At 33.0% G+C, this 55583-nt stretch overlaps 8 protein-coding genes across 9 annotated transcripts; 3 read left to right on the forward strand and 5 right to left on the reverse strand.

The window, feature by feature from the left end:
- The first annotated feature begins 318 nt into the window (after positions 1–318).
- LOC6641720 (NF-kappa-B inhibitor cactus) lies at positions 319–15665 on the forward strand. Its single transcript, XM_002064630.4, has 7 exons — positions 319–474; positions 1064–2030; positions 2427–2604; positions 2949–3159; positions 13409–13497; positions 13562–13819; positions 15320–15665. Exons 2-7 carry the CDS (start codon positions 1243–1245, stop codon positions 15389–15391), a joined length of 1596 nt encoding a protein of 531 aa, XP_002064666.1. The 5' UTR covers positions 319–474; positions 1064–1242; the 3' UTR covers positions 15392–15665.
- Positions 15666–15711: 46 nt separating this feature from the next.
- LOC6641719 (cell division cycle protein 20 homolog) lies at positions 15712–18111 on the reverse strand. Its single transcript, XM_002064629.4, has 3 exons — positions 17655–18111; positions 17286–17595; positions 15712–17221 (listed from the first exon to the last, which is right to left on the reverse strand). The coding sequence occupies exons 1-3, from the start codon at positions 17961–17963 to the stop codon at positions 16272–16274; spliced, it is 1569 nt and encodes a 522-aa protein (XP_002064665.1). The 5' UTR covers positions 17964–18111; the 3' UTR covers positions 15712–16271.
- A 326-nt stretch (positions 18112–18437) lies between these two features.
- LOC6641718 (protein cornichon) lies at positions 18438–19643 on the forward strand. Of its 2 annotated transcripts, none has more exons than XM_002064628.4 (5): positions 18438–18505; positions 18593–18800; positions 18868–18980; positions 19038–19181; positions 19267–19643. In XM_002064628.4, the coding sequence occupies exons 2-5, from the start codon at positions 18651–18653 to the stop codon at positions 19292–19294; spliced, it is 435 nt and encodes a 144-aa protein (XP_002064664.1). In that variant the 5' UTR covers positions 18438–18505; positions 18593–18650; the 3' UTR covers positions 19295–19643. The 2 variants fall into 2 exon arrangements, with proteins under 2 accessions (XP_002064664.1, XP_046867045.1); XM_047011089.1 differs by having other exon boundaries at positions 18476–18505; positions 18600–18800.
- Positions 19644–20135: 492 nt separating this feature from the next.
- LOC6641717 (syntaxin-5) lies at positions 20136–22184 on the reverse strand. The gene is made up of 2 exons (XM_002064627.2): positions 21158–22184; positions 20136–21078 (listed from the first exon to the last, which is right to left on the reverse strand). Exons 1-2 carry the CDS (start codon positions 21867–21869, stop codon positions 20321–20323), a joined length of 1470 nt encoding a protein of 489 aa, XP_002064663.2. The 5' UTR covers positions 21870–22184; the 3' UTR covers positions 20136–20320.
- A 297-nt stretch (positions 22185–22481) lies between these two features.
- LOC6641716 (transmembrane protein 147) lies at positions 22482–23663 on the forward strand. The gene is made up of 4 exons (XM_002064626.4): positions 22482–22654; positions 22719–22860; positions 22930–23038; positions 23097–23663. The coding sequence occupies exons 1-4, from the start codon at positions 22581–22583 to the stop codon at positions 23456–23458; spliced, it is 687 nt and encodes a 228-aa protein (XP_002064662.1). The 5' UTR covers positions 22482–22580; the 3' UTR covers positions 23459–23663.
- A 151-nt stretch (positions 23664–23814) lies between these two features.
- On the reverse strand, positions 23815–25934 carry LOC124460367. The gene is made up of 4 exons (XM_047010989.1): positions 25726–25934; positions 24563–25663; positions 24358–24495; positions 23815–24301 (listed from the first exon to the last, which is right to left on the reverse strand). Exons 1-4 carry the CDS (start codon positions 25895–25897, stop codon positions 24159–24161), a joined length of 1554 nt encoding a protein of 517 aa, XP_046866945.1. The 5' UTR covers positions 25898–25934; the 3' UTR covers positions 23815–24158.
- LOC124460368 lies at positions 25929–26761 on the reverse strand. The gene is made up of 3 exons (XM_047010990.1): positions 26511–26761; positions 26274–26446; positions 25929–26214 (listed from the first exon to the last, which is right to left on the reverse strand). The coding sequence occupies exons 1-3, from the start codon at positions 26687–26689 to the stop codon at positions 25973–25975; spliced, it is 594 nt and encodes a 197-aa protein (XP_046866946.1). The 5' UTR covers positions 26690–26761; the 3' UTR covers positions 25929–25972.
- Positions 26762–28569: 1808 nt separating this feature from the next.
- LOC6641755 (protein phosphatase 1 regulatory subunit 14B) lies at positions 28570–47569 on the reverse strand. Its single transcript, XM_002064624.4, has 4 exons — positions 47555–47569; positions 29660–29910; positions 29520–29594; positions 28570–28808 (listed from the first exon to the last, which is right to left on the reverse strand). Exons 2-4 carry the CDS (start codon positions 29873–29875, stop codon positions 28725–28727), a joined length of 375 nt encoding a protein of 124 aa, XP_002064660.1. The 5' UTR covers positions 29876–29910; positions 47555–47569; the 3' UTR covers positions 28570–28724.
- Between the last annotated feature and the right edge of the window lie 8014 nt (positions 47570–55583).

The raw sequence follows: 55583 nt of genomic DNA on the forward strand, positions 1-55583 counted from the left end.
ACTGACCAGACTAGTTCAAACACAGTATTCACATATATTTCAAAAAATACAATTGTGATTCGAATGCATTCTACCATTCATGCAGCTTTCTAACTCAGTACTCATTTATTTTAAATTTTGATTTTAAAATTAAATTAAAGCTAAAAAAACGGCTTGAAAGAGTTAAAAGGGCAGCCTGAGCGAATTCATTCTGTATGAGCGAATTGGTGCGGGCTAAGTTCGATACATCGCCATCAAAAAATTAACATAGATCTATCGCACTTTATAAATTCGGATACTATGGACGAAGCTATCGATTGACTTCACATCTCTATCGCGGGTATTGTTGTTTTTGTTTTCCACTTGGAAGGTTGTGCGCGCGGACGTTTCTCCGTCGAAAATTGTTAAAAAAAATATTAAGCGAAGTCTCAAGTGAAGTGAATGTGTGGAAAATAAGTAATAAGAGTGAAAAACAAGAAATTTTCAAATAAAAAGGTAGTGAATCTATAACGAGAGAAAAGCATATAAAAATAATTTAAGGTGGTGCCATTTTGAAATAGAAATGGAAGAAAAGTTAAAAATAAAAGAGAAGCTGTGCTTAGGATAAACTCTTTATTAAATTGATGTGTATATATATATATATGTATAAATGTGTATGGGGCTGTGTGTGTGTGTGTGTGAAACGGATGGAAAATTTGTTGACTGCAAGAATCAAAGTCGAAGAAATTCCCCGAGAAAATGCTTTATTATTGCCATGTTGTTATTGTTGTTTAATCATACACTTATAATTAATAAAAAAGAATTGCAAAACAAAAAGAAAAAGAGTTGATATTGTGTTTTCTCATACAAATTCTATATTCGTTTCACTCGCACCTCAGAGAAGTTAAAAAAGCTTCCCAAGCGCAGTTATATGAAAGCTTTGTGTGTGTGTGTGTGAAGGTGTGCGCTAGTGAGTGGGAGAGGAAAAGAGAGCGCGAGAACTTGTGGTTTAACCTGAGCTCCAATGCAAAGTTCAACATGTGAAATTTCCATATAATAATTAAAGAAAACACATTTTTTTTATTCTTCGTTATTGTTGTTGCAGAAGGAATCACCCAGCCAAAAACAATTAGCAGTAATAAAAAGACAACGCGCAGTGACAAATTAAAACATTTAAGCAACAGCAACCAAAGGAAAAAGTACGCAAAGCAGAAATAAAAGACAAAAAGAAAGAAAAGTAAAGCAAAAATAAAAAACTAAAAATACTTTCAATAAGCTTACAAAATGTGGAACCAAACGGCAGATGCAAAAGCAACAAGTGATAATAAACAGGAAGAAGCAGCTGCAGCAGCACCACCAGCAGCGGCAGCAGCGACGGATTGTAGCTGTGCAGCCGCCGCCACTAGCAGCAGTGGCCGTAGCAGTGTTGAGCAATACGGCACAGTAATTCATAACAGTAAAACGCCAAATTTAACGCCATTTGGCGGCAACGACGGCGACGCCATTAGCAAGCAACAAAAAGAATCTTTAGCACAAAGCGAAACAAGTGATTCTGGTTTCATCTCTGGGCCGCAATCATCGCAAATCTTTAGTGAGGAGATTATCATTGAACAAGACATCAAAACCAGTTCAACAAACGAGGCTGAGGAAAAGAGCACCAACAAACAACAGCAACAACAGCAGAAAGAAATTTGTTCAATTGCTCTCGATTCGGGCCTCATTGACGAAGAAGTAGACGAATTCTCGGGGGAGGAGGAGGAACAGAAGGACGACAACGAAAAGAAGTCATCATCGGTAGTACAATCCCCATCCGAGGAGGCACCTAAACAACAGGAACCAGCATCCACATCATCCGAACAAATGCGCTTCAAACATAATGTAGACTTTGGCATACCACAATGGACAGTCCAATCGAATTTGGCCAGCAGCGGAGATGTTCTTAACAATTTAAGTAGCAAACAAACACCTGCAGCTGCACCAGCAACTGGAAATGGAAATGCCACAAACTCGAATAGCATTAATATTATGAATGCCTGGGAGCAATTCTATCAACAAAATGACGATGGCGACACGTAAGTAGTATTTCCGTTTTAGAATTTCCCACAAAACAATAAAATATGACAAAAGATACATCTTCTCTCCTGACCACCAACTGTGTGGAGCATAGGGGCAGAAGATGATGGTGGGGGGGCCTGGAGATTTTCATGATTCACAAAGACACCCGACAACACGAGACAATGAATGAGACAGGCAAATTCACTTTGACACATGTTAGTCAGGCCAATTCCAGGGGTTTTCCTGGTATGTGGGCAGGTACAAAAAAAAACAAAAAGAAGAAGCAAAAACAGGTTTAATTTTTGGGTTTTTACTTCACAAGTGCTGCGAGCACGGAGAGGAGAGGAGAAGGTAAATAAACTCAACTCAAACTCATATCTCTTTTTTTTTTTTTGCATTCTGTTTTACTGCAGGCCTTTGCATTTGGCATGCATATCGGGATATGTGGATGTTGTTGCTGCCCTAATCCGTATGGCACCACATCCATGCCTTTTGAATATACAAAACGATGTGGCCCAAACTCCATTGCATTTGGCAGCCCTTACAGCACAACCGAACATATTGCGAATGCTTCTATTAGCTGGAGCCGAGGTAAGTTGACATTGCAGAAATTTCATCAGCAATATATTTATATTTTTATAAGGATTTTCCCATAATGCAACATTTTAAATACTATGAAGTAACTTATCAAATTTAGCAAGAAAGACTTAAAAAAAATCCCCTCTCTCTAAGTCCATGAATTTCCATAATACTGTGACTAAGTTTGAGAAGGGTTTTTTGTTTTTGGGCAAAAACATAAAAGATTTTAAAGCTATTATTAACTTTGAGGTTTTTACAAGACATATGAAATACCGATTTAGTTCTAGGACTTTTCATGCATTATTCATTTCCTTTATGTTTTAAATATAAATATTTTTCCCACTTTGGTTTTTTAGCCCACAGTCCGGGATCGTCACGGTAATACGGCGTTGCATCTATCCTGCATTGCCGGCGAGAAGCAATGTGTACGGGCTCTAACTGAGAAATTTGGAGCAACTGAAATCCATGAGGCACATCGTCAATATGGACATCGTTCGAATGATAAGGCAGTTAGCTCATTAAGCTATGCCCGACTACCCGCCGATTTAGAGATACGCAACTATGATGGTGAGTAAAGAGAAAACGAAAAAATATTCATATAAATATGTGCAGCATTTTAGCATTATATAAAATTATATATTCATTATATTTTCGGACTATATATATTTTTGGCTCGTCGTTGTCCCGCCAACGGCTAGCCACAGTGCGAGACATTTTCCACATTTTCGCTTATACATATATGTTATATGTATGTAGTTTTCTTTGAACACATGCCAAAAATATGTACACCATTTCATTTCTTTTTTTTTTTTGGCCTCCGACACAAATTTGTTTCGTTTGAAAATTTTCCCGTGAGCTCGTGAAAACCAGCCATTGCCTCCTTCTCATCCTCCTCGTTTTTCCTCCCAGCACAGAAGCAACGACCAACGACCGTCTAGCATTATTTCTTTGTTGTTGCTGTTGTTATTATTGATTTACCAAAATAACCCAAAAATAACCAAAAAGGAAAAAACAGAAAAAAAAAGAAAAGCAATTTTCAGACGTCAGCAAAAATTTTCTGATTTTCTATATAGTCTTTGAAAATGTTGTATACAAAATTTATTTCCACCAGATATTTTGTTGTTAAGAATTTGCCTTAGCTAATTTTATAGCGTCTACGTTATTATTGTTTAAATTAATTAAGTTTGGGCACTTTTAAAATACATTTTGATCTAGTTAGATATTTCTGTATAGAAATTATGATGTAGAAAATATCGAGAGTATTATTCTATAATGTATTCTCAATTTCTCCTATCTCAGATGATCGTTCACTTGATTATAATTCTACTTGAAGTGAAAAATTTAGCCAAATGTTTGTATAAAATGCTGAATTAATTGAGTATGTATACAGAGTTACTGGGTGTGTGTGCTTGTGTGTATGTGTGTGATTTACGTTTCAAGGAAACAACAATATCGAAACGAAACTGAAATTCCGATATACAATTTCCAGTTGATTTATTTTTCAACCCACCCACCCACAAGGTGGCATTGGCTGGCATGTGGTATGTGATTTGGTTTTGGGCCTCACCCACTTCACTTGCGAAATGTATTTCCTTATTGATTATTTTCATTGATTTCCTTCGTGAAGATTATGATGATGATGACGATGACGATTCATCCACAATACTGGCCCCCTCAAAAAAAAAAAAACAAAAAGTAAAAGTAACTAGAAATCATCAGCGAAAAGGTTAATAAACTTAAAAAAAAAGAATTGCGTGTAGGTGGGCGGTGGCGGTGTCGGTGGTGGGGGTTATAGGAGAGAGACAATTTTGGTTGGCTTTAACCTTTTGCTTTTGTTTAATCGATTATCTTCCTATGCGAATACGAATGTATGTATATACATATATAACCTTGCCAAAAATAAAGTAAAAGCCAACAAACATTTTGTGGCTAAAGTTAGATCGAACCGGTTTTGTTCGCCTAACAAACAGCTGCTTAATTTGAATTATATACTACGAGCAAACATATACATATATCTCTATATATACATACATATATGTATTTATGTAGGGGAGACATGGCAGACGAAAACTATTAAAACCAATAACATTAACAATGACTGATTCGCTGGCTATGCCGCTCTCTTGAGATTTTTTTTGGGTTTTCCCAAGCACAAAAAAATATATAAAATAATCTACAATTTACAAAGTTTACAGATGCGTTAAAAAGAATTCAAAGCAATGATTTATAAACATTTAAATCTCTAGAGAGCAATGCGGATATATCACACACCAAAAAACAAAAACATTAAGATTAAAAATTGCGTTTCGAATATATTCGATTTTTCTGGAAATGAAGTCAGAAGGAGACATACAAAATGTAGGTGGGGGGAAAAAATATTTCTTAGAATAGCAGGAAATCAAGCATACCAGAATGTGTGAGTGAGTTATATTTGGGTAAACATTTCGCATCGGGCGAATTGCCAACTAAATGCAGACTATGTACATATACACCATAAATATCTGATATATATATAGTCATATATATGTATGTATTTGTGTATTTAGTAAATATGTGTCAACTATAAATTATTGCAAAAACCAACCCGCACTTGAAATGTAGATCAAGCAAGGGTTCAAAACCAAAAAAATATAAAACTCTGGAAATTCCCAGCTATTTTTGGTGTATAATAAATTGTGATAAATGGTTGGTTACATTCCTTTTTGGTATTCATTATATTCCTAAATATAGTATATACTATATTACAACATTATACAGAACACGCAATCTCATTCCTAAAGAAAGTATGTAGAACACGCAAAGTAAAAATAGATTTTCCTTTAAGTCCCCTTTATTCGCCTAATAAAAAGTTAATTGCCCTCATTTTGGGTGATTAAGAAAACAGAAATCGAATGAGTTTCCTTTTCTTTTGTTTTAACTAACCTAAGCAAGTAATAGTGTTTAAGTAGAATTTTTGTTTTAGTCAAAACCATGAAACCATGAAACTTAAAGCATTTAGCTAAAGAATGGAATACCCCGAGAAATTTGTTTTTTTTTTTTTTTTTTTGTTAAAATGGCTTTTAGGTCAGCTTATCAAATGCCTTTCGGTATACACACATGTCCAGATTAATAGGTGCGTGTCCCAAAATTAAACAAATTTACCATTTAAATAGCAAGAAAACTAATTCTAAAAGATTCGTAATACTATTATAAAGTAAAATAAGACTTCTTAAAAAAAGGTCAGCTATTTTAATCGGTTAATTTATAAATTACTATGGACATAATAATATGTGTGTTTTAGACATCATTAAAAAAATTCAACAAATTAGTTCATTTTAGGCAAATGCTTTTTTAAACAAAAGGTGATGAGATTGATGAAAAAAAAAAGGATTGTTTAGTGTGGAATTTTTTTTTAGTTTAGGATAGATCACTGAAGAAAACAAGCTCGAAAATTTCTTAGTCATACATATATTCTTAACATACCTAAAAATATTGGTACAATAACAGGTCTCTCAGAATATTGAATGACAAATGGTACAAACTATCAACATTGATTACACCTATCAATCTGGCCATGACTGTGTGTACGTATAATGTATGTCTTTGCTTTACTTAGCGTATACCACAAAGAAGAAAAAATAAATGGATTTTCAACTAATATAAATTAAACATAAACATATGTTCTTAGATTGCCATCTGTACATTTCAAGAGCCATCACGTGTTTCACTGCAAATTGCTTGATGATAAATTAAATTAAGGGAATTTCAGAATACATATGTAAACAGCAATTGAGCATAAATCTCTAAATTCGAAACGATTATAACTGGCCATAGTAACACCTACTAAAATGAAATATATATGCTTTCTGTACTTCCCCGTCGCTGGTGACTTGCCTTATCTTGGACAAACAGATTTGTCAAGCACCCACAGCCAATGCGCCACAATTTTCGTCACATATTTGTACCCAGAGAAAAAGAGAAGCAGCCAGTTTGTGTTATCACCTAGGTCTAGGAAAACCCCAATAGGTGGTCTGTTTATTATATGCGATTATACGTAATGTACACACACCGATATAATTAACGTAGGCCAAAAAGTATACTAATAAACGATAAGTGCTATCACCGGTTTTTACCATTTTTGCGTGGCTTTTTTTTTGTTTTTGTTTTGTATTGCTAAAGATGTATTTGCTATTTGATTTTTAACACCTGCCGCACATATATAGTATGTAATATTATTTGTATAGTTTCCCCTTGCATACGATAAAAGATACCCACACACACACCTATAGAGAGAAGGATTCCACCACAATTATATGGTATGGCTTTAGTTCTAAGCTATCAGCATGATTTGACGAAAGTACAAATTTTTTTTTTAAATGGGTCGCCATCGTATTAAAGTGTGTACGTAGGTTGTTAATAGTACGTCATCGAGTGCAGTTGGGAAATCCGAGAACCAGTTGTCGATAATGATAATAGAGTGAGCAAGGTGATTGTAAGATTACTATATACCAATTATTAATGTAAATTTATGAAATGTACGGCAACTAGATATCACATAATATATATGAAATTGATCGAACTATACTAAACAAGCTTTTTCTGACGGAATTATAACATCTTGATATAACTACATACAGTGGAGGCCATGAGTTTAAGACGGATATTAGTTGTTGATTAGTGTATTAAATATGGCCGACTTAGTTTTTGTTTCTACAGGTGCAACTAAAAAATTAATACCCCTGGACCATAATTTAAGACGTTTTTCTAAAATCTGTCACAGAATTCGTTATGGCGTCTATTGAAAGTCCAAGAATACTAACTTATCTAGATTAGTGACCAGCAATGTATGTAGAATGGGCCTTTCCTTATTATAAATGCAAACAAACTGCATGATTTAGCAATTTCAAAGATTATCTGTCACATTTTTTCAAAGTTCCTTAACCAAAAAAAAACCAAGAAAACTTGGGAATAAGTTTTAGTATAGTAGAATCTTGGGATCTTAGAAAATGGTGAAAACCTTTAAAACATCCTTATGAACTTTATTTCATTGTAAGAATAATGCAAAGTCATCTAGGCTGTTTTTGCTGTCACATTTCTCAGTTGTAAATCTAAAATGCATTAAACAAATAAAAAAACCAGTTTTTAAGTAGTCACACTCAGTCACTCATTCTATAACGCCAATTGAATACATAATAATTTTAGTTTTTATTTTATTTGTGTTCTGGAATTTGCTTTTATAAGCACTTACATCTTAAATCAATTTTGCAACTGTGAAAAAGCGAATAAACTTATAAACAAATTAGTCATATAAAGAATATATATATATAGAGAGAGAAAGATATAAAGGAGCGGAGATGAGGGGAGATAAAGATATGACCACAAGGTCAGACCTCTCCTATAACATCTTTGTATATATCTCCCTCTGTTGTTTGTATGTCACGATCAATAAAGTATGTAAAGCGGAAGTGTTTGATTGTCGTCCAGTCCAGACATAGGAAAACCCCTCGATTAACAATTGAAGTGACAAACCTTACTCTTACCGTATGGCATTATTATTGTTGATCTACCCACCACATTGAGAGCGACCTCTTGGCTGGAAATATTGTTGGCAATGGAATGGCGGGTTTTGCCCGTGCGCCATTTGCGCCTTACTTGTTTTTTTTGCCTCTCTCTACATTACCATTTCACTTCTCTTTTTGTGGTTCGTTTTCTTTTTTTTTTTGGTGGTCACACGTGGCGGCTACCATCACGATCGCTCCGCCCCCATCCCTTCCCTTGCCCACTCCATGAAGTATTTGCATTTGCTTCACTCAAAAGAAAGTCAACAAGATGTTGGACGCGGACGCAGACGTCCATCGTCTGACATAACTGGCTTTTTGGGATCGCCAACAAAACACTTTCATTGCCAAGTCGGTGTCGGTTGTCATGGTAGTGAGGCGCTTTTTTTTTTATTTTTGGAAAATCCATAAGCTTTAATTGTGCTAAATTGTTGTTATTGTTTGTTATTTGTTTGTCTTGGGTTTTTCGCCTTTAAATTTCCACACACCATCCAAATTGCCGGAAAGTTGGAAAGTTTAATATGAAAAATTCGCAAATGTGGCGCCCAGAAGTTGAAAATAAAAAAAAAACAACATATAAACAATAATTTTTAATTTGATATTGTTGTCTGTCTGTGTGTGTGTGTAGGTTGGCCTCTGTTTTAGACTCTATTGTTTGGACAGTTGTTTTTGGGGTTTGTGCCGCCGCCTTTCTTTCTTTTTTGATGTTGATTTACTCTTTTGTTTGTTTGAAAAATTCCCCTAATGGCCCGCTAACATTTCTTTTTTTGTCTATTTTTTTATTGTTTATTTCTTGGGGGCACGCGCAATTGCGGCGTAATGGATAAAAATTGTAAAAGTAACGAGTATAATTTGTAACGAGTTAATTTTATCAACGAGTGAAGATCACTAAAAATTAAATAAAGATCTTTATAGAAGCTTGTCAACAATTAATTCGACTTTAACTATGAGAAAATCTAATTTGTAGACTGGTTAATTGAATTCTGATTGGAATTTGTAATAAATATTTCATTTGAATATTTAATTTAGTTAATTACGCACTGCAAAGCAGTTTGCACACCCAAAAAAACCCAAAATAAACTTTAAATATTATTTAACAAAAAATAAAAATAAAGAGAAAAAATGCCATCATAATTGAATTATGAATCAATGAACCATAAAGTTGCCCATCTGAAGGACGTGCAAGCAAATGAACTGAGATAAACACGTTATAGAAATACCAAAGCAACAGCAACAAAAACAACAGCAGCGCACAATTAATTAAAATTAAGCAAAAAGACAAAAAGCAACAGCAAGAAAAAGAAAAAAAAAAAAAAAATCAACATCATATTTAATATTTGTTCATTGTCAATAAATTTGTGAACTTTGCGACTTTTTGAGTACTTTCAACTGCGGCGTTTAATTTTTTTTTTTTGGGTTTTTTTTTTATTTACTCCCTCTTTATATAAGGTCGCCTGTGTAAATAGAATTCGGGAGTAAAAGAAAAAAGTAAAATATATTAACAGATGCCAATATTTTATTACCGATCATTGTTAAGGGGTTATATCAAGTTGAGCGTTAAAAAAAAACTTAAACAATTTGTTTATTTATAAATTGAGAACTGGTTCGATGTCAATTTTACTTAAGTATATCATTGTTTAAAACATTTCAATGTTTTTTCTTTATTAATTGAAATTCTAAGTCTTGAGAGAGAGCCAACTTTTAGGAATATATTGAAACATACATACATAGATAAATGATAAAAAAAAACTATGAATCCGCTTTTTAATAAGCTTTTGAGAAATATTGCCTAAAGATTGCTTTTCAAAAGAAATTCTTTTAACATTACCGTTGTACTTAACTGAAATCTAGAAATTTAATATATTTTTTAAAAATATATTAAAAAACATCAAATCATGACATTAAATCATGGTATTGCTAAATACTAATATAACAATTATTTCTTCATTCTTAGGAAGAACGATCTAAGAATATTGTATTATTGTTTAGGATCGTTCATTTAAACCATTTTTAGAGTATTTCAAGAAACGAAAGCTGCATGTAATAAAAAAATTTGGTTATAACTTTTAAATTCAACGAGTACTCTAAATATATTCGAAAATCCTTAATTATTGAATTTAAAATTTGGATAATCCATTAAATATGTAGGTAGCGAGTTCTTGTCAATTTAGACGACGCCCTACTTTGTTTTTAAATTTTACTTTTAAGAAAGTGTTAACTACACTCAAAACAGCTTAAATACTTAAACGATTCGATTAGTCTTTTTATTAATGCGCACTTCAACGCAAATTTCACAGCGATTTAATTTCTTTAAACCGAAATTAAATCTGCTCAGACTTGTTGGCAACCTGGATCGAATTTTTTTTTTTTTTTTTATTAGATGTGTGAAGATGCGTGACGCAGCAAGCGACGACATCAGGTTAGAGCTCACAAGTTTTGGGGGAATTCCCAAAAAGTTTGAAACAAACTTTTGTGTTTCAAATTTCATATGTTGGTTGTTGGTTGGTTGGTCGGTTGGTTGTTTGTATATCTATAAATATCATCAAAAAAAAAAATAAAGATTCACTGTATTATTATAGTAGCTTAAGCCTTTAATCGTATGCTAACGATCGGCACGTTGCTAAGTCTTCTTTAACGTAGATTCGCTCACTAGTTTCGCTCGCAAGCAACAATGGAGAAGAAGATCTCTGGCTTGGTTGGTTGATTGTCTGGCTATTACTATCTCTTCTTAGTTAGTCGCTCCGTTTGGGTTAAAATCAGAGAAAAATACAAAATATACATACCTACATACATATGTATATACATTATGTTGTCATCGTTTATATTTAAAACTTGTGACACAATTGTTGCTTTTGTAAAACAAGAAGAGAAGAGAAGAGAGAGAGAGAGAGAGAGACCAACAATAACTAAACTGGAAGACTTGACTTTCTGCTTTCTTTCTCTTTTGTTGTCGAGAAACAGGAACTTGAAAATTAGTCTTAAATATATATCAACAATTAATTAATTGATTTATGATGGGGCTACAATAATATTCCAATTTACTGATTACAATTTCGTGATTTCTATTTATGAATCTTTGGTTCATGGCGAAGCGTTTCTTATCTCAACCTTAGGGTTTGATATTCATTCATACTTCAATGTTGACTATTCTAAACGATTAATTTTCTATATATTTTAAGTACATACATCTCCAACTATAGCATTTATTTTAAGTTAGGCTCTCGGACTAAGTGCACCCAATTAAAGTGCTGTTGAATTGGCCTTTTTGTTATTATTGCAAAGAATTATTTCATGTATTCAATCCATTCTCAATTTAATATTATTCACGACGTCTGTGTGTGTGTATGCAAATTTACAAACTGTTTGTGTGTGAAAGTCAATCAACAGCACGTGTAGCCACAAATGTGGGCAAAATAACAACAATAACAACAACCTAAAACTAATCATAAAGCCATAAAAAAGCAAAAACCAAGAGAAAAAAAAATTCCATACGATAACCCCATATGGCGACTTTAAGATACCGCGTATCCGATGGGAATATACACAACTTTAAGATTTATACGATTTCAATATGGTGAATGTTATTATTTCGGATTTCTCTTTGATAAGGCCATAGGATCGGGAGGAAATTGTGAATCATTTGTTGGACGAAAACAAAAATGGTTAAGTGTGAGATATTTCAGAATCCTAGGGATCCTAAGACAAGTTGGAACTATCATTAAATCTTTTCTTCTTTCCTTCTACAGAAAGATTACGGAAAGAGATCTATAAGCTAAGCGAGAGAGAGTCAACTAGGCGACATTGTGTTTTGCTTACTCTTCATTATGTTTCGTGTGCATTTCGGTGACACGACCATTTGCCGAGCAAAAGTACGACAGTGTTGCCACCTGTCTTTCAATCTCTTACGCCCACTGCGTAGTCGGATGTATGCGAATTCTACGGAAGGGTTTAGTACAATAGAGAGAAAAGAGAAAAAAGATGCCAACTCTGCCGCACAGGTTACAATCCCTGGTCTACCAGGACACATAAGTAACTCACTTTTTAAGGGTTAGGAAATCATCCAATTGGTTTAGGCCAATCAATCAATGGATCATTCCATTCTTCCTCTTTGTTGATATAGGGTATCGGATAAAGCAAACTGCTTTTATTTCGTATGCACGGCACAATCCATAGAGTTGAGCAAAATGGCTCAATTTGATGAGAAAATATTGTGAGAAAACAAAAGCAACAAAAAAAAACTAGAGTCAAACAAAATGTTGAGAATGTATGGAAATATGCATGCATATATGTATGTATATAAGGTTTTTTTTTTTTTGTTGTTTAAATTTGTTTAAACCAATTTGAACTTGGGCAAACTTGTTGCTAAAGTTGGTTTGTTAACTTTACGCCACTTTTTTTTGTTTTTTCTTCTTGTTATTGTTGTTGTGTGCTTCAACCCGTCAGTCACTCGATTGTTGTTGTTGTTGTTGTAGCTGTGTGTGTTATTGCTGCTGTTTTATTGTGGGAATTTCTTGGGTTTTTCAACGCACACCACTGCACGAGACATACACACACACACACACATGCCAAATCGCGTACGCGTTGTCATATTGTCTTATAAGGCAAAAACAGCTCCCACTTGCTGCCAATGCTCCCCCTTATGTACTCTTCTCTTAGCTCCCTCTCCATTATTTACTCTCTCTCTCTCTCTCTTGGTATCTCTTTGCATTGGCGTAATCAAAGCTCTTTTTTTTTGTGATGTGTTTTGGATTTGTATTACGCGCTACTTGTTTTACAACAGGTGAAGCTTTTTTTCTTTTTTTTGTTTTTTTTTTGTATTTGAGAAGCTTTTTTTGTTGTTGTATGATCAGGAGGGATCACATTTCATTCATAAATGACGATTTTTAATAGTAGACACACTGTGCACATTGACGCAGAGATTAATGACATTTGATTGAAAAAGAGTTGTAGGATAAATTTAGTCAAAAACTCAATTATACCCAAAGAGATAATAAAAAACAATTAACATAGAAGAAAAAGTTAAAAATATTACTTTTTTATCAACAAAGTTAACAAGATTTATCACAATTTTCAAAATCTAAGAGTACAAATGTACTTAAAATATTTTTTTCTCCACAATTTATCTGATTTTTTCTACATATGTATAGAGTTCCAGTTCTTCCTAGACACACAAATCCATACATCTTCAATTGTTATCAATTTTATAATAATGATTAAGTAAATTGATAATTAAATAATTTACTAACTTTTGATATCTGTTCTTATCTTTGTTTTTTTAGGTGAACGTTGCGTGCATTTGGCTGCCGAGGGTGGACATATTGATATCCTACGCATTTTGGTATCCCATGGAGCAGATATTAATGCCAGGGTAACTTATAATAAACATACATATATATTTTCCAAATGAAACTAATTGATTTAACTTTCTGTAGGAGGGTAAATCAGGACGCACACCTCTTCATATCGCCATCGAATGCTGTAATGAGGATTTGGCTAATTTCCTGCTTGACGAGTGCGAGAAATTGAATCTGGAGACGGCCACATATGCAGGATTAACAGCATATCAGGTGGCATGCATACTTAACAAATCTCGTATGCAGAATATACTCGAGAAACGTGGAGCTGAGACATTAACCCCGCCCGATAGTGATTATGATAGTAGCGATATTGAAGATCTAGACGATACGAAGGTGAGCGTGACAGCATAAAAAAAAGCAAATCAACCAACCAACAAACAGAACAGTAAAATGAACAAGCAAACACAGCAACAATATATTGAACAATATATATGTAGAACACATCCTCTTTCCCCTCAAAAAGAAAAACAAAAAAACAAATCCTAACCATTAGAAGAAAAAAAGATGTGAAAAAGCTGAACTGGTATTCAGTTTAAAATGAATATGTATATAACATTTTATGTATTGTTTTTAAACCAAAAAAAAAAAGAAAAGAAAATAAGAAGTTCGAGAAAATAGCCCTCGTCATATAGTTTACCAAGGGGGGCTGGACATCTATGTTTTAGTAGAAGCTCTCCCCAGCCCAAAATCACCCCCGCCCATCACCCACTGAGAATGAAAACCAACAAAATAATCAACAAGAACTGTTTATCCATCTATATCTATCTATGCTGTCTCCTATATACATATTTTTAAGCTGTGTTATGTAAGACTTGATGTTTGTTCCTGTCTCGTTCTATCTCCCACTATCTTGGTCTATGTATTATGTGTGTATGTGAGTGAGTGTGAATGCGTGTGTGTGTGTGAAATTGGTAAACTAACCTTTAGATTTAGATCTACTTTATACTATTACATTACATATTACATATATCTGATTCTAATTTAGCATTAACAATTGATGTCCCTAACTCTTAACAACACTAAAAACAAAAACATACAAAAACAGATGAGATACAAGAAAATATTTTAGTAATTTAAGTTAGCTAAATCTAATTGATGTTTTTAAATTGATGTTTTCTTTCGACTGATGATGTTGCAAAATAAAATATTTGAACAAAACCAAAATTTGTGAGAAACAAAATTTATAAATTGATTTAGTAAATGTATACACTGTACCGAGAAGGCATATGGTAAAAATTTAAAATAGAAAAGCATTAAAAACTAGATTTTGTCTGTCCGTCAAATATAATTTTTAAATTATGATTAAAAATTTTCGGACTATAGCTCTTTGACCAAATTTGACAAATCGAAAGTTAAGCTTTATTTGCAAAAGCGGCCAAGCTAAGATGACCATATTAACGTTTCCTTAAATAAATGCAATAACTAACAAATTACTCAAATTATTTTATTAAGTTACTTAGGAGCTGAGAAAATCAGAACTAAACTACTGAAAATGTCATAAGTTTGTGTATATTTTCATATAGGTATATTGAAATGATAATTTTCTAGTGCATGAGAGTAAAGTCTAAAAGAAAAGAAAAGTCTATGCTATTGGTACAGGGTATTTCAAAGTCGGAGGCTCGACTTTATGTTGCGGATTTTGTAGTAAGTTGTGACTAAAAAAAGGTAGGTCAAATTACACTCGTATGTATATTTCTTTTCCTTTTTACACTTTTGCCTAAAGTTTTGTTTATTATTTTGTTGGTTTTGTTGTTAATTTGTTCAATTTAAACCTAATTTTAACGAAATATTTTTGGCTGGTCTAAACCATGTTGTTTTTTCTTCTGGTTACAGATGTACGATCGCTTTGGCGATCCACGTTACTTTGTTAGCTATGGCAATGGCAATCCCATGACAGTTGCTTGAAACTTGCATCCATTAATTGTATATAATATACACCACAGATATAACTTACATATCTTATATATAAAACTTATTTATAATTTCCTTCCCGCTATTAACAAAAACCGAAATGCTGCCGATCCGAACCGATTGACGAGATATATGTATATGTATATGTACTTACGCAAACCAACAACACCGAATCGACCGACAACGATTACATATTATAAGAGAAATGTATTTTTGTAATGAAAATAAAGCGCATTATGGAAAAAATCGATGCACTATGGCAGCAGAAGGCAATTTTTATTTATTATTTAATATATTATAGACTAACAGCAAAGTAAACATAATGAAATTAACTTTTATTTAAGAGATAACAAAACGGTCGTCTCAACGAATTACATATATGTATGTCCTTGCAGACTATATAATCAGGATATTTTAATTCATAATCATAAATTGATTCATAATGAATATCCTAATAAAGACAGCGAGTAGTTTGAACTATATATAGATGTAAATTTATCATAAACGTTTTGAAATTCAAATCTTTTGCAAGGACATATATAGTATTACATAAAATTATTAATTGTTCATAAAAGAGTCAAAAGTTAAATAGCTAGTTTCACATAAAGTCATTATACAATCACAAAATTATATCGCTTTGTCATTTAGCAGCAAGCACATAATAAAATTTTCACATTTGTCTAGAATATAGCTTAAAAAAACCAATTAATTAAAATAAACTACTACAACTAATTCTAATTTAACAATTTGTCAGGGAATTTCAACTTAAATCCAAAAATATAAATATGGCAAATTAGAAAAGAACATGCTAAGAAATTCGAAGAAAATTGAGAACGTTTTGGAAAATAAAATTTTGGTTATAGCCTCCTGTTTGTTAACGTATGCTCTGCCGGAAAACACTCTGTTTGGCCATGCTCTTGACACTGGATACTTTTTTGGAAGCCAATGGATCGGGAGCAAAACAATTCCACAGACGTAAAGTCTCATCTGCTCCGGCACTGATCACTGTACTGCCATCGGGAGACATGGCCATTTGGAGAACTCGAGATGTGTGACCGGTTAGGTCAGCCTGTTTCACCATAGTGGGATATTTCCAGATGGTCAATTGATTGTTGGCAAAACCATGAGCCGATATCAATTCCTTGTAGTGGCGAGAGAAGAGCAGGGCACAAACCTGTGACTTGGAGTCGACGGACTTGATGAGCGAACCGTTGCTTACATTCCAGAACTTAATACACCGATCGGCTGTGCCGCCGCCAGTGGCCAAAGTATTCGGTTGCCAGGGACACCAGGCCAAGGCACGGACAGCTGCCTGATGTTCATTAAATTGATGTAATGGCTCTGTGGCTGTGCCCACACCACTTAAGGCCAATGGCCAGACATTAACCAGGTTATCATTGCCACCACTGGCCAGATATTTGAAATCTGTTGACCATTTAAGACCGCAGACCTCTTGATTGTGACCCGAAAGTGAGGAAATTTTATGGTTAGCTGAGCGTACATCATGGTGAATGATTAGACCATCACGTCCGCCCGATGAGACCAGAAACGAATTCCAAGCCAATGAACCAACCCGGGCACTGTGGCCATCCATGACACGCAGACGCTTGGCCTTCGAGCAATCCCAGAGCTCTACGGCGCCAGTGCTATTGCCAATGGCCAGAACTTGGCCCTCTTGAATCCAGGACAAGGAGCCAGCATAGTCGCCCTCTTCAAATTCAGTTAGCTGTTCAATGTTGCCACTGGCCGCATTCCACAGGTACACACAACTGCCCAAGGCAACGGCTACAATATTATCTCCGCTCCAGTCCATTAGGTTTAGATCTATTAGAGAGATTACAGGATCAGTGTGAGATGTAATAAAAATTATTTCTTTTCAATGTCTTACAGTAATCATTGATAAAATCTGGAGCATCCAGAATTCTCTCAGATGTGGTGGGTATATAGCGCGAACCGCTTTTCGTCGATATGGGAGTCTTAATGGAGTAGACAACCTTGAGGGGATTTGTATGGGACTCAGGTGCAGCTGGTGCTTTATTTTGATAGCACAATATGCGAGAGCCTCCGGCTGCTTGTCCACTTTCCGGCACCTGGGCCACTTCCGCAATAAGCTTCTGTCGCTCATCTTTGTGAGCCGAAGCCTTTACATTATTCTCATTGCTATCATTGTTCTCCTCTTCTCCTTTCTCCGATTTTACCTGAGCAATTTATTGGAATGTGAAATATTTGTAATTCCTCACAACATTGTGAACCTTACCAAGAAGTGTGCTAACTCAAAGTTGGTAGCCGCCCGATTGGGTATAAAGCGATCTCCGCCTCCTGGCGTCTTTGTCGGTGTTTGCTTTTTGTTGGCTTTTGCATCGGCACATTTGCCCGGAGTTTTAATGGGCGCCTGGACGCCAGAGAAACTGGTATTGTATGATACCGACAGCACCGATCGGGTGGTATTTACACTACCATTCAGCGACGCCTCCAGCTTCTTCTGCCATCTTGGCGGCGGTCCGCGCGTTTCTCCATCCAGTATTAAGGCATTTTGCAAGTCGCTCACAAAATTGAATTGAGACATTATCTCTTTTTTTTGCTACTGCGACGAGATTATTGCAAATCAAAGTTGAATATAAATTATATTTATCACAAAACAAATATTATTAAGAAAAATTGCACGAGTGACGCTCTATTGAAAATGGCGGGTTAGGTTTGTAAATGCTATGGCGAATTTCTGAATGTTTTTAGTGTGACCAAATTGCGAATTAAAACCATCTGACACTAGCCTCTTAACAAACCGGTATTTTCTATATAAGTTTAAAAATATTTACAAGTAGCTACGAAATTATTTCAATTTCTTTGTACACATTTTTAAACACAAACTTGATCTTAAATCAAAATTATTTCGAAAAATAATCTAACTATTTGACCTTAGTGGTAGAACTTGGCGGCGGAAAAGATTTTATATTTTACAAATAATAATAGTATTTAGCAATATTTTTCTGCCTTTAATGCTAACTAGAGTACTTGTAGCCTTTTTTTTTGTTTAGCTAAATCTTTAGTACATATGGTCACACTGTATTTTTAGTTCACAGCTGTCGCCGCCCTGATAATATAAAATAAGTGAGCATGAGTCGTTTTACAACAAATGTAGATGATTAATCTTTGTAAAAGTTTATTAACACACATTTTTCTGCACAATTATTTAAGCATCTAGAAACGTGCCACAAGTATTTCCATTTTTACACATAACAGCACACACACAAAGATGGTCTTCAACTTTACCGCCTTCACATATATTGTGGCTCTGATTGGCGATGCCTTTTTAATATTTTTCGCAATATTTCACGTCATTGCGTTCGATGAGCTGAAAACGGACTATAAAAATCCCATAGATCAATGCAACAGTCTAAATCCGGTAAGTTGCCAATACGACTATACACTAAATTGAATTTTAATCAATTTTATATTAATTTTTTTTTTAGCTTGTATTGCCGGAATATTTGCTGCATGTATTTCTAAATTTATTATTCTTAGTCTGTGGCGAATGGTTCTCTCTGTGCATTAATATACCCCTCATAGCCTATCATGTTTGGCGGTAAGCATGACCAATCATTAATTGTTTGAACATTTAGTAAATCGTTCCGCATTGCAGCTATAAAAATCGCCCCGTGATGTCTGGCCCGGGTCTGTATGATCCGACAACAGTTCTTAAGACGGACACTCTGTCTCGTAACATGCGAGAGGGTTGGATTAAGCTGGCTGTCTATTTGATTAGCTTCTTCTATTATATCTATGGGTAAATTATTTAATACTCATTTGTCTGTTGATTTGTGATTTGTCTATCTCTATCTCATAACATATATTTCTTTGGCTAATTTTAGCATGGTTTATTCGCTCATCTCGACATAGAGAGGTCCTACATACATACCTCTAGAAAGGGCACCACCTGCCTGGGGATCTCAGCGCATCTACATCGTGTGTGTGTGTGTGTTTATGTCTTTAAGTTGTCATCATACTCTTATTTGCTTTTTTTTGGGTGATTAGCTGAACGATCTGATTGAAAAACAAGAACAGCAACAACAACAAACGCGAACAATACTGCACTTTGTAAAATTTAATGTTAAATTACCATCTGAATTACGATCCCATGAACAAAGACACATGTTTTCCCCCTCTTGTAATGTACCTATTAATTTTCGGAATTTTTTTGGTGTAGTTGGATTTTAAACAACCAATAATAAAATTTTTAAAAGAAAAACTTATAAATTCAATCCAACAAAAAAAAAAATTAACCTTCCCTTTTCAGCTTGAGAGACAGCGGCATCTTTGGCTAATGGAAAAGAGGTGTTCCAGTGGTTGCGCAAAAGTCCATAAAGATTACTCGAAACCTTATCACGCCAACCAACCTTAACATAGATAAAACATAGAAATTACCATTCAACCCACAACACTTCAACAGTTTCCAATTAGCAAGTATTTTAGTTTAGACTTTGCTATATTATAAATTATATTGTTGCTTTTGTAAAGTATTAATAATTTAATAAATGTGTTTATGCTAATTTGATCCAGAAACTGTAATCTATGTTTAAAAACGAATTTTCGATTCGTGTAAAATTCTTTTGTTGTCTTTGGAATACTTTTTGTTAAGGCTCTAAATGTATAGTGAGCCTTCATGTATGACAACTTAGTTAATCAAACAAACTAAAAAGATGATATAAAAATTTCAAGGTCAATACTGAAATACTTTACGTTTTTGCTGTATATATTTTTATAAGTTTATTTTACAATCGGATTTCGTATTTTTTTGGGATACTTTAAGAAACAAAAATAAACAGAAACGGTTCACTTAAATGTGTGATGGGAAGCTGGATTCAAAATTGATGTATATATATAAAGAGTGAGGGTCTATAAAGAATCCCAATCGGTTTTGATAAATTATGACATAAAAACAACAAAGAAAAGGAAGAAAAATATCAATACACCAAATATCTTAATCATGAGCCAACGGTTCTTTGAAACGGATTGAAAATACTTGAGGATCTCCCCATGGGCAGCCTCAATATTGAGCTCAGCATCGGCCACATTTGTATCAATGCGTTCCACAATTTCCTCCTGTTCTTTGACCATATGGGCCAGTTGTTGAAAGATTCCACCTAATTCAACAATTGTCGATTCAATATTTTGCATAGTTTCCGCTCGCTGTTGAACATACGAATCGGATTCATCATAAATGGCAAGCTGCTGTTGCTGTTGGAGACGAGCAGGTGGTCCCAAAAGAGGCTGTGTATCACTTCCGCCTCCACCCATGTCTATGCTAACAGCCTGGTTCTCTTCGCTAAGGAGCAATGAGCCCTGCTTGGCAGTCGATGGTGAGACAGTGTGTGCGGCCAACGGGCCAGGTCCTTGACTGAACTGATCTCGTCGCGTCTTCTGCTGTTTGAGATTTTCCGTACGCACTTCTAGAATCTGTTTGAAATCTGTACTCATGCTGGCCAATTTGGATTGCAGGGCTAACACCATATTGGAGGAATGTGAGACCAGATGCTTGCCATTTGTATTTCTACGTTGATCCTTGGAGATGTCCTGAAGTCTGGCAATTTGCTGGTTCAAGGCATTCAGATCGCCCTTAATGATGTACGTTAGCTCTTGTATCTCTTGCGGTCGGTCATCGAACAGGCTTTTCTTTTTGGCCACTAAAAAGAAATGTATATATAGAAATTAAGGGATTTTAATAAAAGTTTTATAGAAATTATTTTGTTAAATGTATCTTACACATGGTGAGCTTCTCCAGTTTGGCATATGTACTGGCTATGTTCTTGCCAATAAATCTGGCCACCATCATGAACTCTGAATAGCTCTGAACTTGTTTGGCCTTTCGCGGATCTCGTATATTTACGGCCCTTGTGATGTTTCTTGCCTGCAGCGATCGAATCGCATTGGCAAATTCTCCTGTACGATCTCTAGCCGCCATAATAAAGATCTCCTCCTCGGGTTCAAGTAAATCCAAATCCTCTTTTAAATTGTTTGGTGGCGGATCCGAAGTTGCAATTGCACTGTAATTGTATTTATCGTAGTTATTATTATCACCCGAATGGTTTCCAGTGACCACAGCTGCAGCGGCGCTCAAAGTCCGCAAAGCCTGTCCCGAAAAGGCACGCAAATTCCACTGGCGAGCCGCTTTGCCGTATTTATCGTCTGGATCTGGTTGAGTGGCAAATTGCGATGGATCGACAACGCCAATGCTAATCGATGCCTCGTTATGGAATTGTTGCTGTTGCTGCTGCTGATGGTGTTGCAACAAAGGCTGCTGCACTGGTTGGATTAACGTATGAATTATTCCTCCACCACCACCTCCGCCGCCACCTGCTGATGCTCCTGGTTGATGATGATGGGGACGCTGATCCTCTGTTTGATAATTGACGCTGTTAGTAGTGTAGTTGTAATCCTGCTGGTCCTGCTGATGAAGGCGACGTCGAGTTTGCATCTCATTTCAAAGTTAAACTACGTTGCTGATGTTGCCTTTTCCTCTTTGGTTTTTGCATTCGTCATGCACTCACTTAATTCATTCACAAACGACTGGAAAATTCACAAAAGATCACTGAGTGATTGTGAAACTTTTGCGAGTGTTTGTGTTTTCTTGCTGTCCCACTCGCTCACAATAACTTTAGCAATGCCAATTCAAGCTCTGTGTCTGTATTGACAGTTTTATGTGTATACAATTACTAAAATTTCTCTAAAACATTTTCAATGAGTAATTTGGCAATAAATAAACTAAAACAGATTTGTCCAAATTTTTTTTTTATCGTACGCAAAAACTCACCAGATGACAGATGACGTGTTGATAGCTAAACAGTGATGATCGCCAGCACTGTCGATAAACAAATAATGGCTAAAACGCCTGGTTAAAATGGCTAACAAACATAGAAATTTCAGTAAAACGACAAATTTGTTGAAAAATTTGAGTTGCTAAAGACGAACAAATTCTTTTTTACAGTAAGATAAAAGAACACCACAAAGAACCGTTTAAAAGCTGTGTATATTTATAATATAAATTATAGCTATGACATTACTTTCGATAGACAAAAGGTGGCATCACTAATTGAAGTGACAGCTGCCCTGCCGTTCTTCATTTCCCATGTTGTAAAGTTAAATTAATTAAGTACAAAATACGAAAAGCCATAGTTTATCAAAGAAAATGACGTTGTATCATTTTGGAAATTGTGTTGCACTGTTAATGCCATATTACTTCACCTATAAATACTCTGGCCTGTAAGTAAAATACAACCCAAAACGCGTAAATTAAATCAATAAAGGTTTTCTTTTATTAATTAAGGTCGGAATATGGCGCATTTTGGAAGTGCATACAAGCAGGCGGCATTTATATATTTACACAACTCTGTAAAATGCTCGTATTAGCCACATTCTTTTACTCTGATACGGCAACTTCGAGTACCGGAGAATTTAACTTCTTTACGGTAAGCAAATTAGGCCAAAACCCTCTTATCATTTTGTTAACTTAACCTGAATCTAATTACCCAAAATAGGAATTTTTCCGATGCAGCGTGGATATAGCAGATCTGCTTGGATTTGCCTTGATACTCAGTCGCATACCCGGTAAAGGCCATTCAAAACTGATAACCGCTGGACTGGGATGTAAGTGAACCCTTAAATCGTAAACAATTGCCAGTGATTAACGACATTTCTCTTATAGGGGCAACCGCTGAGGTAATTTTATCGCGTGGCATTATGCTTTGGGTTGGTGCCCGTGGCACCGAATTCAGTTGGATCTATATACTTAAGTGTTTAGAGTCGAATGTCTTGCTGGTACAGCATATCACGACAGCCACATTGATTTGGCTCTTCACCCGCCACGATCTCAATAAGTCCTACAAGCCTGTGGTTAATCTACTGCTAGCCATCACAGTATTCAAAGGTGTTTGGCTGGAAGGTCTTTTGCATATCCTTACTATCGGTCCATGGTTAACAATTGCCGTTAAGGCTTTGGTTGCAGCCGTTATTGGTAATATCACATTACACATCTACTCGGGTCTGGCCCAACAGATTGGCATTTAAGTTGAAAGTGAAGGCAATAATATACATATATGTATTTAGTGTTTTCTTTTATTTTTATTTTTTTCTTTTCGTTTGTTTTACTTTTTGATTTGACATCTGAGAAATATGGTTTAGAAAGGAATGTTAATGGATTATAACTAATAGATATAAAGTAATAATATTAAATGTGTTTAAAGCCAATAAAAAGACTTGAGAGAATACAAAATTATGTTTTTATATTTTTTAACAGTATCTAAATTACTTAGAATAACTTAGCTCTATATACATATAAATCAAGTTAATTGTTGACTTCAACATTTCCAACAAAAAAAAAAAGAAGGATGTTTTCTTCCATTTAATTTTAAAGTATCCTTTTCCTATGTGTACTTTGCTTTAACAAAGATTGATCGGAATTGCCATTCTTTCTTTCTTATTCCTTATTAATTTCTTAGATAGGTTTTGTTTTTACAAAATTTATCAAGAATACTGTTAATAATAGGAATTATTGTAAGGATTTTTCTTCAAACTTTTCTTAAACCTGCAATTTTGAGTCTTCGTTAAATTAATCTAAATTTAAAGGTTCAAACGCCTTTTTAAAGCTTGAAAAAAAATGAAAAACTATTTTATGGTATTTGTACCATTTAAGTTCTAAACACTTCAACTAAGAGATACCATTAAGGTCTGCTTCACTTAAATAACAAATATGTATAACACAAACAATTTATGATACATTTGTTTGGTGGCATGTTTCGTCCAGCGAAATGTCTAATATAAGTCGAATTGATTCCGACCCCAATGTTATTTTATCCATTTCTAAAGAATTTTGCTTTTTGGATATAACGATAAAGTTATTACGTGACAGGCCTGAAATCATATAAGTTAGGATATCTTTTCTGTATGAAATATTTTACAAAACTTACACAACAAATCATAGAAAATCTTAGCAACCTCTAAGCGTGTTTTCGAAAATTTTATAATCTTATTTGCATCAATTTCTTTAATTTCCGGATTATTACGCCAAATGCATAGTAAGTGCTGCATAACATTAAATGCCGAGTCTAGGATTAAAATGGATATATGAATATGTATATTTTTTATAATCATTTAAACATTAATATTGGTTACCAAAACTAAGGTTCATGTTGTGTACTGTAGACATATTGTTATTATTAGGTGTAAGTTCGGATATTTCCACCTTTATAAGATCCGATTGTGCCACATGTAAAACAGTGAATGGCAAAGGAGTAATTGACCGCTCCTGTGCTTTGTCCGCACTTGGCAATGGACTCATTGCGTCATGATTCAGCTCATGTGCCACATGTAAGACAGTGAATGGCAAAGGAGTATTTGGCCCCTCTTGTGCTTCGTCCGCACTTGGCAATGGACTCATTGCGTCATGATTCAGCTCATGTGCCACATGTAAGACAGTGAATGGCAAAGGAGTATTTGGCCCCTCCTGTGCTTCGTCCGCACTTGGCAATGGACTCATTGCGTCAAGATTCAGCTCAACATCTGAATGTGTCGGTGACGACATAGGTGGAAGAATTTCATGTGAAGATATTGTTGCCTCTTTTTGGAATATTTCCTTTGCTAGGTTAACTTTTCCGAATATGGCATTCAATATATTTTCATTGTCTTTATTCATTTGATTTGTAGACAATTTTGACGTCTTCCAATTAGCCAAATGTTTATGTTTAATTTTTCCCTTTACTACGCCTCTTAACAATTGTTTGGCATTTGGAACTTGTTTGGGAATCTTGAATTTGGACTTGTAATTGGCCAACAAAATCTCTCTGTATTGGAGTCTATGTTCCGCAAGTGCTGCTCGGGAATACTTGATACATTCATCTTTTATTGGTTTCGAGTGTTTTATTTTCTTTTTTATTTGTCGGCTTTGTTGGTTCACTGCAGCCTTTAAGAAGTCCGCAACTGTTTGTTGAGGAGGCATCATCTCGCATGTGTTTTCGACTGTTTCAATGTTGTCATGATTTATATTATTTTCAATAACTGATTCATCGACATTTGAGTCCAATTTCAATCTTTTACGATCAGATGGAACATTCTCAGCAGCGCGTTTTATTATGATTTCTGGAATGTTTTTTTGAATAGACGGCATATAACAGTCATTTTTAACATTTTCAGAAATTGTTTGACCATTCGATAAATCCAATTTTGTCTTTTTATTATCCAAATTATCAGACAAATCGTCCTGCGCTGGTCGTTTTACTAATAATGTTTACGCATATGAAATATAAACACTTTTTTGATAATATACAAAGCAAACTTACATGAGCTCTTGGCAAACAGATCTTGCAAAATAGTTAAATCTATATCATCTGGTGTAGGATCACCAAAACCATCGTTTTCACCTGGTAAAAAGGGAAAACCTCTCAGTTCCTCATTGTGTATGACATCCGGCATGGTTATAAGGTGCTCCGATGTAGTGGTATCTTGATACATACGATTGAATTCGGTAGACTGGAGACAAGAATGATAACTTAAAATTAGATAGGTTTATTTAAACTCATATAATTGTTAGCTTGCCAGTTCAATTTTATTCCATTCCAGGCATTCGGTTAACATATCTGTATAGGAGTTTGGGCAATAAATATCCAGTTCCTCAGTTTCATTACCTATTCGCCGCTTTGTTGGCTTATTATCAGGTTTTTTGGTTGTAGTCACCTTGCGCTTGCGATATTTTGTTGAGATAGGCTTGGCAGGGACTACAAAAATGTTTCCGCATTCCTTAATTTGATTTAGTAAAAGTTGAGTATCTTCTGAAATGTTTATAAGCAAAATGAATAGATCTATACATGATCTTTTGGCATTTGTTTACCCAATAAGCTGTCAACCTGTTGACTAATTATGTTGGTCAAACCAAAAGAGAGACGAGCTACATCCCTGAAGGACACTGTGTCTTCGTGTGTGGTGGAAATATAAGATGGCGACTGTACTGAATGTTGACGTCGATTAATTTCCTGACTGCTAATTAGAGTCTGAACCTTTTTGCTATATAAAAGCAAGTTAATAATACGTGTGTGTGTGTGTGTGTGAAGTATTTAGCGCAATTTACCAGCTTGCTAAAATATCAACAGTCCCGATTTCCCAAGAGCTTGCAATTTTTCGATTTCTTATGGATTTAATGGACTTGAAATATCTCTGGTGAACTCCACCTGCCTTCCAAGCTGGCTCCAACAGGTTGTCCTCATCCTTCAAAAAAAAGGGCAGTTCACTAATCATGTTTTGGCACATTAAAATCACACGAATTAATTATTATTGCATCATATCGCATATATGTTTTTATCCACGAAGCTGCCATTACCAATAAACTTTTGAAGATACCAATATTTTGGTTTTTACCGTTACATTACATATGGCCCAAGAGTGAAATCTCAAATAAAATATCGATATATAAACGCAGTGTTGGACAAGACAAAATGTAAGCAAACATTTTGCTCTTGAATTTAAAATTTAACCGCTAAAAATTAAACACACTATTTCTTGTCTAAAGCAATTAAATATTTATTGTAAACTTTATTATTATTTTGTTTTTATTTTTGTTTTGCTTTTGCATTCCTTACAGCTTGTGTGTGTGTGTTTACGTGTGCATATACGTGTATGATGTGTTCGGGTGAGAGCAATGATTATAAGTATGTTTTATTTTTATGCTTAAATAGAGTTATCTTCATATGAAAGTGACAATGATTTCTTGATGTGTGTTTTGAGCACCCAAAACGTGAAATTTCTTTTTTTTTTTTTATTAAGTGTTTATCATATAAATAATGCAAGTAGCATTTCATAGAGAAGGGTTACTAATACTTTATAGATTCGATAGATCAGTTGGAGTGCCTCAAAAATGTGCTAAAAACTGGTAATTACCTTTCTATTTAATTCACTTTACTTATTTTTGAGCACATTTAAAATACTTTTATGTTAGGGTTTCAATTGCTAGAAAATTATTAAAATCTACCATAAAGAGTGAATATGTGATTATTCATTTATTTGTTTTGTTTTTCTTTGTTCTTGTGGAGTTAAGAAGTTTCTAATGCCTTATCAAGGGTATTTACAAATTGATTTTTCTCTTTTTCATTTGTATTGATTTTTGCTGTTCCATCAGGATTTTTCCTTATTGTTTATTTACAATTATAAGATTGTTTTATGATTTATTAAAATTAATATTGCAACTATCGGCTTTTTCTGTGGTTATTGTGAATGATGATGATAAAAACAAAAATAAGTAAATAAGGCTACACGTAGATTCCTGTGTTGTGTGTGATAATAAAGTGTTTTAAGAAATGTATTTTATTTTGTATGCTAAAAATTCCATTTTTTCTGCCAGATTTATTGCGCATTTTTTTTGTTTCTCTCTTACTCCACATTTGGCAGTGAACCTGAGCTTACTTCTTCCTTATCTTGGGGATCGATCTAAAAACTTTACAAAAAACGGCTTTCACCCAATTTTTATGCATTTAATTATATTATTATAATGTATGTAAGTATGCGTATGTGATCTGTATATTATATTTTGTTTTGATTTATTATTTAATGATATTTGTATGTATAATTCTATTTTTGTTTTTGGATAGATACACAATAAATTCAGTTAGTTTAAATGATTAAATTAAGCACACACAAGATGATAAGGAAATTTGGTTTTCCTTTTTTTCGCAAATCAAACAACCAGAGCCTCAGGAGATTTCACATTTTAATTTCCTAATGCAAAATTTCAAAAAACTATTCTTTTTTTTTCTTAGCTAAACTTTCTTGTTCTCCCGCGTTTTGTTCTTTTGTTTTTTGTTTATCAGGCCATTTTTAATTTAAGCTTTCGTTTATTACTTTTAAATATTTATGTATGTATGTATGTTTCATCACAAAATTGATGAATTTATGATTTCTTGTTTCTTTTTTTTTGACAAATTATATTATGCTTACATATATTAAAGGCTTAATTCTAAAGATTTTTGTTTGTTTCAAGGTGATTTTCATTTTAAAATTACAACTTAATTAAATAAAACTCTTGAGTTAGTAGCAAAAAACAAGCAAAAGTCACATTTGTATTATATTATCAACTAAACAAAAAAAAAACTCATAATTTTCGCATCGAAAATTTTACAAATGATTAATTTTGTTTCTTTGTGTAATTTTTTGTTTGTTTTGGATTTTACAAGCGATTTAACTTAAAAATAATTATTTTTTGTTGCTGTTATATAATAAGCATATGGGTAGTTTCAATGATTTATGATTTAATTCTGTTTTTGTAGAACTTGTAGAACCATCTTCTATAGATTTACAACGTTTTTGCGCGATCCAAGAGATCACTTATGAATTTCGATATGTCCGATTGCGGGCGTTTACAGACTGAAAGTAATCTCTGCAAAAGAAATAAAACATAAAAACATTTATTGTGTTAGATTTAAAATTGTAACATGTATTAAGGACATTTGTAATTCTTAAATTGATAACTTTTTATAGTTTTTTTTAATTGGCATAGAATGTAAAATTTTTTAATTTCAAAACTTTAAGTTTTATTTTAGATCTGTTTTTAAAAAATGTTATTAAAATTCGAATTTCAAAAATTACATCCCTGTTTAATCGAAATTGATTGAAGGAAATTATTTGTAGTTACTTCAAAATAAAGACATGCATTATAAAGAAATATAATTTTCAAAATGTCTGTTTAAATTTTGCAAAGTTGAACAAAAATTTTTTTGGAATTTAGTTTTTGTTCCCCTATTTGGTTTAGACTGTATTTTGGTTCATGAATGTCCAGCACTGCCTTTGGACAATCTATGTATAATAATAATAACAATAAGTGCTAATAAAAGAAATCAATTCTGATGTCGAAAATCTTAAAGTCTTTCCTTTTTGGTTTCAGAATTGCAGTTATGATTTTTTAATTCCTTTATAAGCGAAAGGAAATTCGAGCATTAAAAAAAATCGGAATCCTCATAGGCTAAAAACTTTATTAACCAAAAATTCCGTTCCATTATGGAATGAACTTAGATGAACTAGATGCTAAAACATTAACTAGAATTAAGAAACGGCAAACTCTGCCCATTGCGTCTAAATTTTAATTACTTACAATAAGATGAGATCTTCTTATATCATCTGTATCCATGTCCAATATTTCATCAATATCCACATCAATGGCTTCGCTCTGTGAATGGTAGAAATTAATGTTTAATCGATTTCAATTAATTGTAACTAAGTACACATTCATACCGGTGGATCGAATAGTTTCTGGAGCTCATCATATAGCCACATTTCGACGGCCAAACGTTTGCGTATTAAACTCATTTGATGTGAACCATATTTGGCAGTCAAGAACTTCTCCCTACGCTCTTTGACCTCGGCTCCCTTTTCATTGAAGTTGACCCGTAAATTTGTTCGATTTGGTGATCGCTCACAATCGTTCATTTGTTCCAGACCGCACTGCATTTTGGTTGAGTTTTTGTACAATTAATTGGTTATGCCTGTAATTGAAGATTGTGTCCCGGGGGGGCACAAGAATTGTAAGTGAATTGTTTTTGTGTTTTGCCATAATTGAATTAAAGTTAATATTAAATAATTGTATTGGGAAGGGGGTGGAGAAAGTTGAACTTTTCACTTCTGCGTCATCATCAGCTGCAGCTGTCAGTTAGTTAATTCTTATTTCTGGCCCAAAGGCATCTCTTACAAATGACTCACTCACACTGCGGGCACACAAACTTCATTCCGAGCAGAGAAGTTTCATGATTCCATGATTCATCATGAACACACTATACACGTTTCCGTCTATATAAATGTATATGTAGATATAACTTACAGGAATTTCCACATGCAAACAAGTAAATAGGAATAATTGCTCACATGTCAGATTGTTTGGCTTTGTCCTATCTGTATCTGGCTATAAACACACACTCCATACACCCGCATATACTCACCCACCCACTCCCAAACACCCACACAATCCCCTCCCCTACATACACACACAAACATTTCACAGTTAATTAAATTAATGTGTAATGAATGCTTTCTCTTTGCCTCTGTTCGGATTCATGACATTTTATTTTGACTTTTGGCCGGGGCCAAAAAAAACATTTTGGCAGTTATTGATATATATATATGTAAGCAGTAACAATACAGGCCATTCAAATAGAAAAACAAGCTTAAAATTTGATCAATTAAGAGACATTTTCTTTAAAATAAATTATCTTAATCAGAACTATACACCAAATTTTGTAGCGTAAGTTCGATGACAAAGCGAAAAAACCCCGATAATATGATTAACACAATTTTGACATTTTGTTTTTATCAATTTGATAAAAATAACACGAAAACCTAACCAAAAAAATCGATTTGAGTTAAGAAATTTTTGTTCTTGCCAACTTTGGGATACGTTTTAATATTAAATTATCTCAAAAAAATAAATTTGAAAGAAATTTCAGAATATTTCAATAAAAATGCGTAATAAAACAAAATCTAAATCGTGTATTTATAGTGTGATAAAACCTTTAGCGTTAGGGATAGTAAAATGAATTATAATAATGAAGAAACTGTCAAAATGTGTCAAATATACGATTTAGTCTAAACTAAATCTGAGGTTTAAAAAAACAAATTGTTCTTTAAGATGGAGTAAAGCTAAAGCATTTACTTACTAAAAGCTAATAACACAATTTTTTTCTATGAATATTGACTATATTTTAAAAAAGTTTGTGAAAGATGTCTAAATGTTCTTAGGGATCATCAAACAAACTGGGGTAAAAATGAAAAATTTTTGAAAAATGTCTAAGGGTATGTTCATAAAGTCGAAGAAGGAATAATAAATAATTTTGAAGCTTTCTTGAAAGTAATGATTTTTTGCTCCTCTCTCTCTATCTATTCATATCTCTCATTCTTCCCCATTTCATCAAGTTGGCTTGATAACAAAGATGGTTAGTGTTTTTTTGGGTAGGATTTCTTACATTTTTTTTTTAAATTGTACATCCCTTTAAATATTTATTGCCCGTTGACTGGCTAATGTCTGCCTGTTTCACATTTGCTGCCATTTTTCTGCTGCCATGTTGGGTAAATGTCAATTTTAATTTACAATTTGACATGCGATCGCACATATTGGACAGCAAGTGAGTCCATCCACTCACTCACTCTGCCTGCCATCATCTGGCTGGAGGGGGAATGGGCAATTCCGGGCAAACTTAATTGATTTGTAATGGATGGACATGAAGTGAACTAATTTGGAGTTGAAAATTGCATGAAGCTAAAGCTTAATGTGTACACACACATTTTATCAATTTACGTGTTTTTTTTTAGGTAAAATGAAAATAAATGCCCCTTGGCACTCCTAAAACCCTTATGTACAAAATATTTCCTCGAACCCGGAAATTTCCACAACGTTGCACAGAAGAAGAAGAAGAAGGAGGAGGAGGTGTGGGGTCTTTCGAGTCAGTTGTCGACAGTTGTTACAGTTTTTCGCAGTTACCTATCATTTTATTTTGGCGCACACATGCAACATGTTTCATGTGCTTCATGTGCCTGCTGCTGTTACTTGCAACATCATATTTATGCAAAGTTGCATTAGTTGAGTGTGGTAAGACAGGCAGGCAACCAGCTAGGTAGTATGTAATAATAATAATAATAAGGGTATAATTTATTTTGTTTTTGCTTTTCATTGCTTCTTTTCCTAACCCTCTCTCTTTTTTCCTCTCTAAACTGATTTGAAATCTACCCACATAAGGGAAAATAACAAAGTCATCGGTCAAATGGGTTTTACTTTGGGAAAATATGTAGAAATTCCTAAGATAAAAGTTTTCCTAGTAGTCAACATAATTTATTAGAAATCTCACAATTACCGTTTGCTTTTGCTTCATGATGGGAAAACTCTTGTGGGTGTTGCCATTCAAAACATGTATGTGGAAAAACACAGAGCATACGACTTTGCTAATACCCTTTAACCTAAACGAACAACAACTTTTATATAGGAGTAATTAAATGTGTTATACCTATGCTTGGTTATGACCTATTTATAGTTAAACTTTATCTACAGTTTATTTATTTTTTGGGAAGAAAATGCGGGAAACAGAAATTTTTATTCTATAACTGATCAAATTTCGATTTTCAAGATCATATCTTGGTTCGAAGTACCCGATTTCCCGATTCAAATGTCGAATATTTACATTCAAATTGTTCACCAAAATTGTGAGTTAGATCTGCCACTTTATTGAGGCGTTTTAAATAGGTGAAATTTAAGGCATGATATTTAGAATATCCCATTTTTGCTAGTGATCATATTTAATTTAAATTTCAATTAGGTTTTTTTTTAGGTTGAAAAAGGAAGGAATTATGAATTATGACAACATATTTACAAGAATTTACATACGGTTTGTATAACTCTAATAAAAGTAAAGGTAAAGGCTAATTTTGTTTATAAATCTATGAAATTTGCTGATTAAACTCACTTAACCTTTAATTTCATAAGCAATTTTGGCTTTTAAAAGATATTTGAGCACTTCAATTCACCCACTTACTCTGTAGAGAATATTTATGCATATTTCGGTAATTTTTTACGTATGTATATCATGTCACCAAACCATCAACATGCCTTAACTTCTCACATTTGTGTGTTCTAGGCCAACGGATCCACACAATTAACTTCATTTAGAACAATTTCCGGCCGCCACAGAGCCCATCTGAGTGGAGAAACTCCCTTAACGGGGGAATTCTCATATTACGGGGAACGAGCCAAAGCGAATCTCAGGTTCCTTCTGGCCGACAGGCGAGTGAGTGACAAGTTAAACGTCAGTTTCACATAATTGCTTATGACTCTTGAGTAAATCTCATATCAGATTTCGCACAAGAAAGACAATATTTACAAGTGCCCACAGATATATGTGGGAATCGTTTGAAGTAATACTACATAACACTCATTGTTATTGTTTGTTCTTTTGTCTAATAGAAAAGTTTGTTCTGAGGGGCAGGGGAAAGGCGGAAATTTCACATGTTTCAACTATTTCAATATTTAGACTGATGGCAATTCAATTTCATCTAAAAGAGAAAACAATTTGGTTAACTTTTGTTTCTGGGTCGGCAAATTGCTATTTCAAGGTTCAAATATTATGTGGAAAAAGGGGGACAAAAAAGTAGCGCAAGGATACACAAAAATAGGTTCAACATATGTACATACATATATGTAGGTGGGTATAAACATATACATACATACATATGTTGTGTGTTCACCTTTCGGTTCAGGTGTTTAGGGGTTATCCTAGTACCTCCTGGCACCATGGCCTTCTCGTTGCCATTGACATTTTCCTTATTTTTTGTTTTTTATTTAATATTTCTTTTTGAGGTAAATCGACATATGTTAATGAATTCTTCTATTTTTGAGAGAGAAAAATCAATTCGAAAATGTGAGAGAAAGGGAAAATAAAAAATTGCAAATATATATATTTTATAAAATATTTATAAAGTTTGCCAAATTGAAAAAAATCTTTGTGTATGTGTATGAGTACATTCACGCAATTTTATTTTTGGATAATGCCAATGAAAATGTCAAATTTAAATTGATACGTGGGAGTATTTGTATTTTGTTGGCAAAATTAAATATAGAATTGACTACAATTATATAAATAGAACATTTTCCGGACTAAAAGAGCTATCAATGGTAAGTTTATACTGTCTCATCCATGTTAATTAATTTTAACAATTCCATAGAACTTTTAACTTTGTGATATTTGTGATATTTCATTTTGACGTTTTTAGTTTAATTTTAAATTGAAATGTAGTTCACCCTAATAATCAAGTTATCTTTTTAAGCAAGTCAAAAATGTCAATAAATAGCAAAATATTTTATTGAATCTTAATTTTTTAAGGCTCTAACTTAGTTCATTATTTGGGTATTTCAAAAATTAATTCCTTTATTTTCAAGTTGGAATAATCTCTTTCAATCTGCATTAAAAGCTCAAAAACAAAATTTATTTTTGGCAATGTTTGCAAAAAATTCCGATGTATACATTATATTTTTATCAAAAATCGTATCAAAATTAATTTTCTTAAATATATATAAGTGTTTGATGTGATTTTAAAATATAGAGATATAAATTTTTGAAATCAGTTAGAAATTGACGAATATATAATCTAAAAAAAAGGCGGATTAACCAAATATGTATGTTAAAAATTCTAAAAGAAAGAACGTTATCTTTGCGTATCGTTTATGACTGATTGTCATTCATGTTCTTACTTTCATATTGGAAAGTGATTTCTTGTTTCCACTATGACGACGAAAGCTAATATTTTTAGTTTTTTGATCCCTTCAGTCCCGGCGCTGGCTTAATCCGGTACTGTGTAGTCGGATATATTCATAATCAAATACTACAAAATCAAAACGAAAGCAGTGTCGAGGCTTAGCCTTTTCATATCTTGAAAACTGCAAAAATACTCGAAAAACTTTAAACATCTTTTTTATTTCCTGTTTACTCCTTTTGTCAAAATTGCTAACTAATTAAAATTCGTTTCAGAAAACATTTTGAAAACCAATGCATTTCCAAAGATTTTACGAATAGTTTTTTTTTTCGCTGCAATTTGCTTCCTGTTTTTGAATGATGTAAACTTTTTACCATATCACAACAGTTTCTGTTTTTTTTTTTTTGGTTTGCCATTGAAGAAGTCGAATCAATCACATGAAATGGTATCAATAAACTCATTTAAACAAGAACTCAACCTTCATTTTTTAATGTTCAATGAGTTTGAGGCCAATAATGTACAATTAAACTGAATGTAAATTTAATGAGCCATAAATATTAATTCAATTTAATTTCTTAAAGCAGCTTCCAATCAAAATTTCAAATACAAAAAGTAAAATAAACAAACAAACCTCTCCAACAGCTACCAATCTAATTGGTATTTATTTGATTTTGAAATAAAACTTCCATTTGCTGCCATTTATGGTTCAATATGCAAATCAAATGTGTCGCAATTGTCGTTCTATCTCACTGTCTGTGTTTTGCCTTTGATTTGTATCAATTTCCCGAATTTGGCCAAAAAAAAAAAACTTATGGCTAGGCGCCGATTTGATGACGAAAGATGAATAGGTAAAACAAAATATACGTTTCCCTGAACCAAATGCAGAAAGTTCATGCTAATTTCAAGGTAATTATATTCCCGCTTAATTATACGTCTTATACATCGATTTACTTTTCTAATATGGTATGACCAAGCGACCTTTGTCATAAAACACTTTACCTAAATGGTCTCAACTAAATATCCATAAAATTTCAAGTGATTTTTGAATGTCTGCCAAATTGCCCAGCCCCACCTTCGAATTGATTCCATTCCACACCACTCCACTTCACTCCGGAACTTTTCAACAAAATGATGCCTACGGATTTTTCCCATCATTTATACATTTTCTGCGGCGTTTTAATGTGAATTTTTTATAGATATTTGTTGTTCTAAAATTTGGGCTAATGGCTGCAGACTGCGGTTTCATTTTCTGTGACCGAACGAAATCTAAAATTTTAAAACCAAGAACAAAAACCGAATTAAATTTACATAAATCGAAATTGAGTGAATGAAAGAAACATAAAAAAGAAAGAAAGAATGATGTCGACAAAACAAAAAAAAAAAAAAAAGGTTAGGAAATCCTAAAAAATAAGTTAATGAATTCTCAGTTGGAGTTAGATCTAGAGATGACAGCGTGATAAGCCGGGACGTCATACTCAGTTAGATATCGGATTGATGTGGTGTGTTCTTTAATGAATGTGTTCAAAATTGATCAAAAGTGATCAGAAAACGTACACGTTTGTTAACTCATTTGATTAGCTGCTCACTCACTTGCGTACTTATTCACTATTTCCTCGTTTGCTATATTATTTGCTGATAACCTTTTTTGAATATGTTTCCTTTGTAGTTCTTATCAGGAGATGGGATAGAAAAGAACATGTTATTAATTAATTTCTTTTTTTTTTATATTTTAATTAACAATATTCTATGGAAAATGTAAATTAAGAGTTAAAAGGTATTTTTTAATAGTTTTTTATAAAAGTTTTAAGACTGAGCGGCATGTAAATGCAAGCTGAACTATATAACTAGCATATAAAATGCATTTTTTCGTAAAGTATAGAATATTCAATGGCTGTTCTTTTTGCCAAAATTATAGACCTCTTTAAAAATAGTTTGTAGAAGACCGCTGATATTATCATATATATAATTCCACTTCTTGGATCTTATCGATGTATGTATACCAAGATCTTTTCGTAAAATATTCCACATTATGGTCCGACGAAAGGCTAAGAGATGCTAAAAATGGTGTCGAAGGTAATCATACCTTGGCGATCACAGCTCGAAGCAATTTTCACTACTTGTTACTTGTCATAGTCATCCCTATTGAAAGGTTTATACCTCTAAATAAAACACCCTTTATATTATATATAGCGGAAGATTCTTCGATTCTTTGCAAACGTTTGACCAATGTTAAAACATTCTTAACAACAGAACTGAGAACTGATCAACAACTTTAAAAAACAAGAGATACATTGAACAACTGAACAAGTGAGTCATTAAACAACTTAACAAATAAATAGGTGAGTTTTCTGAACAGCAAGGAACTGAAGAAGTCAGTGAAGAAATGTGTGAGTTAGTGGGCAATTGAGTTACCAACAAGTGAATGAGCAAATCAACTTCAATCATTAAAAAGTGAGTAATTGAACCCTTTCATCAAATGCACCTTTACTACATACTTCTTTATATACAGGTTAAAAAATATACATTTGAATATTTTTAAAAAAGATAAGGGATCATATATGTATATTGTTGACTCACATGTTATGTCTCTTATATTCGTGGAAAACTTCATAGATCAATTTACACTGCCATCTCTAAGACCATATAGAGAAAAGTGGCACAAAAGTAAATCGCAGTTGGAGTCAAATTTATCTACGTTTTATTTTTTATATATTTCTTTTTTTTCCAAAAACCATTCAAGCTCAAATTTTCACATAGTCGGCATTTTTATTTTATTTTTGAGAAAGAGTGAGACGGAGAGAGAAAGAGAAGAAAAAAAAAGTGAAATGTGACGCTTTTATGCTAAAAAGACCTAGAAATAGTCACAGAAGATGAAAAAAAAGTAGGCCTAACAAAAAACTTGGTTTGCTTATGCAAATTTCTGTTAGCTCTTTTTGTTTTTTTTTGGATTTTTAGTTTTTTTTTTCATTTTCTAGTTAGTTATGAAAGGTTATGAGGCAAGTGAAAATCCGATTTTGACTCTTAGTTCCGCCATATTGTTTGTTAGTTAACCATTATTCATCATCGGGCTTATCAGCCCAGACAAACTCATCGAACTGTACTTACAATAAATTATTATTTATTATTATTTGAGCCTCATTTAAATAAGTCGAACAACGTAAAAAATAAAACGCAACGAACGTTGATAACCCAACCAGCTGACGCTGAGCTCAGACTATAAAAAATGTATACATAAAAAAATGTATGTATATATTTTCTTCATCAAGAGAGTCAATCAACTAAAACAAATTGCAAATATATTGAGCTCTTATATAAATATATAGATTTTTTCACACTCTTCGATTAGATGTGATTTGATTGATATGACTTGAACGTCCAAATAATATAATAAAGGCAAACACGTGCCAGTCATTTGATCTGTGATTTTGTTTAGACTATCAAAATGCCTATAGCAGATTTTCTTTTGCGATGTTTCTTTATAGTTCTTTTTTTTTTTTTTGTTCTACAGATTTGTTTTTATTTCATATGCCAATTAATTTAAGCGTATTCTGCTAGAATTAACAAAGTGAAATCGATTAATCAAAATCATTGGCTAATAAATAGATACAATAGACCAATTGGCAGTTATAGATAAACTGTCAGATTAATAGACACAAAACACGTTTTAATTGCAGCTTATAATAAATTAAAAATAAATAAAAAAAAAAACTATTGTTTCTTAAAACATTTCTATTGGTACTCTTTAGGTTTATGAATAAATATTTTAAAATCTATACAAAGGCTTCTATTTGTTCATAAGTTATGGCAATCTTCTTCTTAAAACCAAAGAACCACTAAAAAATGATTGTTAATTAAATATTTTTACTAAAAGACTTCAAACCTTGTCTTTTTCAATTCTAAATTCAATTGTGGAAAATTCAATTACATAATACCAAGGTTGGATTTTAGATTAGATAATAAGATATTTGTTTAAATGAATTAATAAATCTATTTCTCTGATTGTGTTAAATTTATGTTATTGTTTGTTAAACAATTTTTAAATTCTTTACAAACGGAAATTGTTGAAGAAAATTCTTAGGAAAACTATCTTAAAGCTTTAACTTTGATGTAATTCATGTTTGGTAGTCAATGCCAGATGGGGAAATCACTCACAGATGTTTACTCTCTCCTCCACACCCTATCGGGGGGCACACACGTTTATAGGTGTGTGCGTGTGTGTATGTATGCGAGAGTCTTATCAAAGACTTTCAGCTCAAATGTCAAATCAATCGATAAATGTAAACACTATCAAAGTCAAAGGTATGAGAAAGAAACAGAGGGAATTGCATTCAGAGCAGCAAACGAAACAAAAACAAAAAGGCCAATCATCATGGAAAAATATAAGTAATGGAGTGCAGACCTTGAGATACCCTAGAGTATCATAAAATTAACTATAACTATAACAATAACTCCCATTGATAATTTGATATAGCTTGATCTGGTTAAAATAACATACTAAAAGATAAAAATATTATAATAATCATCTCAAATAATCTTGTAAATGATTTTGACATTCCCTTTGCTTCTTTCTAAGTGCCAGTTTCTAGGGTATGAAAAATCTATAAATAACAAACAAAACTGATAAATCATGCAATAGAAATTTGTGCGGGCGGTTTTTCCATTGTTCTTCGTGTTCATCAGAAGTTCACGCAAAATGCACGCGTTGCGCGAACTATATACAATTGAATGGTCCGCTTCCCCCTCCCCCTCCTCCGTCAGGCACGCCCACCATTCCCTTTATGATTGTTCTTGTTTATTTATTTATTAATGTGTGTTGCGTTACAAATATCGGTGGTCGCTGTGGCACTGGCATTGAATGGGATACCAGAGAGCCGTAATTTCTATGCCGAGGTTGTGTTTGTGTGTGCTATTAAAGCACTCATATATAGACGTTTATGGTATATGTCTATCGTATGTCTATGTCCATATGCTGCAGTATGGCAGTATATACACTGAGAGGAAATATCTTAAAATCTGTTGTAGAATGCTATTTCTTTTCCCATAATAGAGATTGAGTATAGACATCATGAAAGTATTTAAAAGGGCAAAAACACCTTTTGTCTGCACAGTTTTAAGTAAAATGTTTAAAAGAGTTTGAGTAAATGTTGATTACTTTGAATAGTCAAATTTTTTAGTATTAACCTATTTACTTTATTAAAAGATTCTTGCAGAATTTTATACTAAGTATCTTAAATAGCACAAAGGATTCTTTGAAAATCAAGATTTGATATGATAGAAAACACCAATCAGTAGTACATATATGAAATCCTTTGATTAATGGCTAGAGGCCGTTAAAAAATAAACAAAAGGGTTTCTTTGTGAATTTTCGTAACATATTTTAATCTTTGCCACAAGATCGTCGTATGAGCTCAGATACATATAAGGGTAAAGGGTCCAGTGGGTAGTTGTACTAATTGATTCATCTAGATCGTCAGGTGACCAGGTTAGTCTTTAAAGGATTTTAGGCACATTTCACGTAAGTTTGGACTCTTTTATTTTGTATTTATAATGTTTAGTAATATCATAAGGTTTTAGGTTTAGGGTTTGTTGATAAAATGTATACCTATTATTCTGAGTAAGTGTTATTCCAAACTAAAGAGATATGAAACAAAACATAGTTTCTTAGGAAAGTTTTTTAAGCTTTTTATTATAAATGACTAAATAATGTTGAAATTACAAATTACATAGTAATTACATCAACACAAGTCTCAATTATGAAATATTTTAAGATTCAAGGATGCAAGTTTGGTGAGTCGTTAGGATGTCTTTATTTTATGCCATCTTAGCGTTAATTTAATATTTTTTGGGATACAAGATGTGCAATACGAGATAGTTGAAGCACTCCTTTTAAAGCAACCTCTTTTCTTGCTGTATTAGGTGCTGGGTAAATAATTCCAAACTGTGTCAAGATTGTCGTTTTCATATAGGAAAAACTCCCTAGGAAAGACAACTGCAGCCTTCTTAAAAGATGTTGTGACTTCATGTGAGATTTAGAATTGTTCCGAAATTGGTCAAGCGAAATTCTGCCCACAAATGAGATGTCCGTTAAGACAGTCAATAATGTCAATCTTCTTCTTCATATCTTCTTTCAACAAAAGGACTTCCCATTCCAGTAATCTCTGGTAAACTGTTTGAAATCTCTTTTCAGTCTTGTGTATTTCTCTCTGTGTAGACTCCTCAGTCGACCACGATTGGAGCTTCATGTAAACACAGACAAACACACACACTCAGAGTCACAACTTGAAAGACAAAAGATGCAACGAGCTGCGTGCATTGACACAATGGTTGCCCTCTATCAATATATGTATGTATTATATATACATACATAAACATAAATCTGTATAAAGATGTTTTTATGTATGTGTTTATAACTACAGTTTTATAGCTAGAACAATCGGAGAACACAGGGAGTCAGTCAACAGTCACTTTACGACCAAGTTCATCTGTCGCCTCTAGGTTAGAGTTCAATGAAATGACAGAAACTTTAGTCATAGTGCGTTCTGTCGTTGGAACAAATTAAGGTGGCTTTCGTTTCAGATAAGAGAAAAAGAAAGAAATTGAGAAAGAGACAAACAGAGAGAGAGAGAGAGAGTGGTAAAATATTGATAAAACGAAAAACCCGGGAAACGAAAAATAACCAATAAAAATCATCAATCTTCTTATAAATCTGGGACACACTAAGTTCCAATTGAATCTATCTATGACCTATGCCAATCGGCAAAATATGCATAGAGAATTTAAAACATATGTTAGATATGTTTTTGTATATTAAGAAATCTATGAGTTATATTTAAGCTATGGAATCTTGTTCATTTCTTGGCCTTACACAACAAAATGTTTCTATTCCATTTGAAGCTATTTATATATTTCTCTTGCAAAACAATTCGTATATACACAATTCATTCTCCTTAATATCGGTCAATTTGTGAAGATGAATGACAAAATTATTTTATTTATAAATAAACAAATTCTTGGCCACTTGTGCTTTTCACTCAAATCCGAGAAGTCTCACACCTTAATGGAATATCTGTATATATATTTATTTTCACCCCAAGCCTCATTTTTACTCCTGCAATACTTTTCCACTCCTCTAACGTCATTATGACGCAATTCTTAAAACGACAAAAACATTGCGTAAACAATAAATTAGCCAACAAATACGAAAAGTTTAAAGAAAAGAAAAAGCAAAGGAAAAACGATGTCAAGTGGGCCGCCTTAACTGCAAAAATGGCTAAAGTCAACATTAGTTTGAGGTAAGAGTCATAGGATAAACTTTTTGGATCAACTAAATACATATTTATCTTCCTGAAGTTATAACACAAATTTTCCATGACAATTCATTTTTTTTTTGGTCTGCTTTGGGCCAATTGCCCAGTAAGCAAAGTATTTTTTTTTTGTCTTTTTTGAATATGCCAGAGATAGCCATCTTTTTGGCTCTCCACATTTAAGGGTCAACAACCCTAACGTGATGGCTATGGTTGTGCTTGTGGCTCCGGTTATGCCTACTTGTCCTAATGGCCAACAAAAAAAAAACCTAAATTGAGGAAAAAAGAAGCGTGTATCTCGTAGGTGTTTCTTTTTTTTTTGTGATCACTTGTAATTATTTATCCATAAGGTAACCTCATTTTGCGAAATTATTATTAAATAAAAAGCCATGTAGGGACGGCAGAGTCAAATTAATAAACAATAAGGCAAATTAAGTTCAGATTTTTTTTTTCTGCTTTTTGTTTTACCTTTGCGTTGTTTATTCTTCATGGCACTGACTCATTGCCAAGAATTTGGAGAGGGGAAGAGAGAAAGAGAGAGAGGAATCGTTTAATGTTTGCTTAACTGGGAATTGGAGAACTTGGCAATTGGTTTTGGAGGTTTTGCTTGATTTTTTTTTGTTTTATTACTTATTGAATAGCTTTTGTTGATTGTGGCAAAAAAATATAAAATGTGTTTATGAACGATGTTCTGAGGAATTTTATGATGAAATGCATTTTCATAGCTGTATCGTATTCAAACACACAAAGGGGGAATTTTGGAAAAACTTTATGCAAATTTCCAGCTACTTTTGCTATGGCAAAATAAAATATTTACACTCTGAATGATGAGTAAAAGGGCATTAATATCGCCATAATAATTTATGGCAAAGTAAATTCTTTCAAAGGAAATCCATCTGCTCTTTAATAAACAATCGACATCGTTAACTAAAGACGGGGAATAAAGTAAAAATGTTCATTTAGGTTGAGGTTGAATATACAGACGTACATATACATTAGGGTGTCCCTGACAAAAGGAGATTAGGGTCAAAATTTATTTACCAAATAATGGTCCTTTTTGAATGACAATTGACTGACATTATCAGCTGAGATAAAAATACTTTAGGCATAAGAAAATTTCAATCAATCATTAATTCTTCTCAATACATATTCTAAAAAATGTATGTATAAAATCTAAAGTTATTTGTATACTAAAAACGGATACTTTCTGGAATTGTTTTTCAGCTTGTGTGTAAGAAAGATAAAATTTTAAATATTGTAGAGAACTATAAATATAAAATTTTATATTTTGTGTATATTGAATTTTATAAGTAACAAAAAAAAGGGCTTAAAATGTACATACAAATATTTTTCCTAAATCATTTTCTTTAAGTTAGTTGCGCCTTTCCTTCAGTTTATTGTGGGCTAAACATTACACATGCTGAAAAAGGAACAAAGAATAAGGTCTCTTTATCCTTTGACTAACGGAAGATTTCTTGATCAATATTATATATGTACATATTCCAGAACTCGCACAGATTAAAAGTTTCATTCCAGGAATAAAATAAATATCTAAGAGGAAAATATTAAGACAAACCCTTCAAATAATTTTTTTTTTAAATACTTAGTGAAGCAAGTATTTAACAACATTAACCACATAAACCTAAAAATTATGTTTAGAAATTCTAAAAAATTTTCAAATAGCACTTCAATAGGTTTTTGAAGTACTACAGGCCCCGCGATATTAGACATAGTGCATAGACGAGGTTTTACTGATCCTCAAATAGCTGAGATTGAAAAAGATTGAATGAAGGTAGTTCCCCGAATAAATTGGTTAAAATTCTCTCTAAATAAATTTCCTCGCTCTATTTGCTTAAAAATGATTTGTGTGTTGTACCAAAAAGAAACGAATTTGTCCAATTCATTTCATATAATAAATCATTCAAATGAATTAATAATAATCCATAAATATTAAGTGTTTAAAATGGCCTTTAAAAAAACACTCCCTGAAAGAAGTCAAAAAATATATTCCGATCAGGTTGCATGCCATATACAATATAATTTGGCCTTTGTTTCATTTGGTTTCGTTTTTTTATTTTGTGCTATACATTTTCTTGAAGCTGCCGTTACTTTTTCTTTCTTTTCTTTGCAATCACGCTGAGCATGTCTTACATTTCCGCTTAGATAGAGACAGACAGATAGAAGCTCAAGAGAACCAGATACAGATACAGATACATATATACATATAAGAAGCTATAATTGCCCAAAATTCATGCCAAACACGTCGAGAAGCCAACAGAAACAAAGCAAAAAAAAAAAAATGGCTTATTAATCTTTTTGACGAAATCGCCAGGCACTTTCAGACGTTACGTTTGCCAAATGAGATTTGTGTTTCGGGTTGAAATGAGTGGGTGGGGGGAGGAGAGGGCTAGGCGGATGGTGGTTGGGAGGTTCTCTTTTTGTTTTTTGTTTATTTTCCATCTGCCAAGATACACGGGATGTTTAGGTTTTAACACGAAAATTTATGACGACATTTGGTCAATTTAAACAGCATTTGTTTAGGTTTCAAGTTCATTTTATTTGTTTTACTCTTGTCGGACTTTTGGTACAATTTTGGTTTGGTTTTTTTTGAATGTCCGATCTATTCCCTAGATGTTGAATGTTGGTTAGTTTCTCTGGTGTTGCTCTGTGTGTGACCTTCAAAGTTCCATCTGTGGTTTATCTTTCAATCGTTTTTACAACGTGTTGAGGTCAAAGTCAGTCGTGAGTATCGGTAAAAACGTGCGTAATGACTTTAAGATACATGCAGATGTATCTTTGTGTATATGTATTTTATGTGTTGTATCTATATCTATCTATAATAGCCGCAACACCCTGTAACCATATCGATTAAGAGAAGACAAAAGCAAAAGCAAAATGTATCTGTATGTATGTAAACATGTCAGAATCAAACTGTTGTTGTTGTTGTTGTTGTCGTCGTGTGTCCAATACTTAATGTATCTTGTATCTGTATCTCTTTTTCTTCCCTCTGTCGCTGTTGCACAGTGATTAGACACAAATGTTATGACTGCAAATAAAACCAGGTTACAAAACGCAGCAGCAGCAGCAACAGCAGAGACACCGTAAAAGAAAATCAAATAACCGACGCAGCCGTCGACATACTTAAAAAAAATATACTGACTTATCTATATACACATACATATATGTACATTTATATAGATGCATAAATCGACATACACAAGACATCCAATAAAAAATGCCAGGCCAATATAACAAGGAAATCTAGCACCAAGAAAGAGAAACAAATAGGAGTAAAATCACGAAAAAAAGTGAGTCTGCGTTTGATAAAAAGTCAATTAAAGTGAATCACTTTTATCAGAGGCTAAGAATCTCACCAAGACCAAGACTGGTTTACCCATATATCTAGTGTGGGGAATCTAGGCAAGTCAATATAGATAGATAGATACAAGTATAAGTTTCGTTTAAATGCTTTTCGAAACTAAAAATGAAAATATTTAAATCTAATAAATATAGGTAGACAAAAGAGTTTTTAGAACGTTTCTGGCTAGGGATCTGTAAACGTTAAAGTATCCATTATAATTTTGTCTGATCTTAGGAAGTTTTAATTTCAAAGAAACAAAAACTGAAATAATGAAACGTAACATAAATAGAAAATATTATTAATCAATCAAAGCAATTATATATATTTTCGAGCCTAAATCGTATATACTTATTACCCAGCCAAAATTTAGTCGTAATCAATTGTTATTTAAAATTTTTTGATATTGCATTATAAACGTTAAAACAAATAAACTAGAGTATTTTATAAAAAAATAGTAATGAATCAAGTACAAAATACTTGGAATTTTATAAAATTTTTGATCATATACATCCCTATCTCTATTGGATTTCTCTATCTAGTTAAAATAATCATAAATGAGCTCAATTTCTAATCACAGATATGACTCCTATGTTTGGAGAAATTGAAAGCCAAATATTATCTTAAAGAGTTGCAGTAACTTCTTTAATCACTTTCAAGTCCAATTTGAGTCTTGAAGCGTTGCATCAAGTCTTCAGATTATTATCAACTCCTTTTAGAGTCATATATTTAATCATTCTCAGAGCTGCTAAGCTGCTAAGAAACGTTAAACCATTTTTAATTTTGGGCAGTATCGACTGATCTAAAAATCGATTAGAAGATTTATTGTAACTTTCAGTGCAATTTTTATTTTGTAAACTTTCTTGTATACTTTTATTTAAATGATCTTTAGTTTAAAGAATCTTTTTGAACTTAAATCCTATCTCTTAAAAATCTCTATGTAAACATTTCAACTACTTGAAAAATCAATATTTACTATTTCAGAACAAAAGATGCTACTTTTTTTTTTTTGGGTAAACCTTGAATAACTAATTGACTCTTCTCAAATGAAGTTGTTATACAAGAAAAGTTTTATAAAACTTTTGCCTTTACATTGTTTTCAACTTTTTACTTTTGGAGTATACGAAAACGCCAGATAAAGATATACATATGTATACATGTATTATACAAGTTGTTTGCAAGTCAAAAGTTACAAAAAATATGAAATTTTTAAAGAGTTAAAACGAATTTTCAGTCTTCAATGTTGTTGCATGTTGTCCGAGCAGATGTAGTAAGTAATATATTGATTTGTCGTTAAAATGATGCATTTAGGCCATAAATTTGTAGACAAGTTCTAAATGTGTTACCATTCGATTGCATATAACTTTTATTCGTTCCACCTCTCACTTCCTAGTTGCATACATATATCATCTGGCATACCTACATATATATATGTATATGTATAGTGGGGTATGTAAATCGCTTGCCCCTTACTATGGTCTATAATATAAATGGCAATTGAAGCTCGACTCGTTGGCAAAGTTCTGTATGTGATGTGAGAGTGGAAGCGTGAAGCTGAGTTGCGTTTTTCGTTACGTTTGGCTGCATGCGTACCCAGTCAGTCAGCCAGTCAGCCAGTTAGCCAGCCAGCCAGCCAATAACAGAAAAAAAAGTAAAAAAAAAAAGAAGTTTCATATATGAAGTTGTAAATACTTAAAGCTGCATGAAATAAAAACGTAAACGAGCAGCCACTGCATAAAATTCCACAACTCAACACGCACACACTCACATACAGATGTATCTATGTATAGGAATAAGCTGTGTGCCGCAATGTCTGGGCCATGATAGTTTGTTTCAGAGGGGACTGGGACTGGCCGCAGGCACGCTTTTGCTACCACATCCACAGCTCTTGCTCGTCTCCTGCTAAATGTGGGATGCTTGACCGGCTGACGTCGGACGGGGACTGAGACTGGGACTCGGTCTTGGACTCGAATGACTGGACAAGCCAACTTAACTAGACGAAGAATATTTTTCCGGTTCTCGGTTAGCAAAGAAAGTGGAGATAACCAAATAATAATAATAAAAACTTTAATAGATAGATTATATTTTCCTGTAGGTTTTGTTCATTTAATAGACTTGAGGATAGAAACCACCCACAAATGCAAAATATAGGAACTTAGAACTAGAAAATATTTCAGTTTTTTCAAAATAGTTTTAGTTCTTAATGCTAAAATGTAGTAGTAGTTAAGGTAAATTTACTTTTTAAATATTTTGTTGAGTTTTTCAGTTTTTCAGTGTTTGTTTTTTTGGCAATTTTCCAACGCTGATTGTGATCTTTATTTAGATGAATTTTTCTTAAATTGAAATTTCACTTAAAGTGTTGTTTAATTATTTTCTTTTTTGCCCGCTGCTACTTTAGGATTTTTCCACTTTTCTATAGCTGCGACTTTCTGCTCAATGAAATTTTCATTTGCACGAGAGCACAATGAGGGCGAACAACACTCACTGGCACACACACTGAACACACAAACTCACACTCAAACACACACACACCAAGACTGGCACACACCGGAGAAATGGGAGCCAGCAGTCACACACTCGAACAACGATGGACGAGACGCCAAAGACGACAAAAATGTGTGTTTGTTTAACTGTTTGTTTATTAGAAGGCAAATGTTAGCCCGACTGAAGCTTTACGGGGAGTTTGGCTCCAGAATCGAAAGGAAATTTTACTATATATCGTGTATCTTGTATCTGGTTTAGCACGCGCAGCCGGTGAGCACCATCGAAAGACTGAAGCTGAAGATACACAAAAAATGTTAAGTCGCCCACCGGCAACTGCACCATTTGCTAACAGTACACGAGAGAGAGAGAAAGAGAGACTATGTAATGTTAACTAACATTTAACCCAGAGACGGAATAAAATAATTTATAGAACTTATAAAGATTTTTTAAATATTAAAACTAGCATATTTTATTGACTAAGTGTTGTTACACTAAAATGATTTTAATGTAATAAAAATGTTTAAGTTTAATGGGTAATATACAGATTTCATTCAATTAGATGTACATATGTTAAATACTAAAAAAACAGGGGTAAGAATATCAAAATTTTAAAATATTTTTATTAATAAAAGTGTTTTAAATCATACCACTAAGCAATAAATATAACTATATATCTACATAAAGAAAATAAATTTTAAGTCATTGGTTACTAGAGCTTGATTCTTTAAAAATTTTTTAATATTTGTAATTCCGTGTAAACATTTTTCAAAAATGATAATTATACTAAATAACTTGAAAACTATAATTGCCAAAAATATGAAACTGTTAAGACGATATATACACCTGAAAAAGCAAATAAGCGTAAAGCCTTTCCTTGCAAATGCCACCAATAAGCAAACATTTTTCCAAAAATATAACCTTCTATCAAGAATCCCTCCCATAGACAAACGTCCTTAGGGTATTTCGTTACTGGATACTGTTAGGCATGTTTCTTCTGAAAAGCAGGTTTTTGAATTCGATAATTCGTAATCTACATTAAAATATTCTAGACAACATACGAACATGAGCTTTTCATCGTTGTTTAGTTTTAGTTTTTTTTGTAGGCAAAATAAATATAAATTTTTAGACCAAAAACTAAAAACATAATCTTTTAAGTCCTTCTTAGGAGACGCCATTGTAATCATACCGTTATATTCATTACATTTCTTGCTCAATCTAAGTACTCAATCAAATACTTTTACATAGTTAAAAAAAACCGTAGTAAATCTTAGTATATATAAATCTCGTGTCACAATGTTTGTATAATAAAATGCGCACACCAAGTGCAGTTCGATCTAACTTGAGAGATAGGATAGTTTAAATCTCAAAATATAGTCGCAATTTTAATTTTTCAAAAGCGGACACAGCGAAGTTGGCAGGGTTTCTAGTAATATTATATAATTTTCCTTGGAGAAATACTTTGAAATGTCTGCATAATCATATTTTATTAAATTTAAACAAAATGTACAAATTTTTAATTTATTTTCATCTTTCTGAAAACAAATGTGGCTTAATGGATAATGGCATTTTTTGGTCAGTTATTTTGACTACTTTATTTCGAAACTGAAGTTTTGAAAATTTCTTGTTGTGAATTAGATACACACAAGTTATTTCCGTTAATTCGATGAACTAAATAAATAGTAAATTCCCACACCAAGAGTTGGCTTAAAGCTTACATACAACTACTGCTAAAATTAGAGATCCGTCCCTGTACACATGGCGGGGGCTTACAATGTTATGTGAGAGTGTGTTAGCTTTTCAATTCCGTGGAGGGGCTGTGCGCGTTGATTGACTGTTGATGTGTGTGGCGAGTCCGCGGCGAAGCTGCGATTAATGATGAATAAATGTTGAGCTTGGCTGAATCGGCTGGGGATGATGAGGCTCTTTGGGGGGGCATAGACTGAAGCTGCGATTAAATGAGCCAGCCATAGGTTTATGTTTTCTGTTTTGTTATTGTTATAGTTACCTATTTTGATTATCATACAGCGAATTTCTATATATAGAACTCGTGAAGTTTTTTTTTTGTCATGGCTAAATAAAATTTTAATTAACAATACTATTTAAAACATCTCGTGACTGACAACAAAGTACAGTTAGAGATATCATTTACTATAAACTTCTAAGCTTCCACGCCTTAGATCACAATATAAAAACATTTTATGTGAATATAAAATATTAAAATAGAACAGAAATGTATAATATTGTTATTATTATATATATACTTTACAAAAGTAAATAAAGGAAAAATTAAGTTAAAATAAAAGAGGAAAAACAATTGAACATAAAATCAAAATAACGATATATCTATGTATAAAGGAAATGTATTACTTTGTTTTTATTATTATAATACTAGAAAAATCATAAAATAAATAAACAAAGTGGAAAAAAGCATTAATAATTTAATTAAAATTGTTATCAAATTAATTTTTTTCTAATTTCTAATTTATGTATCTATTTCATTATTTTTGAAAATTTTTGAAAACGAAACTTTTTAGAAATTTATTCATAAAATGTTTGTTTTTTATTCCTAAACCGAAATTCTTCAATTTTGTTTTTTTTTTTAATTTTCAGATTACTAACTAATGAATAACTGCGTTGACTATTTTTAAATTATCCCAAATGAGTTCTCATTGGGAAAGAAAAAAGAAAACATGTTATCCATAATTTGTTGATAATTTTTCCAAGTTTTATCTAATTTTGTGTTTAGGAAAAATTGTTTAGACAATCTCTTAAATGATTCATTAGCAAGAAAGTTTACTGTGTCTTAATTCAATGTTAGACAGATGTCAAAAAAGAAAAAGTTGTCAACGACTAGAAGTAGCATTTAAAAAAAAAAAAAAAATCAATAAGAATTTGACAGGGCATAACAAAACGGACGAAGTCTTTCAGTTTTTAATAAGCCAGGCTTACATACATGACTCTTGTTGTCTGCGTGTCTCTCTCCATTTCCCTCTATGACTGACTTTTCTTTCTCTGCCCCTCCCTCTTTCTCTCTTTCTCTTTGCTCTGGTGCAGCTCATTAAGCCTTAAGCATTGTCTTGGCTTAATGTTTTTGCTGTTTTTGTTTTTTTTTTTTGTTTGTTTCCCCCATCATCAGTCTAATAAAATATTTATAGTGAGGCTTTTTCCTACTCCCAACCTTTTGAATTATTCACAAAAGAAAAGATACATTTTATGTAATTTTTCACTTTTCTTTCTTTCATAAAATGTGTAAGAGAATAATTTTCATTTAAATTAAGCAAAACTGGTGGAAAATTTAAATGAATATTGAGAAAAAGTAAAGTGTCTAGGAAAAATTCATGTTCAAACTTCAATCTTTGACCCTTTAGTTGGCTAACATTTGTCTAAGGCTAATTCGAGTGTCAAGCTTTGTGTGGCTCCTTTTTTGTTTGTTTGTTTGTTTGAGAATCATTGAACTTTAAGTCGTTTTGCCCAAGTTCAAGAGTTCATCTCTTGAGGCCAGATGCTGCTTGCTCTTTCTCTTGTGTCTCTCTCTCTCTCTCCGTCTCTCGACGATTATTCTTCTTCTTTTGGCCCGTGTTTATGGGTCTTCTTGTTGCGCTTTTATTGTGCGGTTAAGCCAGTCGAATTGCCAAAATCAACCCCGCCCACTTTGACACTTGAAGGTTCCTTGACGCCTTGTTAGATGGTCATGATAAAACGAATTCTTTATGAAAAGCAAAAGCCCAAAAAAAAAAAGTATCTAACAGATGCCGCGACGCTGTCTGAGTTGTTGCATATAATTAATGAACCAAGTTGGTCAGTTCATCAGTCCATCATTCTTCTCATTCTTGGCTTTTTTGAGGCGTGTTTTGTTAGGTTTTACGCATCATTATTTGTGGTTCATTATTTTTTTATTTGACAAGTTCATTGCTCAAAGGCAGAACCGAGTGAGAGAAGTGTGGCCAAAATAGATTTTTATTAATAAATGATTTCATTTTGGCCACTTCTTTGACTTTATTCGGTACTTGCTCCCTCTGAGGCCTAGGGAGACTCATTTTTTGGTACTATCATCTACCTAAAAAATTAACTTTTTCACATTTTAGACAATAATTTTATAAAGTCGACATTTATAGAAATTATCAGTTAAGAAATTTGTACTTGTAATTGAATGATAGATATCTAGATTTGAATGAATATATAAATATATAGATAGGTTTGAATCAATATAAAAATATATGTTTTTTGACATAGTCTATAAACTTTTGAATGAAGTACTCACTGGAAAGGGTATTCTAATTTCGAACCCATAAACTTGACTTCTGGCCCATTAGAGTTAAGATTTTTCAAGCTAAATTCTACTCATGTCTTAAGATGATTTCATTGTTGCCAGTTCTCAGTTCTCTGTTTCTTGTTTTCTACTATTATTCTTTCTTTTCCCGCTCTACGCACACCTATTGCTGTTACTTCAATGGTTATTCTCATTCTCATATCATTTTTATCTCATCACACGGATCCCAAGGTCTTTTCAAGACTTTTTCTTATGCAAATTAAGTCAAAAGACTTTTTTTTTTTTTAATTTTTCCCCCCTTTTTACACAACTTATGTGTATTTTCTCTTCGTTTATTGTCACCCGCAGGCTTAATAAAATTATCTATTGCTGTTTTAATTAAACTTAAATCGAGGGTTTTTCGAGTTTTTTTATATTTTTATTTTTTAAGTAACAGTAGAGATTTGAGGGCGGGTTTATTCAACTCAATTTAAATATACAATTTCAACATGTCCATTCTAAGTTTCGCCTCTTTAGGGAGAACTATGTCTTCAACCTCAACCTGGTCAACAATTTGAGTTTGTCTGCTTTACTTTAGACAAACTACAACATTCATTCAAAGTTTTATATATTTGATTTTACTCTAACTAAGAATTTGTAATTAAAGTAGTACTAGTTTATTGAAAATGATAAAAAAATAAAAAAAAAAAATTGAATTTTAATATCTTTGAGTTTCAATAAGTATATTTTCAATTATCCTGTTTTTAAAATTTAAAATTTTTATGTTAGTGAACTGAAAACTTTTCTAAATACTTGTTAACCATAGAAACCATAGGAAATTCTAAAAGCAGGTCAATTTTATAATAACATTGGAGAAATTAAATATTCTTATATTTAAAACGTTTCTAAATTCTTAAAAAGTTAGCCGTCATTTAAGATATTACATATCCATACAGTGACAGATCAAGGGCTGTGAAATAAAGAAAATGTGCTCCCTAAAGTATGCAATAGAAAGACCAAGAATTCGATTTATACAACATTTGAAAAAAAGTGTATAAAAATTAATCTTCGAAGCAAACATATCTTATAAAGACTTTATAAGTTATGAGGCATAAGAAAACGTTTAAAATTGTTGAAGATAATTAATACTTACTTATCCAGCATAACGACTCCGGGAAGTCATCCCCGACTCCGCCTATAGTTTATATCTGAAGAACTAAATTCCCTTAGTATTAATATTTTATTTTTATAAACTGTTTTTTAACGTTTGTGTTTTTCAAAAAGCAAACATTTTTGCCAAAATTCAAGGCTTTGCTTTGATTAAAAGAGTATACAATATTTCAACAGATTGATAACATATTTAGATAAGGTTTTTATAAATGAGACTATGTTGTTTGTTTGTTTTTTTTTTTTCTGGCGGCTTAGATGAATTAAGTTCGGTACAAACAAAAGCAATACGAGCATTTTCAGAAACACGTTTTGGCCAACCAAAAGAAAAAGAAGAGATAAAGGGGAGAAAGACAGACAGACATATTGGCGGAGACAAGGCCACAAAAACCACACAAGATGAGAGTCTGATCCGAGCAACAACATCCACCTGGCAACCGAATTACCAGACTCATCGTCTTCTGTCAGTCATTCCCCCGTGTAAGTGTGTGTGTGTGTCTTCACCCTCTAGTAACTACCCCCGTCCCTTGCCATTCACTAGAGCCCCATTCTTTGTGCCCACACCATGCAAAATTTCCATTTCGTTAACTGTAAAGAATTTACGAGCTTTTCGCCTGCCTTGCTTTTGGCCCCGCACGTGCACATGTCCTTTCTGGCCCCAAAATGCTTTACGAGTCTTGGCGAGAAAACAAAATTTTAGTTGTTGGTCTACAGAAAATGTTATTGAACTTTGTTGGCGGCGCCGACAATGTCGGGTGTAGTCTAGGATTGTTCATTTATGTCAATAACCTCAATTTAAAACAACTGACTGAAAAAAAAGAAAAAAAAAATGAAACTCCCACAAATCATGCAAAAGTCATCAACTATACTTGCTTATGTTAGAAATAAGAAATATTTCACTTTTTTTCCAGCGCCATCAGACACGAGAGTGCAATCAGAGTCAACTTTCTCAGCAAATTCTATGAAAATCAATAATAGCTTTAAATTCGCCTAAATGAATGCAATAGCAATTGCGAAAAAACATCGGCAGCTGTGAGAATTGCAATTAGAGCTTGGTGCCCTGCCCTGCCAGCATACATCTAGTAAAAGTAAATGCCAAATGCATTTTAGTTGGGCATAATCATCAAGTCGGAAAAACCGCTCCCAGAAACCAGCACCTCTGCACTCGCCCCTGCAATGTCCTTCATTAAAAGCATTAACATTGCCAGGAGCGTAAAAACTGAACATGCAATTTAAGCGGTAATGTTGGGAAATACCCTACAAAACATGTTACATCAAGAGCTTGAACTCGAAAAGAGAAACAATTCCCCTAATTACCTACCTTTGCAGTATTTTTTTTTTTCAACTACCTTACCTTTACGGTTCCACTTTAAGTAGCTTGAAAATAGATGTAAGAGAGAAAATTTGGCAATTATTTAGTTTTATTTTTATGACATTTAGACACGAACTCTACGCAATGAAGTTTGACAGAAATGAGCTGTCAATAGTGTTGCCATCTCAATCGCATTTTACTTTGTGGCTACTCTTTTATGTAGTGTTTGTAAAGTTATTAAATTCAAATGTAAAGTGTTGAAGTATTCTTTTAAACTGATTCTTTTCGAATAACTTTAATCTGTAATGATGTAAAGGATTTCTAGGTGTTACATAACATGAAAAAAAATGGTAACATTATTTCCAAAACCTTAAAAATATAACCATTACTGGGTATTCAACTGTCGTATACTCATTTAGACATTCGATTTCGACAGACTTGTTGTTGGCATTGCGATTGCATTTGCACATAAACATCTATATGCATATGTATGTGTGATTGTGTTCATATATGTATATGTATGTCTCTATACCATACACCAATACCAACAAAAACTGCTGCCCATTTTGTTGGCATGGGTGACCCCCTGAAGTATGCAATGGTGTGTTTTTTTTATGTTTATGCTTCAACCCAGAACTCGCCTAGCATTTTGCCCACTTTACGACTCCAACAAAATGCTTCCTTTCTTTTTTTTTTTTGTTATTTCTTTCGCTTTGTGTCTTTGCCATGGTTCAGGCACTGCATGTGCCACCAAAATGGGGTGGATTCTTGTTCGCCGCTTGCCTTTGTGCAACGCGGGCGTTTTAATAGGCAACTGGGGGGCTGCCTCAGTAGATTTTCATTAACATTTTCAAGTTGTACAATTTTTAAAGTGGCAAACGCAACACCAACAAAACTCAAAACAAAAAAATTGCGCATGCGTTCCAAGCGGTTTTAACACTCTGTTAATTAACATTAGAAATCTAAAAATCTATTTATAGAAAGATTCAACATGAAGACTATTAAGACCTATTTAGAAAAAGCCATCAAAATACTTTGAAAAGATTAAAAATATT

The sequence above is a fragment of the Drosophila willistoni genome, assembly GCF_018902025.1.
Source record: "Drosophila willistoni isolate 14030-0811.24 chromosome 2R unlocalized genomic scaffold, UCI_dwil_1.1 Seg200, whole genome shotgun sequence".
NCBI classification, from domain to species: domain Eukaryota; kingdom Metazoa; phylum Arthropoda; class Insecta; order Diptera; family Drosophilidae; genus Drosophila; species Drosophila willistoni.

What these genes read in the sequence shown, in the direction of transcription:
- LOC6641720 (XM_002064630.4), top strand. Translation starts at nt 1,243, where the DNA reads ATGTGGAACCAAACGGCAGATGCAAAAGCAACAAGTGATAATAAACAG. An exon ending in TTCTATTAGCTGGAGCCGAG is followed by an intron (nt 2,605 to 2,948) that starts GTAAGTTGACAT and finishes TTGGTTTTTTAG; the next exon opens with CCCACAGTCCGGGATCGTCA. An exon ending in GAGCAGATATTAATGCCAGG is followed by an intron (nt 13,498 to 13,561) that starts GTAACTTATAAT and finishes AACTTTCTGTAG; the next exon opens with GAGGGTAAATCAGGACGCAC.
- LOC6641719 (XM_002064629.4), bottom strand. Translation starts at nt 17,963, where the DNA reads ATGTCTCAATTCAATTTTGTGAGCGACTTGCAAAATGCCTTAATACTG. An exon ending in TTGAGTTAGCACACTTCTTG is followed by an intron (nt 17,596 to 17,654) that starts GTAAGGTTCACA and finishes TAAATTGCTCAG; the next exon opens with GTAAAATCGGAGAAAGGAGA. An exon ending in AGATTTTATCAATGATTACT is followed by an intron (nt 17,222 to 17,285) that starts GTAAGACATTGA and finishes TCTCTCTAATAG; the next exon opens with ATCTAAACCTAATGGACTGG.
- LOC6641718 (XM_002064628.4), top strand. Translation starts at nt 18,651, where the DNA reads ATGGTCTTCAACTTTACCGCCTTCACATATATTGTGGCTCTGATTGGC. An exon ending in AATGCAACAGTCTAAATCCG is followed by an intron (nt 18,801 to 18,867) that starts GTAAGTTGCCAA and finishes TTTTTTTTTTAG; the next exon opens with CTTGTATTGCCGGAATATTT. An exon ending in ATAGCCTATCATGTTTGGCG is followed by an intron (nt 18,981 to 19,037) that starts GTAAGCATGACC and finishes TCCGCATTGCAG; the next exon opens with CTATAAAAATCGCCCCGTGA.
- LOC6641717 (XM_002064627.2), bottom strand. Translation starts at nt 21,869, where the DNA reads ATGCAAACTCGACGTCGCCTTCATCAGCAGGACCAGCAGGATTACAAC. An exon ending in ACTGGAGAAGCTCACCATGT is followed by an intron (nt 21,079 to 21,157) that starts GTAAGATACATT and finishes ATTTCTTTTTAG; the next exon opens with TGGCCAAAAAGAAAAGCCTG.
- LOC6641716 (XM_002064626.4), top strand. Translation starts at nt 22,581, where the DNA reads ATGACGTTGTATCATTTTGGAAATTGTGTTGCACTGTTAATGCCATAT. An exon ending in ACCTATAAATACTCTGGCCT is followed by an intron (nt 22,655 to 22,718) that starts GTAAGTAAAATA and finishes TTATTAATTAAG; the next exon opens with GTCGGAATATGGCGCATTTT. An exon ending in GATAACCGCTGGACTGGGAT is followed by an intron (nt 23,039 to 23,096) that starts GTAAGTGAACCC and finishes TTTCTCTTATAG; the next exon opens with GGGCAACCGCTGAGGTAATT.
- LOC124460367 (XM_047010989.1), bottom strand. Translation starts at nt 25,897, where the DNA reads ATGTATCAAGATACCACTACATCGGAGCACCTTATAACCATGCCGGAT. An exon ending in TCTGTTTGCCAAGAGCTCAT is followed by an intron (nt 25,664 to 25,725) that starts GTAAGTTTGCTT and finishes AAACATTATTAG; the next exon opens with TAAAACGACCAGCGCAGGAC. An exon ending in CAACATGAACCTTAGTTTTG is followed by an intron (nt 24,496 to 24,562) that starts GTAACCAATATT and finishes TTTTAATCCTAG; the next exon opens with ACTCGGCATTTAATGTTATG.
- LOC124460368 (XM_047010990.1), bottom strand. Translation starts at nt 26,689, where the DNA reads ATGTGCCAAAACATGATTAGTGAACTGCCCTTTTTTTTGAAGGATGAG. An exon ending in GTTGATATTTTAGCAAGCTG is followed by an intron (nt 26,447 to 26,510) that starts GTAAATTGCGCT and finishes GCTTTTATATAG; the next exon opens with CAAAAAGGTTCAGACTCTAA. An exon ending in ACAGGTTGACAGCTTATTGG is followed by an intron (nt 26,215 to 26,273) that starts GTAAACAAATGC and finishes TAAACATTTCAG; the next exon opens with AAGATACTCAACTTTTACTA.
- LOC6641755 (XM_002064624.4), bottom strand. Translation starts at nt 29,875, where the DNA reads ATGCAGTGCGGTCTGGAACAAATGAACGATTGTGAGCGATCACCAAAT. An exon ending in AGAAACTATTCGATCCACCG is followed by an intron (nt 29,595 to 29,659) that starts GTATGAATGTGT and finishes TACCATTCACAG; the next exon opens with AGCGAAGCCATTGATGTGGA. An exon ending in TAAGAAGATCTCATCTTATT is followed by an intron (nt 28,809 to 29,519) that starts GTAAGTAATTAA and finishes TTTCTTTTGCAG; the next exon opens with AGATTACTTTCAGTCTGTAA.